General features: G+C 34.6%; 2 protein-coding genes across 3 annotated transcripts in view; both read left to right on the top strand.

The window, feature by feature from the left end:
- Nucleotides 1–24,133, top strand: part of LOC149779488 (cation-dependent mannose-6-phosphate receptor-like) — a 30,661-nt gene extending 6,528 nt beyond the window's left edge. The window contains exons 2-7 of one of the 2 annotated variants that reach the window (XM_089938636.1): nt 6,755–6,845; nt 7,559–7,689; nt 12,746–12,830; nt 16,336–16,421; nt 18,168–18,294; nt 22,291–24,133. In XM_089938636.1, coding sequence (XP_089794762.1) covers nt 6,810–6,845; nt 7,559–7,689; nt 12,746–12,830; nt 16,336–16,421; nt 18,168–18,294; nt 22,291–22,350 — 525 coding nt within the window. In that variant the 5' untranslated portion in view covers nt 6,755–6,809 and the 3' untranslated portion in view covers nt 22,351–24,133. The remainder of the gene's footprint in view (nt 1–6,754; nt 6,846–7,558; nt 7,690–12,745; nt 12,831–16,335; nt 16,422–18,167; nt 18,295–22,290) is intronic. The other variant, XM_089938635.1, reaches the window with a different exon arrangement.
- An 11,434-nt stretch (nt 24,134–35,567) lies between these two features.
- LOC149779487 (cation-dependent mannose-6-phosphate receptor-like) lies at nt 35,568–70,272 on the top strand. The gene is made up of 7 exons (XM_089938634.1): nt 35,568–35,864; nt 48,902–48,992; nt 59,213–59,349; nt 62,210–62,294; nt 65,739–65,827; nt 66,979–67,105; nt 69,939–70,272. Exons 1-7 carry the CDS (start codon nt 35,680–35,682, stop codon nt 69,996–69,998), a joined length of 774 nt encoding a protein of 257 aa, XP_089794760.1. The 5' UTR covers nt 35,568–35,679; the 3' UTR covers nt 69,999–70,272.
- The last annotated feature ends 1,817 nt before the right edge of the window (nt 70,273–72,089 follow it).

Raw genomic sequence — 72,089 nt, 5'->3', positions numbered from 1 at the left:
GCTTTTGAAGGATTACCCAGTATATATTATTGACAAGCGTATAAAACGAAGTACTAGTTAACAGAACCAACAAAATGTTTCTTTGAAGAGCAAGAAAACATACGGCATTCGGTAGTGTTAGTTGTAGCAATTTGTCCTCTTATCATACTGATAGATTTGATCGATGAGGGCACATAATAGCTACAGTTCGACAAGGATTATACCTGCCAATAATCCAAAAAGAAAAGAAACTTTAAATGCACACACATAAGTATATATATATATATATATATATATATATATATATATATATATATATATATATATATATATATATATATATATATATATATATATATATTGATCTGTATGTGTGTGTGAATGTGTTGAGGAAACTTCTCTATGAACCTGATAATTTCTTTTATAAAGTTTCAAATATTTCAGATTGAAATAGATAAACTTGAAATAATTTCCTTATATGGCTTTATTTCATGTTACAAATTGCATAAAGAGAATACTTAATATATGAACGTTTGATTTTGTTCTCATGAACTGTCCAACATTTATGTCCATTAATACATCCACTAGAACATAGACGTTTAAGAGATCATAATATCAATGTAATTGATCTTGATGATAGATTGGACAATAATTAGAATTACTCATTAGTGTTCACCAGGAAACAAAGACTTTGATTCCCCCCCAAAAAATAAAAATGAAAATAGATAAGGCAAAGAACCTAGCAAGTTAGCATTCAGCGGTAAACATTATGAAATATCTATGTTCTTTATAGTGCAAAACTTCAATAGTACTGTAAAAAATCTTAAGAGTGTTACAGTTATTGGGCTCTTTATTGAAAATATAAACTGTACATGGAAAATTGTTTGAAAAAACCAACTTTGTTCCCAGGGCCGTCGTAAAATTTTCATGGGCGTGTCTTTAAGTAATATACTAAATATCTCTTGTCATCAGAACTATGTCGTTCTACTTTAATGTAAGTAAATGAAGGACCAAATTAAAGCAATTTTAGTTTGATTTATTGTTAGGTAAAACACAATATTTGCACATTTACAATGGTAGCTTTTTATTTTCTGGTTCCTTTCATACATGCTTTTCATCTTTACGACTTCTGAAATCATAGTGGTTTCTTGTCAGGTCACACAGTTCTTTTACTGGTGCATCATGCAATCCATCCTTAAAATGGCCTAGTATATATTCACAAACAATGTAAATTTTCAAATCGTTTATGTCTTGTTTATTTTTATTGCAGATAGATTGATGATCATCAGTGTTTATATTTGCTAAACTTATGTTTGTTTTTATTTTTTGGGATAATTTCTTGCTGGATTTATAATACATTCTATGACATAAAAATAATGTCCCTATTTTGAACTCTATTATAGGCTTCTCTTCTCTTTTACCCATAATGGGAACTTTATATATGAATTTCCACTTATTGTCTTATATTTATCTAGTATATGTAGTACTACAAAATTTGGGGCGACAAAAACACCCAATGTATATTATAATTTACTTCTTGGCAAAACTTGGTTTCTTGCATATCAAACATACTTTGAAGTTCACCTCCGTTTGATTTTTGTTCATAATGTTTATTTTACATGTTCTGCGATATCAGTCTAAATGAGTAAAATCTGTTTTCTTCTTTTCAGACTTTAGTCTATAGATATGGCTAGAATCTTACTTGACCAAATTCTCTAATTTGTGTAATTCCTATTTTTCAATCCTTATGGCTTAACTTCTTCAAAATTTAAAAACAATTGGCATTTACTTTCATCATCTCGATCTTTAAATCTATATTTTTATAATTGCCCACTAAAATGAGTTCCGGAGCTTTCTGGCGATATTATTAGTTTAAGTTTATCCAATAATTATGTTTATTTCTCTTTTTATTCTATGATGAGTTAGAAGTGGTTGAAATTCTCTTCGTTTGGATTTTGGTATTTTGTGGTGTGTCAGGTAATTAAATGTTGAATCAATTATTATGGTACCATTAGTTTCAGTTCAACTTTTAGTGTCAAAGTTACTTCGTTGATGATCGAACAAGAAAACCCCAATTTAGTGTTTTTCTTCACATTTGCAAGTACATCTTTAGTGGAATGTGTTTCGACTTCCCGTTTGGTCAATATTCATGTTTTGACTACAGCTGAAGCATGCAAATATCAGTATTTGTTAGATACAATATCTTATATGTGAATATAATATTAGTTCAAGGACACATCTCTCTCTCTCTCTCTCTCTCTCTCTCTCTCTCTCTCTCTATATATATATATATATATATATATATATATATATATATATATATATATATATATATATATATATATATATCCTTTATATCATTCATGTATTTATATTGTTTCGCAGTTTCATTTATTAGCTCTATTTCATATCTGCCAGCGTTTTTATTACCTCTGATCTCTTTTTAATTGTCTTGCAAAAGTCGATGTGATGCGTTAGTCTGATAGTTTCAAAGAATGTTTAATGTAAGGTTATGGTTCTGGCCGTCATTGCAGAGAGGATTCTATGCTGTCTTGGAATATCGCTTCAATTGATTTCTTTAGGTAACCTCCATTGGAATCCCCATCCGAAACGAAAGGTTATGAGCTCTCGATATTATTCAAACTGAATCACCTATAATCTAAATCAGATTCAAGCCATTCACTAGCAACGTTCATACAGCAGGTGTGCTCAGTTAATATAAGGCGTATTCTTCGACAAGCCTGTGACGGGTACATTTTACTGAACTGTGATCAGATATTCAATACATCATCTATCTGACCTTAAACCATGTTAAAGTGTTTAAAAAGGTACCTTATTTCAACTGCACTACACCACATAAATTAATTCAAGTTATTCTTGATCGATAATACACATTATTTCCATTTTTTATATAGTTTGAATACACTAGTCTAAAATGTCTTAGCTTCATAGGTGAAATATGCTGTTTATTGTGGATTTTATGCTGAATTCAAATATGACAATTAAAACAACTGATTGGCTACTGATTCCAAGATATTTAAGTTATTAGATTTTACGTCTATGTATATTTTGTAGATAGTAGAGTTGTAATCATAAATTGTAAACCAAAGTCTTTTCATGTGTTTACGGTTGCTTTACATAATAATATTTCACCTGTCTTGCTTGTGTAACACTTAAAAAAACAGCAAAAGGGTCAAATAAATAAAATTTATTATGAAACAATAGACAAAAAACTAATATATACATAGCTTAGTCCTTATTCAGCGTGTACTCGGCGCTTCTTGTCTTGTCTCTTGTACGCATCTCTTGTCACTGTCCAGCAAAAGTTTGCGCATTGATGGGCTCCATGTTCCCTGATAGCGTTTCTGCATTGTTGCAGTGTGCTGATGAAATTGCTCACCGTGCTCGTCGCTCATTGCTCAGCATTTCGGTGGGAAAAATTTAGATGAGACTCAAAACAATGTATCTTTAGTGACATGTTGCAACCAAGGTTTTTGTATGTCTTGAGGAGGTTTCCCGCCAACTTCCTGTAGGCGTCTACCCTGTTTTTCCAGATAAAATTGGTTGCCACTAACTGGAAGGCTTTCACTGCCGCCGTTTCTTTGCCAAGCAGTGCACATTCAAATGCATCATTTCAAAGAAGTTCACGAATCTGAGGACCAACCAAAGACACCTTCATTTATCTTAGCTTCACTTAACCTTGTCAATTCTCCACAGAGGTACCTGAAAGCTGCTGTGTTTTGTCCATAGCTTTGACAAAGTTCTTCATCAGACCAGACTTGATGTGCAAGGGTGGTAAAACAATATTTCTTGATTTAACAAGTGATGGATGCTGAACACTTTTCCTCACAGGCTCCACTGACTGTCGGAGTGGCCAGTCTCTTTTGATGTAGTGATGTAGTGGGAATCTCTCGCACGACTATCTAATTCGCAGAGAAAACAGCAGCATATCGTATATCCAGTGTGCAGACATAAAATAAGAGAGCAAGTACCTTCAAACTGCCACAAAGCTGCCACTGATGTTGGCCATTGTATATGAACCTCAAATGTTGTTTCATGTACTCATAAGTTTCCTTCATATGGACTGCATGACCAACTATAATTGCTGGAAACACATTGCCATTATGCAGACGAACAGATTTATACTCGTCTTCGATGAATCAATGAACAGTCTCTATTCATCTGGATGATGAATGATGTTGAGGGCTGCCATCACATCATCGATGCTGTTGCAGGCTACGAGACCACCTTCCATGATGAAGATTGGGACAAGATCCTTTTGACGGTCATGGAACATGAAAACCCTAACATCACCTGCCAGGAGATTCCACTGCTGTGGTCTGGAGCCCACCATCTCTGCCTTACTCTTGGATAGTTTCAAATCCCTGACGAGGTCATTCATTTCACCTCTTGTTATCAGGTGTGGTTCAGAAGAAGAAGATTGGAGAAAATATGGGTCATGTGACATTGATGGCTCAGTACTAGAAGTCTCATCTTTCCTTTTCCTCGTCAGACTCAAGTGAGAATGATTCTGTTGCATCATGAACCCGCAGTCCCTCTCCGTGGGGTACTGAACGTATTGATGATGGGGTGTTTGGATAATGCAGTCCACATTTTCTTCTTTGACACACCTTTCCCAACTGGAGGTACCATGCAGAAGTAGCCATTGCTGATATGATCTGTTGGATCTCTCCAAATCATTGGCACTGCGAAAGGCATATATTTCCTTTTCTTGTTCAACCACTTTATTTACTCTGCGTACAAAGTTTATTTTCTTTAATTTATTGTTGATTACGGTAGTGACATCGTCAAACGTTGTCTTGTATATCCTTTATTGTCCTCTTTTCAGTATTAGATTTGAACAAAATATGGTTTATTTAGTGGATGTGTTAAGCGCGCCGACTTGGTTTAAAGTGTTTTCGTATAACTGCAGACTTGTAATTTAAATATGTTGTGGTTTGTGCCATGAGGTTTGGGTCTCGAAGGTTAAAATATAAAAATATTGTTTATTCAGTGGATATTATATCATTTGTTTTACAAAAACGTATATTTGGTACTTAACCACATACTTGAATTTTTAAAATATTGAGGTTTCTGTGATGGAGTTGGGGTTTGGAGGTTATTTGCTTGATTTATTTGGTTAACCTTGTTTTCAGAGAATGGATTGAATAACTAGATCATTTGTTGATCTTGAGTTTGAGTCAAAGCTTAGCATATTAATACAGATTAGGTAAAGGCATTAAATATCCCTAAAGTTGGTTTTTAATGCTCATTATCTGTTTTATTTTCATTTGTACAGTTTATTGTTGAGTACATGTAGTTTAATGTTTTCGGTTAAGTTGATATAATGATTTTAATTGATGGAAAAATTCTACCCAAGTATTACAGATCACGTAAAATTAGTTTTGAAAAAGAGGGAAAAGAGGTTTATAATTGTAGGTCAGGGAAAATAAATTAGTAAATATAATGCCTTTAAAGCAGAGAATGAGTTAAAAGTTTCTTTTTTCTCTTTTTTCGACTGTTTAATGAACACTGTTTAATATTTTTAGTTTCATCGTTTCAACTGTTCTTTTTCTGAAATAAATTTTAATGGAGGCATACGTGCTAAAATAAAACACTTAGCATTTAACTACGTATCAAGTAAAATATTCTATTAAGAAACTAATAAAAAAGTTTTGTTTTTCAAACACACACACATATACACAGAAGAAGGTGTTGGTCAGGGAGATAATAGATATAACAGAAAAACTGACAAACAATGGTGCAAAACTGGTGCAAATGTTTGTGAATGATGCTACCTACCTGTAGGTTCTCTGGGTTGAACGCAAAGCGTGTTCGTTCCACGTGTTCTTTTCCTTGTATTTTAGGAGGTCAACACAAGCCCCGCTTTGTCAGATGTTGTGTCAGTTCTCCGCACATCTTATCGAAAGGTGTCTCATCCGACAATCACTGAATCCTGTAACCCGCTTATTTTGATCTTTCCATAGAAACCAGTAGTATCATTTCGCAGACCTCAAAATTTGAGAGACATAATAATCAGGGCAAATTTTAAGCCAATAAGAAATCAAATAATAGGTTGTAAATTGAAGCCTTGTGGAAACAAACGAAGCTAGACATGCCAACACATGAAGGAAACAAACACATTTTCCAGCACAGTCACAGGTGAAAAGTTTCATATTGCTACCATACAAAACAGAAAATGTTTTCTACCTCATCACATGCAAGGTATGCAGCTCCCAATGTGTTGGAAAAACACAGAAATTATATATTAGAATGAATCTCCATATATGAGATTGTCAAACCAATGAAGTGGAAAGGAGCCCAGTGGAGGAATACGTCTCTTCTCCAGGCCGTACTTTCAGTGATGTAATTTTAACTGGGATTGCCCATAACTCAAAACAGAGTATGAAGTTCAAATAATCTTATTTGATTCGAAGGCTGCGTACACTCAAACCCAGCGGTTATATATACCCAGATTTGAATTTTTTAAGATTACTTGATGGATGGTACGGTTATGGTGGTTCACAATTTTGTCAGGTACACATATTGGCTTTAGTAGTATAAAGAAAACAAGGAATTGGTACACTGGTCCTGAACGTTTCTGCTTTGCTCTATAATACTGAGGCTTTAATTAAGTTTCAGTTATATATGAGAAAAACAAAATTGAAAAAGGAGTGAAGGGGGATATCATTACTTGTTGGTTTTGAGTTGTATCCAAACCACAAATATGAATGTGAATCAGTACTACCTTTACATTATATTTTTTCTTCTTCAGATTTGCAGATATTTATGACACTCAACAAAGGGATCAATTCTCTTGGAACCCATGCATGCCTTTTACTGAAGGGAAGGCTTATAATGTCATGGTAGGGAAAGGTTGTACATATTGATCGGGTTTTTTGGTTTTCAAGTTCGAAAACGCTTGTCTCATAAATGAACAATAATTACAGGGCTGGAACACCTAAATAATGGATAAAAATGTCTAGAATAAATTAAAGTATTAGGTCGTATGCCATCTATATCTTACGTGGTCAAGTTCGATATTCAACATTAGCTTCACGAGACACTTTTAACTAAAAATGTCATTTTAGGTGAGCAATGCTGTGACTCCAATATTTTCGTACAATTTGACAAGTATTTGTTTAGACTGAACTATGCACCTGGGAATAATACTTCGTTTTTCCCTGTGATGAAAACGAGTAGTGTAGTGGGTTATAAAAACAATATACAAAAATCATCAGACAGAGTTCGTCGAAAAATAAATAATGCTGTAAATTCTGACCTGATAAGAAATAGAATTCCACTAGCTGATGAACAGTCAGTAACAACACATCAAATGATTGACATTTATCTAAAAATAATAACGTTGGTTGATGCTATAGTTACATCTTTTAGTTAAACAGCTGTTTTAACCTTTCTACACAAGGAATTATATAGCATTATTTCCAGCACAACAAGGCTGTGCCAAATTTAGCCAGTTGTGATAAATTCGATGTGTGTGTGTGTGTGTGTGTGTGTGTGTGTGTGTGTAATTGGTAACTCTTGTTCCATGATTCCTTTTGTTCTCCATTGTATCTAGGCGGTTCAGATTAGATTTGGAGTCCCGAGTCCTGCTTACTATAGTCTTGGTACAGAGGACAGCGCCACGTTCTCGGATAGCAGCAAAGGGATCGTTCTACAATACAGCGCCGACGCTTCAAATACTCTCAGGTATGTGCTTTTTGCATGTATGTTTGTCTATCCTGTCGTGTACATTGAGGAATAATCTGTGTCGTGTGTTTATACTGGATATATTTCATAGTGTGGTATGCAACGTTAACTTTTTACACGCGGGTATTCCACGTGTTACAATACATGGGGTTTGTTTGACCCCACGGTTAAATATATCAGGTCTTTACACCCGAAAAGAAAATTGTATTACATTATATTCTTTTCCTGCCTGACGGGTAATTTAGATTTAATTTATTTGCTTTAGGTCATAAAGTGCTCGTTTTTGTTGCTGCACGAGTAATGTCTAGGCATATACGTATAGGATGACAGGATGGGAACAAGGGAGTTCCTATGTTACAAAAGTTAAACAATTCTGGGGACAAGGGAAATTTGAAATTAGGTCAAAATATATAGGGACAAGGTGCAATGCTTAAAAATTGTTCATAGGTTCACATGATGAATCTTTCTGGCGGGAAATATAACATGTGTGTAAAATGTTGGGCCTGTCTGGCAGAGTAATGTAACATGCAGATTTGTCTGTCCTCTAACTGAAATGAATATTACGTCGTAAGGTGAACATGGTGGGGTACTCAGCCTTATAAATTGAAATGCAATCTTAAAACTATACCTACCGTATAAAATATCTTTTGGAATGACCAACATTCACTCATTTGCCGATTTGTAGGACGCAAAAGAAGGCGTCTAAAGAGTGTAACATGATGGGTCCGTGTGGCTGTAAATGTAAACGGTTAGGTCTGTCTGGCCTTTAACAGAAATTTAAGATTCTCAAAATTTGCTATGTATGTTACAAACAGTATGTTTGAGGAAAACAATCCAATTTCAAATTAGGTAGATTTGATTTTTTTTTAAAAGTTGGGATGACAAATTTATGACTTGTGTTTTTGCCCCCCAAATTCAATGTCAGTCCAAATTTTTATTTAACAGACTCCTGAATATCAGAGTTATTTTGGTACATTGTTGAAGGAACGCAGTAATTTTGTAGTGTGTCTGATTTGGTTCTTAACATTGTTAGAAATATATCAGCCTATAATGATTTGACCTTGAACGTCGAACATAACATTGATGATCCAGCTAGACGACTTGGTCAGAAAACAACATCTTTTCTTTGACGGATCTGCTATCCAGCTCGCTACGATGTCGTAGCCTCAACTTGATTTGTTGTGGTTGAGGCTACGAACTGATCCCATATCATGTAATGGAGCAAAAAAAAAATCATCACTAAAGTCAGAAAAACAAACAGTGTAGAAATCAACTACATAAGTATAATCACGTTGTGAAAGAAGTTTGGCTTATTTTGAATTTATTAAGCCCTTACACGATAAAATAAATTGGCATGGTTACTCTAACCTTATCCTGTCCGCCATGACAGATAACGCGAGACTCTCGCCGTGACCCCTTTTCTACGTAAGGCTTGCCAGAACATATTTTGGATATTCTACGCTATATTATTATCAATCAAGTGCGAATAATCGCTTCTTGGTTGAATTTCAAAGTTGCCGATAAACCGTATTTACTTTTAATGCGCAGAATTTCTGACCCAAACGGCGCCAAATTTTTACTACGATTTGTTTACATTTTCAAATAAGGCGTCAATGTCCTTATATGGCACACAAACAAACGAGGCTGAGAACGGAAGTAATCATTATTTGAAATAACATGGCGGACGATCTAAACGAAAATATCGGCTGAAAAAAGGTAAAGGAGATTTTACAACTATTTCTACAATGATTTTCGATACTTCTGGTATTAAATAAGAGGACTACTCTATTTATTGGATTATATGGAAGGAATCTGTTTAAAGTGTTATTATTAGGCTAAAAGAGTGAATCACACCCGGCTTGCTCCATTAACACGTATATGCTCTAGTCCTACCTGTAAGACCCGATGCTGATATTTATGTTGTGAGCGTCAGGGTCTTACAGCCTAACTAATGGTGCTGTGTAGTGTGTTTTGATGTCGACTAACATCGTTACGAAAGTAAAATTTTCAGGAATATTTCACACAACTGACAACTAAAATAATGACGCTTTTCTACAAAGTAAAGTTATAATTTTTTAGTCAGACTTTACTTACTATGAAGCCTTTTCTCTAATAAATTCAAATTCTCACAAAAGAAATGGACCCGTCTTCAAGTTTCTTTGGCCTACTTTTCAGTTGGCTGGGAAGGGATGAAAGCCGAGAATGCCGAAATCGGATCAAGTTGAAACATTATTTTTTAACGAAACGAATAAAAAAAATATTATGCCTATTGGAACTGTAAGCAACGGTTCGTTTCGTTCAAGAAACATATCCCAAACATCAACCTACTTGAACTTACTTCGGCATATCTCGACTACCGTCGCATTGCAACAAATTCAAATGTATGTCAACGGAACGTGAAAATGCATCCATTTGCTAGTGTCATATTTTCATTCCACCAGGATAAAGACAGCACAGTAAGTATATTAATTACGCATAAATTAGTGGAAAAATGTCGATATAGGCTGCCAGATGTGTGAGATGTTCCTGAAACTTTGATTACTCATTCCGATGTCAACGACATCGGAACACACTATACAAGGCCGTTATTTGGATAGTAAGACATAGCACCTCAACGAAATCAAAATGTGCTGTGTCTTACATGTAGGACTAGTATATGCTCATGTTAGTACCCTGTCCACGAGGTACGAGTAAGGGTACTAATATTAGTACTACTATCCAGCAAACCGTGATCTACTATTACAGACCGACGCTATACCATCAGCACGCAGTTTGGACTAACCGTGGCCTAATTGTTGTACTATCCAGCACCAGGTTGTATAACAAACATTACAAGTGATCTGCTATCCAATATCAACACTATACCAACAACATACCGTTTTGAGTAACTAGCATCCGGTGATCTACTATCTAACACCAAGCTATGTACCATCTTTTTAGAGTTACTGTTAACCAGTTATTTACAAGCAGACCCATGGTATTTCAATGTTTCAACAGCTTAAATAACATACAAATAATTTCACCACCCTCCCATAAAAAGTTGTTTTAGTGGTTGAGTCGTCTTGATCGACCATCATTGTTATATTACAAGATATAACAATGAATTCAAAGAAGCGCCGAATAACGAAAAAAAAAAAAAACCATGACCAAGTGTGGATTTTCGTTTTTTTTTATAACTTCGACTGTTCTCAAGAGACTGGAATTCATACTCCTAACCTTTGCGTGACTCGTCTTTGTGATAAATACATTCAAGAAACTGACCGCTCCGGTGGCCTAGTGGTTAAAGCGTACTCCTCGGATGCGGGAGGTCGAGGGTTCGAACCCAGGCCGAGTCATACTAACGACTTATACACATGGTACTAACAGCCGCTTAGCAAGGCGCTCAGTATTAAGAGGTTAGTGTTAGGACTGGTCGGCCTGGTGTCAGGATAATGTGACTGGATGGGACATCATTCTACATGTTTGAGGCATGATGCCCCAGTGCTAGACATCGCTATAAACTGCCACACTGCAGACATCGTAGCGATACGACTGAAAAATTGTTAAAGAAACGTTAAAAATCCAAATCGCACACACACACACACACACACACGAAACTAGCATGATTTTAGAAGGACGTGAAAAGATATTTTGTGGCTCTCGTACTGATTTAACCAAGTAGATTTTGGGTCCTAAGGATGCAACAACATTATGTACGTAGGTGAATATGAGGCCATCCCCTTCCAGCAAAAAGAAATGTTTATATTTAGAAATTATAAAAATTGAACCATATCATCATGCAATACAAAATCACGTTTTAAGATGTGTGAACTTTGAAAATCATAGTCATTTTCCCGATATTTTTAAGATGGTATTAGCGTAATCAATGACACAAAATGTCCGATATCTACGATAAATCGTTTCATCAAAATCTGGAAGAAAAAGATTCAGTTTTGAAAAAAATTAAACACTTTTAGGGAAATATATTGCCAGTTGATCGCTGTATGAAATTTATATTGTTGTTATTGAAGCAAAACTAGGCATTGGTCTCAGCCTGCCCATATGTGGAAAGCGAATATGTTCAAATGCATAAAGAAACGTTTAAAGCATGTTACAGATGGAATAGTTTCATTTCTGTTGATTACTTTCCCCGGAAAAGAGATATATTGTTGATTTTCAGTGGTGGCGCTCTTCAGATATTATGAGCTTCCGAGCAAGTGATAGGTGTAAGGTGAGGCTGTTTACATTTGCAAATTTAAATATAGAGAATGCTGGCATACATCTTTGTTACTTTCGTGTACTGTGACTGAATATTCCTTGGTTATTGTATTTGTGGAAATTGTACATGATCAAAGCAAACAGCTAAACAAAATGGCTGTTCACATGTGCTAAAAGCAATCAGTCTGAATTAGTCTAAAGTACACTGTCTTTAGCAGTTATTAAAACAGAAAAAACAAGTTTTGCCGGGCTCGACAATACTAGCTTCTGAAAGTGCAAGGAATGAAGGACCAACTATATGAAACTAAAAAAAAAGTTATCGGTTCTTATTTTTACAATTTACCTCTGACGTCTAAGAAGTGAAATTCACCAGGAAGAGTTAGCTGTTTTTTTATATAATGTACATCGTTAGTTTGGCCAAGCTGGATATTCTGTAACCCATATTTCACCCATCAATCACACAAACAATTAAGGGAATTAAACGTTCTTTTAACGAGATTTACAATATACAAGGTCTTTTATAAATAGCCAGTAGAACCGGTGAGGAAAACAGGCAAATTATTTGTAATTTAAAAATCCAAATGCAAAATACGAAACTGTAGAGTGCCATCTGACGCAAGCTATATAAAGATGAAAAAATAAAAAAAAGTTATAAATTCTCTAATAGATATCTTGTAAAATTTCTTGAACTGTATTAAAGTTCATTTCTTGTGTTTTAGTAAGATATATGTATATTTTGTAATTGTTTAGGTCTTAAGTAATTTGCACAATTTTCAGTAGTGCAATTTCCTCGGCCTAAAGTAATATACTCGTGTTTTCATCTGTAAAATCACAAAACCAAACTCTTTTCTTTTTTCAGGACGTCTTACTTCACACTGATTTGTGATGAGAGTCAAGAGGGGCAACTCACTCCACTGGGGGAGAGAGGCCAGCAGGCAATTTATGTAAATCTTAAATTGATAGATATTAATGATTTATGAAAAATACTTTATCTTGTTAGTCTACTATTGTTTATTTTCAGTCATCTTTTTCATGTCTTCCTCTATTGTTGTTGACGTTCTTCTTCTTCTTCTTTTTCGTCTTCTTCTTCTTCTTCTTCTTCTTATTATTATTATTATTGAAGTAGTAGTAGTAGGAGTATCATTACCAATGCTATCTATGACGGATTAAATATAGTGTTTGTGTCGTTTTATCTTGTTATGTTTGCATAGCAATATTGCGATTATGTAGCAAGGCATCTTTGCTGACTTTGTAAATAGTTCCCAAAGCTAGCCTGTTAAGTGATAGAGGTCACACTAGGTCAGTGTGTTTGTCTAATGGTGCCGTAAAATGGAGAGACGATCTGATAAAGACAGAGGCTGACTATGCGTGTTCTCTAGGCAGTGATATTGTTATAGGCTTCAGATGTAAGGTTAATAACCTTGTGATCTTGGAAAAGATTGTAATATGTCACTGTCAGGAACAGTTATAGGGAGGATGGAAAAATCTGAGAAAATCTGGAAGTTAAGTTAGTATAAGAGAGTCCATTGTAAGATCTAGACCGGGTTGCATGCTACATTTATCTTCCGTTATGTAAGCGTAAGGTATAGATTTTCGTGCCGAACAATCCGGTGGCCTAGTGGTTAGAGCGTCCGCCTCGGATGTGGGAGATGGAGGGTTCGAACCCGGTTGAGTCAAATCAAAGACTTACAAAAATGGTACTAACAGCTGCCTCGCTAGGCGTTCAACATTAAGAGGTTAGTGTTAGGATTGGTCGGACTGGTGTCAGGATAATGTGTATGGGTGGGACAACATGCTATATGTCTGCGGCATGATGCCCCAGTGCTAGATATCACTATAAACTGTCACACTGTAGACATCGTAGCGATATGACTAAAAATTTGTTAAAGCTACGTTAAAAATCTAAATCACACACACACACACACACACACACACACACACACACACACTATTCGTGCCACAAATGAATCAAAATAATTGAATGTTGTTGAACTGATATTGATATCAAATTGAAACTTCACCAGATTGGTCTTGTATACAAAATTCCTCTTCAAGTAGGTGTTGAGTCCCTGTCCTTAAATCAGACACTCTATTTCATTATTTATTTTTATTCCCTCCTCATGACTTGAGCTACTTCCCCAAGTCTGACACCTGCTGAAATTTGAGATACGATGTTCGCATCATATTATGTACTTGTTCTTCTTTAAGCTATGTGGCTTCCTTAGAGTCAACTAATCAACAGGTCATTATCCGACCCAAAACAGGTAATTGTTCAGGCATGCTGATTTTATCCGTGTTTAGTTCCAATGACAGCTATGACGCTACAATTCCATCAACTTTGGCAAATATCCTACGTAGTAATACGATTCAGGTATCCGATTTCAACCTGAGATATAAAGTGGCAAAGCAACCTGGGTTTTCTGTCATCAATTTCCTAAACTGTCTCCAGTAATAGCTCACTTGTTTAGTAACAAATTAAAGCCTATGATTATTTGTAAAAGCAAACAAACAAACAAACAAACAAACACGTATAATCAATCTCCTAACATGTGGGCAGATTACTATCGTGACCATCGCTAAAATAAATTGTATTGTTCCTCCTTTTGCATAAATATCGATTGTGGGTTTTAGAAGACTCATACATATTTTACTCATTCCGGTAAATGTCGCAAACAATAAATGCCTGCTTGAATGTATTCATTTGTAACTGAACGATTTATACTTATGTAATTAAGTATTATTAACTAATTACTTATTATCTCCTCCAGATGAATGCTTTGTGCAATACTTCACCTGAAAAAGTTTAAGAGAATATTAATGGGAGAAAGGACATCAACGGCTTTTTCCTATTGTGCTATCTGTAGTATATTGATATCTTTTTTTTTGTACCTAAGTGGAAAGTTGTTACTGCAACGTATTTGTATATCTTGGGAAATCATTTTTTAAATCTGATATTTCTTGTAGATGTGCTAACCGGGGAATTGTTTATTTTTATTCAGTAGAAAGCAGCATTAATATCGAAACGTTCGTTCAGCCTCATGACTTTTGCTAAAGTGTGTGATTGGGCCGGTTCGCTTGAATACAAAATATCAATGTTTCAAATGCATTAATATGTAGAAAGCGCAACAGCTGATTTTAATATATTGTGTCCTCGGAAGTAAGCCATGGTCATCTGAATTTGTCAATAAGGCAGTGGAATTCATAAATATCTAGACAAATTAAGAAATAATGCCAAATATCTTTCTCGTACAAGCACTAATAAAATGTGCAACCAGAAAATATACGTAGTACTGCAGCATATGGATTACAATGTCACCGCGACCATAATGTCACATGATTTTTCCTCCATAACTTTACACGGTTTGCTTGCCATAACTTCACATAGCCTGACCCTGCATTCTCGAAATCAGTTTGAGGACACAGCTAAACTGAAAACTCAAAGATCAGATGTGATATATAGGGTACAAGAAGTTAGGTAGTCTTACTGAGATAAAGAAAATTATATGATTCCAATATATTTCTATTAATAATGACGTAGTCAAAATGTTTATGACTTTGAGCTTTCGCCTGAATTTTATTCTCAAGCGTTTTGAGCTTTCCGGGCCTGACGTTCACCAAGGGAGCACATTTCTGGACTTACACATAATAATTAAAGTCAAGACGAAAGCAAAGTGGCTCGATGAAATATAAATCTGACTTAGCTCTGACTAATTGAATCTACTGAGGCATCATGCTGATAAAGGGTACATGACATACGTTTCACATTAGTCATTTCGATTGGAAAATAAGATCCTGTTGTATATTATATGTTGCTAGTCCTATCTGGCATGCATACGTTGTTTTAAACGCGTCACTGTCAAATAGCCACGGCATATTTGTCAAACGTTCATATGGTGCAATAATGGGCAACAAAAATGTAATATACTATAAACTTCGTGACGCTACAATAAAAATACGGATATATTTACAACCCAATGGAAGTTTCTTTAGCGAATTCCCTATAATATATATATATATATTAAACGTGAACTAAAAAGGATGACTATGCGCCGTTGTAAAGACCATCTTTCCTTAATGTTGCATGTCCCAAGAGATTCTCCTTTTCCATTTTATCTCTCTTAAATAGCCCTGAATTTTCAACCTGAACCTATCACTACCAAATTGCCACGGTCATTTGCAAAATATACCAAGTTGGGGCGCATGGTTTTAATGTTGGGGCTTGGCCACAACGAAAAACCTGTCCTTTTAAAACTTGTTTTAATACGCTAGGTTTGGAAAAAAATCCAGTTTCTAACCCAGTACGACACATGCCCGCTCGTATTATAGTGTGTAGTATACCTCACCACGAGGGGGGAGGGGTTAGCGACAAAGTGTCTTTGCGTTTCTCTAGAGAGCCCGTTTAAAGATGTATATGTGCACTTGATTGATATGCATCATTTTTTATTTTAGGATTTCGAATTAAGAAGTAAATATGCCTGCATACAAGGAGGGTCTACTAAGTCTAGTGTTTCTGCTGGAACTGTCCTGTGTATTGTGTGAGTAAATTATTATTCATTATAGCAGCTTAAAATCAGTTTCTTTACCGTCTGTCCCGCTACCATTAATTGAATTCACACCCATTACCACGCACACACACGCACATATATAATTTTCCTAATTAATAAAATATGGACACTAGACATGACAATGGTGTCGGTTTAATTTGGTCTAGTGTTTCACCTAATTAATTTTAAGAAGTTTCTTTGTTTGATATTGCATCTGAAATCTGAATATCTTTAGTCTATAATTCCAATAGTTGTCAATTGCTATATTGGTAATTCTACTTTCCAGTAAAGCACGTCAAGTCCTTGTCGGACAATTAGCACATTGGTAACTCTACTATACAATGCAGTCGGTCAGTTCCTTTTGTGTTAGTTATCACAGTGGTAACTATACTTTCCAAAAATGCAGGTAGTCTCCATATATGCAAATTATTACATCGGTAGCTGTACTTACCGATATGGCAGGACAGTTCTTTTCCAATCAATTGTTACATTGGTAACTCTAATTTTCAAGACAGCAGGTTAAGTCCGTACTTGTCAATTGCTACATTGGTAACTCCACTTTCCAATATAGCAGGTCGATCCCTTACCTGTTAATTGCTACATTGTTATTCATGTTTTCCAAAAAGACAGGTAATTGTCTTACCTATCAATTGCTTCTTTGGTAACTCTAGTTTCCAATACAGCAGATTATTTCCTTACCTCTCAATTGCTACATTGGTAACTCTAATTGTCAAGACAACATGTTAAGTCCTTTCTTGTCAATTGCTACACTGGTAACTCTAATTGTCAAGACAACAGGTTAAGCCCTTTCTTGTCAATTGCTGTATTGGTAACTCTAATTGTCAAGACAACAGGTTAAGTCCTTTCTTGTCAATTGCTACATTGGTAACTCTAATTGTCAAGACAACAGGTTAAGTCCTTTCTTGTCAATTGCTATATTGGTAACTCTAATTGTCAAGACAACAGGTTAAGTCCTTTCTTGTCAATTGCTTCATTGGTAACTCCACTTTTCAATACGGCAGGTTAAGTCCTTATTGTTAGTTTGACTAGAATATTTCCTATTTTCATCGGCAAGTTATGAATTTCATTTACACCAACAAGAACTGAATTAGTTTTTTTTGCCAATAGTAATGGTAGTGTGTTTATATATATATATATATATATATATATATATATATATATATATATATATATATATATATATATATATATATATATATATATATATATATATATGTGTGTGTGTGTGTGTGTGTGTGTGTGTGTGTACGTACGCTTGTATGCATGTTTGTATGTATGTAGAGGATATTTTGTTTTCCTGCGTTAATACTGAATATATTTTATCCTGTGGTCCCAAAACCTGATAATTAAGCGAGTGGCGAAGCAACGACTGTAAAAAATATATGGTTTTATGGTAGCGCAAGATGAAATATATCCAGTAGGTAGGAAAGAAAATTGTCTTTATATTATGTACCAAACGTACTCCAGAATCAAAGTTTAGAAGATTCCGCTAACTCTTTGTCACTGCACGCTCAACCCAACCGCTTTGATACATTTATCTCACTTTCAAAGTTTTACATTGCCTGTCTATATTTCGTTACCTGCTTGAGCGTTATAAAAATATGAGGCAACATGGTTTGAATTTTGAATCTTTCGTGCAAGATATACTTATTGTTGTCTCAGAAGGATCAATCATACTAAAGTTTAGTTTCTTTATTCCTTTCCGGCACCCGACAGGTTTTTCAGCTTGGTGTTTATTTACATCATTGGCGGGATCCTGTTCCAAACCTTTGTGCGGAAAGCAACGGGCAAAGAAAGGATTCCAAACTACAATATGTGGAGACAGTTTCCTATATATGTCAAGGTATGCGTTAAAACATTGTGGGAAGGGCGGGAGCGAGGTGTCATTATTTTTAATGCATGAAGGTAAAAAGATGAGGTTATAGCATAATTTGAAAGTTACTTTGCAGTGCCTGCTTTTCAGTTTCTCGCAACCTTGTTCTGCAGGAGTGCGATCTTAAATCAGAAACGATCAGGTTTATTTTCTCAGGTTCAATTCTAGATACTGGAACATTTACCCCCTCCCTCCAGTTGAAACAACTTACTGGCTGATACGAAAATTAAAAACGGTTAGATTGTTTTCTCACGTACAAATGAATGATACTCGATGATTTGAATACCACTTACGTACACTGCGGAAACAACTTGCTTGTTGATACGATCTAGATCTGTCCTCTCTTAGCAAACATGGTTACTTTTTCTAACAGAATTCATGATGCTAAATGTAAAGTGATGAAATTTACATATGGTTTATATTTTCTTCGTTTATTTGTCTGAGGTGGGGAGCGGGGGCGAACAGTTAATATATTATTTCGTTTCTGTTCAATATCAACATTAGATAAGGGCAACATTTATATGTTTCTGTGTGTATGTGTACGAGAGAGAGAGAGAGAGGAGTATTTAAGAAACGCAATTAAATATCTTAATTACATCACCAATGATAAAGTGTCCTCAATGTTTCTGACATAAATACTTTTCACTACAAATCCCTTTCAAAAGCAAGTCTGGAGCTGAGTACATTTCGGAGTTTTCTTGTTAAAGAAATTTCGCAGTGACCTTGACTGAGGATAAAGTTCATAATGGTTTGATAATAATATTGTTTCGTCATCGAACCTTTTCTAAAATTTGCAAACTGTAATCTAGTCATTTCGAGTTGTCTTTCAGTCGTTTCCAATGAGATAGCGACCTTTCAGATAGTTATTTTTGATAGATGAAAATAATGATCTGTGTAAACATATCAATCCGTAGCCAAATTGCTACAGTGACTTCCATCTATTCTTTCCACGGAGAGGCCGGGCATGGACACACTATTTTCGCCTGCTGGCTCTCCATCATTTTATTCTTGGTTGGTCTGTCACACCTGTAAACACCATATAACTTAAAACCGAAGGACTTGATCTTAACTTTGCGAGTGATTAGGTTGTTGTTGTTGTAGGGTTTAACGCCATTTTTCAGCACACGATAGGCTATACATGGCGGCCAGTATTAATGGTGGAGGAAGAACCCGAGAAAACCCCGGAAAGAACCACCGACCCACGAGAAGCTACTGGCAAGCTTTCTCACATACCCACATTGGCTGAATCCGAGACTCGAACCCACGCAGACAGAGGTGAGATGGTAGTGATCCGTAACGGAGAGCGCGTTAGACCACTCGGCCACTCGGGGCCCCCGAGTGATTAGGTAAAATGTACACGTCGATCAAAACCCAACTAGGATAATTTAATCCTTATAATTCCGATTTCTTCCTTTCTTTCGTCGAATCAACTTATTCCATCAACAATGCCTTCCAATTTAAGTAGCGTGTACTTTCCTTTCATTTGCCGTTTCACATCGCCCCATAATTCATAACCTGTGCAGAATCACACAAACATATTGACTACTGCCACAGTTAACTTGTTCAGTAAATTCATACTTTATATCTTAGGCAATGGCTAGCGATGGTTTCAACACATTTAGTTCATTTACAGCATTCTTGTTTAGATTTAGTCAGTCCCATCTGCTACGTCAGATGACCATGACCTTACATTTTAACAGCTGATACGGAATGAACAAGTGTGCTAGATTAAATTTCCAATCAAGCCTTAAATCATATTGGATTTATCAATGAACAACATGGAAATATGAACGAGATGATGCTATCCCTTACTAACATATATACAGGAAAAACATTTTATATCATTGTCAAGAGCGTTAATACTTGGGAAGACCCGTTCAGTGGTATAATGTCAAATGAAATGTAACTACTGTCACAGTTACGTTTATTCAGCTACTTCATACTTTACATATTAGGCAATGGTTACCAGTGGTGTCAGCACATTTCTTTATATAAAAAAATAACATTCTTTTTTAATTTTAGTATGTCCCTTACAGGAATAACATTTTATGTCTATTTCATCAGCGTTAATACTTAACAAGACCCTTTCTGTGCAGTTGTTAAATGTAAAGTTGCTCGCAAAACCGGCCATATGTTTTGTTTGGTTGCATAGTTGAGTGCTGGAGTGCTGGAAGGAATTAATGACTACACATCCAAAATAATTTAAATTAGCAAAACAATGACCTTTATGTATTATTGTTGGAGATAGTAGTTTTGCCATTTAGAACCTTTATTCTGTCTTTGAATGATGGTCTCATAAATATTTGTTTTTATTTTTGTGTAAGGGGTCATATTCACCATGCCACCAACACCCACACACGTTTAAAAAGAAATTTAAAAAAATTACAGTTGAAAACGCCAATGCCCCATTTTGTGTTTCGTTTAGTATCATCAGAGTATTTATTTATTTCAATAGCTTATAAGTCCTCCTCAGATGATTTCTTGAATCTTGGTTGATATCCATAAGCGGCCTCAAAATTGACTGGCCCAGTTCCACGCTGTTATTGTTGTTGTTGTGTATGGGAAGGGTGACTGAGGTCATGGGGTGCTGTGTGAGGGAATTTATCAATATCTGTTGTTCGGTTTTATTTTCAGCGTTTATAAAACATCCATCGCATTATCGTCAAATCCATCTTCATCTGCTTTAATCGCTGCTATTATTTCTTTTAACTTCTTTTTATCTAACTGTTCAAAAAACTCCGCAGAAAATTGCAGTGACAAATCGCCGCCAAATTGTAAACTATCAATTTCAATCAAAGAATATTTGAAAAAGTATGCAAAGGGTATAATTAATATTTGTTTGCTAAATAAAAATTTGTAAAGATGAGACAATCATTTCACAATGACGTGTCTGCAGTGTTTATTTATATTGCAAACAGTACAAAAACCAAAAGTAGTCTCAGAATTTATTGATGTGTAAAAACTTCCAGCTCAGTATCACGTGACAGTTTAGATCCAGTCGTATTGCAGAAAATCCGTTTCATTTATAAAAATTGGAATCATTCGTATATAATGAGTTTGGAAGAATTAATGTGCAGAGTATAAAATACAAACGTATTTTCAAATATTGACTAAGAATTATAAAAATGCCAGAAGACAGGTATTTAAAACAATGATACACTTTACAGTTAAGATGAGAGTAAATGAGAGAAAATTATAATTGCTGGTCTAACAATGTTAAAAAGCTTTTATTTACATTTGGATTTGGCCGTGTTTGGTGTATGCAGTTCTTAAATGATGAAAATACCTTTCTTTGGTTGTTCAGCCAGAGATGTGAAAATTTGTATAGGCAAAAGCTGCAGGATGAGATAAACGAATGCGTTTATATAGGTCATTGGAGTAGAATTCACTTGTCAAATATATTAAGATTTGTTAGGAATAGCGAGTTATGTTAAATAAATACTATGCTTACAGCAGGAAATTTGCCATTCAGGGGTAAAACTGGAAGATATGGGGTTAATTGTATTAATGGAATTGGGCCACTAGCCATTTTTTTTACAAGAATAAAGATTATTATTATTATTATTATTATTATTATTATATTCGCGCTTTTGTAAGCTCCGCCTGCGTCAATATTTCAGTTTTTGTATATATGACAGCTTTATAGTGTGCAAAAAGTTATGCATTTTTTTCCAGAGAATTGAAGAAATGACGCAAATTAGCCTCGATATGTTTTATATTGTTTAATAGTTCGGGAGGCTGGAGTTATCAGCATTAGGCAAACTTTCTCTAGAAAGGATAAATCTCCGCAGTAGATCTGCCCAGGGGTAAGTGCGCACTTAATTCTTCACAAAAATATATGGTCATTTTTGTATCGTTTTTAAAAACTGATTACAGAATTTATAAATATTTATGTAGTCTCGTCGTCGTGACGCGAACGACAGTGTTACATTGGTTTTATTCATTTCGCTCTTTTGCTCTTTTCAGACTGGTGTCGTGTTTATAGCTCGTAGAGGAAAAAACGTTCCAGCGTACCAGGCAATATGAAACCTGATGTTAGAAACTTAAGCCATAGACGTGAATATGAACTATTTCTAGCTGGATTATCCACCCATGAACCTTTCTAACTTATACCACATGTTCTAGAAGATTCTACATCTAAAAGTCGATATTGATAAGTTATTATTATCTTACCTTGCATTGACACTATATCATAAATGTAATAGGAAATAACACGAAGCAAATTACGACGTTACAATTATTCCAGTTAACTTTTTTTGTTATTTTTCTTTGACTTTTGCAGAATATAAACAACAAATGACGGGGTTGTGCTGTGTTTATTCGGTTGTATTGTATTTATCGACGTATATGCGTTGTTTTGGTGAAACAATAATATAACAATAAATATGTTTAATTTTAGAGCGTGTGCTGCAGATTTAGGTCCCTCGCTTAGTCACAAAATTGTGAGATTCCAAGCGCTACAGTTTCCTACATTGCGACAACTGCTGAAGTATGATTCAGAGATATGTGACAATCAAGATCGTTTGAGATTCTCATAGGTGTTTCATTAAAATGTATTTGGAGAGAATTTGTTTACTTTGGATTCATTTATTGTTCACCTGTGAAACAATTACTTTTTGTTAATGAAACAAGTTACGTGAGAATATCCACTTTTTATGAGATATGAAATAAATCGCCAATTCTGTCATGTTGAACAATTCAGGCACCGATTATAAATGTTTTAAAATAGGGTGATGGGGCAGAATAGCATTAAATATGGCACCATGGAAGTTATGGAAATCTAATATTGTGGGATGTGGGCTAGCATGGCGGTTAAGGGAGCAATAAATGGAATCGGGTGGTATGGAGCTTATGGGAGTGTAACTTTTGGCCTCCATTTTGAATGAAGTCACAAACACATACACTGTCATGTGAATTTAATTTGATAAATGTCCAGAGGCTTACCATTATTGGTCATTATAGCGATGTGAAAATTAAACGTTATTGGTCAGTACGTTGGTTTATACTTATTTAATACACTTAATGGTAATCCAGTAAACATACACACTACAAAAATGATTTAGAGTAATTCAGTGCCAATAAATTTAACATGGAAAATTCACGTGAATGGTAAAATTAAACAAATGGCGGTTGTATATGGGTTATATAGGTGACGAGTGTGTTTAACATTATGTTTTTATATCCACTATAGCTATCCTTAGATCGTGACTAAATGTAATTATACGATTCTGCGACTGAAACGAAATTTAGTGGACACTAAATAAAGCTTAACATTTATCGAAATCGCATAGATTAAATGTATTGCAAACATTCTGAAACTGAAATGAAATTTAGCTGTGCCAAACAACGCAGAACGTCGTAATCGTAGGCATGGCTTAATTTGTGTCGTTTCGTTAGAGTTAGTTTTTGATGCTGATTTCATGTGATAACATTACGGTCATGTTATGCTAATTTTTATTTGATTGCTCTGTCTCTCTCTTTCTATCTCTCTACATACACACACAACACACAAATACAAGTAGATATACATGGAGAGAGAGAGAGAGAGAGAGAGAGAGAGGAAGTACAATGACAAGATAGTTCAGTACCACCTAAATTTGTAACCATGAAGAGGGATGATCAAAGGAAGATCACACTTCTGGTGATTGATTTACAGAGTTAAGATATCTCTTATGTTTGTGAAGAGAAAGGGCTTAGGGTCTCAGAATGTCCAAAGCTTTAAAATAAAATTCAACAATTATTCTAAGAGACAAAAACTAAGACGAATGCTGTTTATCATAGTCAATTGACATTGGTCTTCAGAGTGTCTTGAACGTGAAACGGAAATGTAAGGAAGAGGTAAAGAAGAAAGCAAGAGATTTAGAAGAACGATGCAGAATGTGTTTTTACGTTCCATTTGGTCTATATGCTTTCTTTCAGCACAGTTGCACTATGTAATTGTTACCATTTGTAAGACATTTGACATATGAATATTATATTACTTTAACAATACAATATTTTATTTTAGCTCCCATGTATTAAAAGAAACATTACATCCTCTACATTGTAATAGTGCATATTGATTTTCTTTTAATTTGAACTCAGCATTTTCTAAATCTGTGACGCTTTTGTCGTGATGGAATAGTATTCGTCAAGATGCATTCCCTGACTAATTTTCATAAATCTACATATCATAGTTATACACAAGGTGTAAGAAAAACCTATTTGCTATCAAGCTAAATGCAAAACTATAATCCAAAATGTGAAATGTAGGTTACAGTGACGTTCACTTGCGGATTGAGTGTGGTACAAACTGATTGGCATACAATAATCACCTTTGATGATTCTCAATAACAAAGCTTGAGAACTAAAACTGAGAGACAATTTATCTAGGTACTGAAGCATAAAGTATCTGTCACAGCGACATACTTGTGTGAAAAGCGTATAGTAATTATTAAGATGTATCCCCTCACCAAGTTTCATGATTCTAGTTACACCAGTATTTATAAAGTGTACAAAAATGTGAGCTAAGCACAAAACACTTAACCAATAATGTATAATTAATAACATTATTTGTACAAAAAGAAGCCCATCGTTACCTTCCAATGGGGTAGGTGATCTGAAACCCACTCCAAACTGTTGACTAGGACCTAGGAAGAAAGAATTATTGGAATTCAGTGAGGATGTAAATATATAAAGGCTTTTGTCCTTGCAGGTGCTAAGAAACACACTGAAACTGTTACCTAGTTATATAATTCCAGGCATACCAATATTTATAAAGTGTGCATAAACCTGTACTAAACAAAACTTGACCAAAAATGTACAACTCGCAATATGTATGTTTTGTACAATGTTACCTAGCACCCCGTGTCATCGCCCACACCAGCCCTGAAGACAGGTGCTATGAATCCAATTCCAAACCGTTGCCTAGGATCTTGGAAGAAAGAATAGCTGGGATTTTTAAATATTTAATATAAATTTACAATGCTTTTATCTTTGCAGATGCCACTGCAAATGTTATTACAGTAGTTTACCTCAACTTTGTTAAAATTAATTTGATGCAAAGTAGATAAGCCCCAAAATAATTTCATCCATGCTTTTTGTAAATATAAAGCTGTACTTCAAAAAATATGTTTGAAATCGAACAGATGAAGGTTCAAAAGATTACACTGGAGAAACCAAGTGTCATGGGATGGGAAAACAGGGATCCATAAATCCTCTGGAATCATGATTTAGCACGCTGAAAGCAGAACTCATGAGATTTTGTTCCTAAAAAGCTGCATTCCAAAACTTAGTTTATAAAGTTGTGCAGTAGAAATAATATTTAGGTAAGACAGTAAGGAACCATAATAATTAAAAGCTGTATGTCAGCGCCTCATAAATGTAAAGCAGCATATTAAATTGTGTTCAGTTCTAATTATTAATAGCAAGTTATCTTAGAGTACATACAGATTACAAAATTACAATATTGCTCCACAAAGCAAGGTCCCAACTTACAAACTCTCTATGCAACTTCTTGATTATTTTAGTCACTGACATAAGGTGGTGCATTGCGTACACCAGAACATAAAAAAATATTTACCAAATAATAGGCATATTTCTCAGATTATTGGAAATGGAACCTTGGTAAAGACTCCAAAATTTGTGAGAAAAATACTGGTTCACCTGCAGCAAAGTTCCTAACATGTATTTGAAATGTGCCTCATTGTGAGTAAGGTGTGTTTGAAATGAGCCTCATTGTGAGTAACATGTATTTGAAATGAGCCTCATTGTGAGTAAGGTGTATTTGAAATGAGCCTCATTGTGAGTAAGATGTATTTGAAATGAGCCTCATTGTGAGTAAGATGTATTTGAAATGTGCCTCATTGTGAGTAAGATGTATTTGAAATGAGCCTCATTGTGAGTAAGATTATTTGAAATGAGCCTCATTGTGAGTAAGATGTGTTTGAAATGTGCGTCATTGTGAGTGATATGTATTTGAAATGAGCCTCAGTTTTGCTATGCTGACATAATGTTTTGTATCTGTACAGAACTTGTCTCTTTCCTGTGTGGATCTCCAGAAATTTCTTCATGATGTAGTCCATGGTTCTTGCTCTAATGTAATAGTCCCTGCAGTAAATAAAAAAGGGAAATACTTTCAATGGCCTGTTTATAATGTATGGTAATGCATACTGTTCAGGTTTCATACATGTAAAGGACTTCTGTTAACCGATGTTCTGGCACATTATATGCCCAACTTCCTTCCCAGGATTCATGAATTATACCATGGTATGGCTTGGGGTCTTCCCTATACACCCAAATAATAAACCCATCACCACAGCTATTCTGAAATGCAACTTATCTCTGTCATCAGAGCCAGGTAATTTGTGCATAATAATTATATGACAATGGCAAATTAAGAAAGCAATACCAACTCGCATGTCATTTCTTGTATAGTCACTATTACCATGTCAACCCTGCATGGGCATTGACAAGGTTATCACGAGTCAAAGTTGCTATTTAATAGGGCATATCGCACCAAACTGTCAGTGCAAATGTAGTTTATTGTGGGAGGTTTCCTTGCACTGTTTGCCAGTTCAAGGTCATTATTCCCTCATACAATGAAGAACTAGAGGATTTAGACCCCTCCCACGTATCAAACATGATCCGAGTATGATACCTTAGTAAATTTCCAACAATTGGAATACTATTGTTCCTTGACTTGGAGTCAGATTGAAAAGATACCAAGTGGGGAGGTGTGAACTGAGCAATAATAGATGTGCATAATTAAAATTAGTTTTTAATTGCAATAATACTTTACCTGGTATTACAATGTATTGCATTGCTGAATTTGACAACCTCATGGAGGGCTGATGGCCTCAGATATCACGTCAAATTGAACTTACCATTGCTATCAGTAGGGTCATCTAGTGCAGACTAAAGGCTCGCTTGACAATTTGTTGGGCTGAGACAATTGAGTCAAATGAATTAATGCTCCCACTCACTCAGGTGTCACATTGGTTAAAGGTAAAAACAGAAGAATGTCAAGTCATACGGAGAACTTCAACAAGTACAGAAGCATCAAAAGTAGATCAAAGTTAGCCAGAAAACCAGGTTGTCAAAGAAGGGAGACCAAATTGTATAGTTACCACTGAATTGTCCACAACCTATTTCACTAACAAGCCATACATTTCTCTTGTTTTCATTGCCAGTACTAGGGAGAGAAGAAAGACTGTTTACAGGTTTAGGTTTTTGAAGTAAATGTTATTGAAGGGTTCATAAGGAGGATTAGAAAGATTCCACACTGACATTAAAAGACAAGAGACTGGTCATCTCTGTGTAGAACCTGAGAGATTATTCTGAAAGGTGGGAAGGTGTTGGCGTACAGTCAATCCCACTTCAGAGCTGGTCTGCCACCTGCGAGACATAGACAGTTTATTGTTCAACCTTACTACTGACTTTCACCACAGATGAAAAGGTGTCTCTGCTACCAACTGTTGCAGAGATCATTCCATGAGGACTGCATGTCCCTGTCTGGCCAGCCAGGATGTTTTCCAGAATATTTATCTTGCCTTGAATGAGAAAATTTATCCCAAGATAAGTGAAATTCTGAGATGGGATTAGATCTCCTAGTTGGAGATTTTGCCAAAAGGATGTAAGTGTCTTCCAACAGGGTAAGTCTGAAGACATTATGCATCAACCAGTCATTGAATCACTGCTGGATGGGGGCCATACAGCCTTTAAATGAGCCAATTGTACACCCATCACACTGAAACTATGCTAAAATTTCACATGGGCGGGAAAGAGGTGGAAGTGAAGATGTAGAACCTTCTTGGAAATGGAGGGTGTGTGTTTGTCTTCTAATGATAATAAAATCAGGTCCTTTCTTCCTGGCACTATAAGCATGGCAGGTTTCTGCTAAGTCCTATACCTGATGAGACAAAAGGCAACAAAATGGATGACTAAGCAGATCTGTTTCTCTTTGTTTGTGTCCCAAGCAGCCTTTTACTGTGACCACTTTTACAAACAATGAACTAGAATAAGAGTTGGGCAAGTAATACATGTACTTACCCTAACACTAATTGCTAAAGAAGGGATGAAAACAATGCACTGCTTTGATAGGAAGGTTCTGAAAACTCTCACATTCAATGAAATGGGACAGAGATACATAATAATTATGAAAAGACCAGGGATAAAATATAAAATACAGCACAAAAAGAGATACAATTAACAGTACAAATATCAAAAGACAACTTGGATGATGAAAACATCTGACATCCAACAGACAAGTATGAACTTCACAAAGTCCAAGAATGATATTCTATGCAAAAGAAGTTAACAAATAGATCACACTGTGATACTGTTTATTATATTCATTCTAGATCTCAAATTACTAACTGGAGGAGGGAATAATCACATTGGACTTGGGACTAAGATACAGCAAAACAATAATGGCAGATAACATATTACTGTTATTGGACGGGGCTTAGTCATTTACAATGTTTAGATACTATAAATTAACAGAACAGTCTGTGGAATCACCAAATGGTATGTACCAAAACAGGATGCTATACCAAATTATGCACAAAGACAGACACAGTACACAATGCAACCTAACATGATGGAAATACCTTAAACAAACACCTCCCATATCCAGCCAGTATACGATTTTCTTTTTTCTATGTTCCATCTACTTTAACTTACACCCAGTTAGCATTCATACCAACAGTACTGCATCCAGGAATCCATCGGCAAGGGGCAATGTGTTCTCTTATCCCCTAAATCTTGGGGCAGACAAAATTTTCAAGGGGCAAAGAAAACTACTTTGAGATCTTAAATTCTAAATTGACTTAAATCATTTTAAAAGATATACATGGACTTTGTAGCAATTAAATCTTTAGCGAGCTCACTTTTCATGTCTAATCATTTTTCTAATTTACAATCTGGATTGTAATTTGGTAATCTTTGTAGGAGAAGACTTTTTAAACTCAGATTCTGGATTGGATCTATTTTGAACTAAACTTGGATTATTTTTTTTACTGTTCACTGATAAAAACTCTCTGGAATATATAATCTGGTTTGATTTACTCATGACAATTTAAAACAAGAGTCCCATGAAGACGTAGACTCTACTGGGCAAAAAGAATTTCCAGGAATTTTAATTAAGACTTCCTAACTCTTCATTTTTGTATTATGACCAAAGGGATATTTAGTGCGGGAACAATAAATATACAAGTCTGAGTGGGAAGGAAATAACAGAATAGCAGTGCCAGTATCAGATTTCTAGCTAATATAAGTTGGATGTCAGAGTTGGAAAACATATCAATATCAGGCCATGGTTTTGGGTATCAGGAAGGCTTTGGCAAATCTAGGTAAACAGGTTGGTATCATGACAAATCTGGTAAATGTGTCATATTCCTGTTGTTTCAGCACCATTTAGTTCTGGTATGATCTGGGTGAAGGGGTCTGTCCTTCATTTAATAATAATCAGCCAATCATATTCTGTATGTAAGGAAAGAGGGGTGAGATGTCTGTGTGTGTGTGTGTGATCTAGATTTTTAACGTAGCTTTAACAATTGTTCAGTCATATCACTACGATGTTTGCAGTGTGGCAGTTTATAGTGATGTCTGGCACTGGGGCATCATGCCACAGACATGTTGCATGATCTTTCACCCACTCATATTTTCCTGACACCAGGCTGACCAGTCCTAACCCTAACCTCTTAATGCTGAGCGCCAAGCGAGGCAGCTGTTAGTACCATTTTTTAAAAAAGTCTTTGGTATGACTCGGCTGGGGTTTGAACCTGCGACCTCCTGCATCCGAGGCGGATGCATTAACCACTAGGCCACCGGAGTTAGATAGATAGATAGATAGATAGATAGATAGATAGATATCAAAGATAGATAGATAGATAGACAGACAGACAGACAGACACACAGATAGATAGACAGACAGGCAGACAGACAGACAGACAGATAGATAGACAGACAGACAGACAGACAGATAGATAGATATCAAAGATAGATAGATAAATAGACAGACAGACAGAGAGACAGACAGATAGACAGACAGACAGATAGATAGACAGACAGACAGACAGACAGATATATAGATGGATAGATGAGAATAGTCAGAAGAAGCAGGAAAACGAGAACAAGATACAAGTTTGGGATATAAAATGGGCACTTAACAGAGAAACTTCATGAAAGGACTTAGAGTTATAGTCAGAAAAAGAAACAGAGATAGAATATCTTATATATATATATATATATATATATATATATATATATATATATATATATATATATATATATATATAATAGAGTGATAGATAAATATTATGAATGGATAATATCAAGAAACCATGTAACTAAATGTAGTGTAGAAATTGAGGAGGTGAACATAACTTTAAAGTATGTATATTAGATATAAACAGTAGTTTGCAAAATGACTTAGTGTTTTTAATAAGATACCACTGGTCTCCCCTCGCCACGAAATTAATTTTTTCATTATTTTTTTAATACATTTATTTTAGGCTCATTAATGAATATTTGGCAGTAACTAAAATATCAATCATCATTGGCATTGCTCATGAACCAATTAAAACCAACTTTGACTGCAGAGTATTACTTTTTCTATGTTTCAACTCTCTCATTGAAGAGACAAATAATCTCGTTCCAGACAGTGTTGTTGATAAGAAACTATAATGGTCGAGAGCAATATGGTCAAATTGTATTAATACATCTCCTGAACTGTTTTTCAGGCTAAGCTGTAATCATGGCATGGATGTAACTAAAATTCCTGATTCAACATTCACGCATTCATTGTGAGGTAACTGAAGGACAATATGTACATTTTAATTTGCATTCTCCTTTGAGTACTTCCTTAGTCCTTGCATGTAAGACGTCTACCCTGATATGTTTATTGTTTAGGTAGACACATCAATATCAGGGAACCAGGTAGATGTCTTACATTGTAGGACAAGGGTCTTCCCCAACACAGGTCATTCAAAGAAACCGAAGACTTATTATTTGTTTATTTATTTAATTGTGAGGGAAATGATCTCAATTTCATGTTCTTTTAAAAAAAATTAAAACCTTTTCAAACATTGAGAGTTTAAGGACGGCGGATGCTCTCCTAGTTTTCAAAGTTTATTTTGCCCCAGAAGTTGAGTATCGAAAACAGGCGACTCTTTGACACTTTTGGCTTTCTAAGGCGAAAATGCAAATTTACTAACCGCACTTTCTCGATGAGTTTTTTTCGTTTTGTGTTTAGTTGTTTCATTCATATTTCTTGTTGTTTCCTTGCAATTATACATAATGTGAACAAGAAAACGATAAGAGCTTTGCATTTGAATCTGCATTTTCGTTAGATATAGGCATGCTCGATTGGTCAACCACTGTATATAGGTAATACTCTGTGTTCCGACTTTGCCATACATTCAAATGAACCTGACATTTTGTATTATACGAACGGTGTTCTACGTATTCCAACTGTGCTAATTCCCAAAGAAGAATGTGGATAGATCATGATATTTCTCCAGAATCTAGTATGATTAATTTACTGATAACTCATATGCAATTTCTTGCTTTTCCAATCACAGCAAGAATATCAACTCCTTTAAAATATAAATGTTCCTGAAAAAAGTTTAATGCACCAGGGCTTGATCAGATCAAGTGTAGGGCATGTTGTTTTTTTTTCTTCCCAAAATCTCGGAAGGGTCCGGACTTTCCTTGAAAGAGCACCAAAGCCAAAGTCTATGTGTCTATTTACTTAAAGTATGCATAATACCCAATTAACGTGCGCAAAAATAAAACAATGGTAATATTTCAAATGACTAAGTTTGTGTGCCTGTTTTGTATTTTTTCGGGGGGGGGGGGGGCAGGGTTGTGGGGGAGTGTGGGGGCGAGGGTTACGGAAACCTCGCCACCACCCACCACCCAATCTGACCCTATTACAGATACTGCATTTTGCAAATATTCCATTCCTGACGTCATCTTGATTCTCTCTACACCACCCTTCGCCACGAACAGTAGGTAATGTGCAAGAATATGTGTTAGCTTGGGATTCTCCACATTCCGAAGGTGTTAATATCCAAAGACCACTCCTACGGTGTTAAATGTCAATAGGCTAAAATTCCTTATGTATTATGATAGCTTTTCTAACAAACTACCTTTATGAATGAAATATGTAGTTTACGGGGATTCAAACAAAAAACTGATTTTTTTGGGTGAATTTCAAGACTTACGACCCTTTTAAGTCTTAAATTGCCGACAGTTTCATCACATATTATCAAACACCCTATTGGGAACATGGAGCTGATTGAACAGTTACTATTCTTTAAGTTAGCACCAACATGCTAGAATCGAATAAAGAAAACTGTATAACAAGAAATAACCCATTGGGGTTCACATTGTTTGTATCAATAATTTTTTGGCATCACACTTTATATTTCAAGTCTTTTAAATCGAATCAAGGGTAGAGAAACGCACAAAGGGTCTCACTAGGGTCGAATCAGATCTGGTGCTGAGGGGTGGGAGTTGTTTCCAAAATTTCAAAAGTAGTTTCAAGCCCTCGCCTTGACCGATAGCTGCCATCTTACCTCTGTCCGCGTTGGTTCATGTCTTGGGTTCCGCCAACGTGGGTATTTGAGAAAGCTTGCCACTAGGTTCCCGCGGGTCTGTTGTTCTTACCTGGGTTTTCCTGGGTTCTTCCTCCATCGTTGTCCGTCATGTATAGCCTATCATCCTCTGAAAAATGGCGTTAAATCCAAAACACCAACAAAAGCAATCCATTATCCAGGACCAAGTGTTCTACTATCCAGGACCACATATATATTATCCAATATCCTATTAATTTTATGCAACATGCCGTGTATGGTGACCAAGGCTTAGTTATGTACTATCCAACATGCCATGTATGGTGACCAAGGCTTAGTTATGTACCATCCAACATGCCGTGTATGGTGACAAAGGCTTAGTTATGTACCATCCAACATGCCGTGTATGGTGACAAAGGCTTAGTTATGTACCATCCAACATGCCGTGTATGGTGACCAAGGCTTAGTTATATACCATCCAACATGCCGTGTATGGTGACCAAGGCTTAGTTATATACCATCCAACATGCCGTGTATGGTGACCAAGGCTTAGTTATGTACCATCCAACATGCCGTGTATGGTGACCAAGGCTTAGTTATGTACCATCCAACATGCCGTGTATGGTGACCAAGGCTTAGTTATATACCATCCAACATGCCGTGTATGGTGACCAAGGCTTAGTTATATACCATCCAACATGCCGTGTATGGTGACCAAGGCTTAGTTATATACCATCCAACATGCCGTGTATGGTGACCAAGGCTTAGTTATATACCATCCAACATGCCGTGTATGGTGACCAAGGCTTAGTTATATACCATCCAACATGCCGTGTATGGTGACCAAGGCTTAGTTATATACCATCCAACATGCCGTGTATGGTGACCAAGGCTTAGTTATATACCATCCAACATGCCGTGTATGGTGACCAAGGCTTAGTTATATACCATCCAACATGCCGTGTATGGTGACCAAGGTTTAGTTATATACCATCCAACATGCCGTGTATGGTGACCAAGGCTTAGTTATATACCATCCAACATGCCGTGTATGGTGACAAAGGCTTAGTTATATACCATCCAACATGCCGTGTATGGTCACCAAGGTTTAGTTATATACCATCCAACATGCCGTGTATGGTGACAAAGGCTTAGTTATATACCATCCAACATACCGTGTATGGTCACCAAGGCTTAGTTATATACCATCCAACATACAGTGTATGGTCACCAAGGCTTAGTTATATACTATCCAACATACCGTGTATGGTGACCAAGGCTTAGTTATACACTATCCAATAGCATGCACTATCCTATCCAATACCCCACGTAGACTATCCAACTCGTCGTGTGCAGAGTCCTAAACCTCTACACTGACTATCCAACGGAATAGGGTAGGATGTAAAAGTAGGGGGATGAAATCACACATACATAATATCGCGCTACGCCAAAGGGTAGTAGTGTTCATATATACACGCTATTCTCACAAACATGCTTTAAAACAAAAGAGGGGTCATGAGCGTCCGCAAAATATGTCAAAGGGTGTCACGTGACCCCCCATCATACCGAGTATATATATATATATATATATATATATATATATATATATATATATATATATGTATATGTATATGTTGTGTGTGTGTGTGTGTGTGTGTGTGTATAAATTCTGACAAGTTTAATCATGCAAATGAAGCTGAAAATATGTCACAAGATTCTGTTCAAAACGCTTAGTAAATATTAGCTTTAGTTTCAGACTGCTTGCTATACTAATAATACCGTCTCGGGCCTTGCGCGACTGACTGACTGACCCCCTTGCAAAAAATCCTGCTGGATCCCATGAGAAGGGTAGAAGGGGTTTTTACGATTTATTTGGTTGTAAACAGACGTAGAGATACACAAACATAACAGACATATATTGTACTTACAGTTATTCGAGTAGCATCTCCCTTTTCATAGAGATTTGGGTTGCCCTGAAAAGGGTAGTTGGGATGGGTTAACCAAAGAGGGTCAACACAGGTCGCACCACAAACATTGGCAGATATGTGTTTCTTGTACACAGAAGTGTACTAGTGATTTTAGCCATAGTTTTTACTTTCCTTCAAAGAGCATACGGATGGCACCTTACAGCAATCATACTGAAATATAAACTTCACACAAAAGACGGGAAAGTTCTATTTGAAATTTGTATATTCAGAAATGCACATGGCAAAGTTCGTGGTTGTAATTAAATGATATAAGCTTTAAAATTCTAGATTTAGTTAATTGTATGTCAAGGTACGTACAGACATAATCAAGTTAATCGCTTGCATTTTAGCAAAAATGAATCTTAAAATGTTCATAGCATGCATTCTTTGAAAATGGCGAATATGACGAGATCTGTGATCGTATCTGGATTATTCGATGCAGTTATAAAATTATACGAGTTTGTCTGGAATGAAATTCCACAATATTCGCTGGTGGATTGGCCTATCTGGTAACCTGTCCGAGGCCAGATGGGTCTCGGAATTTTAGATAATATTGTTAAGGGGAGGGCCACGTTGATAGGTGGCCGTCCGATCTGTCGGATCTAAGTGTCACTCTAAGGGTATATCCAAATTTTTGACCTAGTCCGTCATTGACAATGTTCGCAGTGATGAGCTAAGCTTCATATACTGTGTTATCAATATTCCCATGTTTGTTTAGCAAGGCCTTAGCTCGTTGACTGTAATCAAACATGTATATGGTGGATGTACGGGACATTCCCGGTAGCACATTACATTCATTAAATTAATCGATAAAGTCGAGTCAGTGTCGTATGAAAATGCACGACATTAGAATAATAGATATCGTCACACATTGTCTACTGATACTTTTTCTTATTTCCTGCCTCTTCCGACCAGTAGTAGGGACATGCAGCAAGACCGGACCTTGCTCGTGCCAAACAGAAGATGGTGGGAGATTAGACCTTTCTCCAATTTCCAAAAACGACGGCACACCACAGTAAGTAGTGCTTTTAAGTGACACATAGTGAATAATTGTCTTTTTGAACCGGGGTTGTGTGTATTCTACATGTACATCTTTTGTCCGAAACAGAAAAGCAATTCTGCCGCTTTATTCAGAATGCAAAATTGTAAAAGTTATATGCGTTACACAGTCACATACACTCTAACTCTCTCTCTCTCTCTCTCTCTCTCTCTCTCTCTCTTTAGTGTCTTTAAAAGAGTAATGGCTGTTGAAGGTAATTATTTATATGGTGTTACGACTCTATTGTCTGAAATAAATAACAGAAATAAGCAAAACCAATAAAATTATTAAAATCGACAAATAATTTAATTCTTTAAGAGACAACGTGAAAATTTAAGAGCAACTTACAGTATTGTGAATCAAATCCCAAAGAATTCTACAAGTTCTATGACAGGTCCAAAAGTACAGAGTGTTCCGAATGAATTTCAGCTTATTTATAACTTACAAACAAGATACAACTCGGGTAGACAATAGTATTTCTAAGGGAAAAGCCAATGTCCTGAACTCAAAACCCAAGTAAACATATTTAAAAACAAAATGACATTAGTCAGGTAGGCCCAAAACTCCGACCATCAATTATGGGCTAAAGTCAAGAACATAATGCAATTTAAATATAAATAACATTGGTATGATTTACTTACTGGTTGTTCACATAAAGGAAACAGATTTTAGGAAAATGTGTTTCCTCACCGTTTTTACCTTTCAGCTGTAATATTAAAATAATATATATGCATAAGAAAGAACGACAGGAACAAAAGTAATTGTAGGCAACAATAACATAAAATATCAAAGGGCAAGACAGAACTTAACGCGTCAAATACGCAGACTTTTCGCACAAAGTCGTCGACGATACGTAAAATGACGCACCCCAATGATATGTTTGGCTGATTAACACAAAATAAAGGTTTGCTCTAACTACTTTATTAGCTAGATTACAACTCTCCCAAAGAAAGAAAGTATGCGCACACCAGTCTTTTTTTTACGCTGATGTTATCATAATACATAGGGTTGCAAGTAAGTGTGGAGCGTGGAGCTGACCTTATGTGACCTGTAACTGTCACATCTTTTGTAGCAACAGGATGTTAGAACCGTATAATCACCACACACAAGAAAGAGGCGGAAAATAGACACGTGATTTTAAAGTGATTCTCATGAGAAGCTATTGTTTTATTCGCATCCTTGTCACGCAACGAAGCAACAATTTCCATTCGTTCAATTGAATGCCTTACCTTGTTCCAAGATACTGTCAGCGTTCGACTGAAAATGGCGTCGAAGGCAAACAAATTTAAATATATCAAACGAAATCATCATGTGGACCGCGCGTTTACAACCGACCGTTGATAATAGTATTGTTATTGAATCAGTGGAGTCTTCATCATCTAAAGATGAGGTACCGCTTACTCGTAAGTTAAAACGTAATTTTGTGCAGCAGTATTTGAAAACATACAGCTGGCTAGTTTTTCAAAAAGAAGTTAAGTCGAGCGAAGAATGTGACAGTGAAGACGCCTTTATGTTTTGCTATATATACACAGAGGCTAAAAAACATCATGACCAAATGGGCAAAAAACAATAACTTTCAGAACAGTACATTGGCAATGCATGCTGGGTTACCAGAACACAAAATGCTGATTGAAGGTCCACAACACCAGGCAGATTTTAATGCAGTTTTACAAACAAGACATAGCAGTGAAAGTGCTACGTAAGTGTGTACATTGGTTGAGTGTAGAAGACATCCCTTTTTTAAAATATAAATCTCTTCTTAATTTAATACACGACTTAACAGCTGTAAACATTGATGCCAGTGGCATTTTGAATAATTCCACCGTTCAGCGTAACTCGGCTACTACCTTTTCAGTGTACTGGAGAGCCTGTCAAACGTTGTTGAGGATAGTCTTATACGTGACCTGCAAAATTCGTCATTTGTGACAGCAATGGCAGATGAAAGCACTGACATATCCAACAATAAATGCCTTGTCACATATGCTCAGATTATTTCTGATGACATGAAACCATCAAGATTTGTAACAAATATAAAATGTTCAGATGCTTCTGGCAAGGGAATTGTCTTATTGGCTTTACTCACATTATATAACTAATATTTTTGTTGTGTATTCAAACAATATAATTATTATTTTCAAGACTACTTAAGACTGATCCTCGCCTTGAATAGGAGTCATATGTTTGGATTTTGACTCACTGTTTTTTGCCTTTATGAGTCAAATGACTTACATGAAGCCATTTGTAATTAAAACAATGTTGTTGATTAAAATATTCAAAGGAAATAGGTTGCACACAATATATATTTTAGAATAAATGTAAATAGAGTTAAGATGAAATGAAACATATATGGTATAGTAGTGTGTGACATTTAAACTTTTTAACGTAGCCTTAATTGTGTTTTAGTCATATCACTACCATGTCTGCAGTGTAGCAGCTTATAGTGATGTTTAGCACTGGGGTTTCATACCGCAGACATGTAGCATGATGTCCCGCCCAGTCACATAATTCGAACACCAGGCCGACCAGTGCTATCACTAACCTCTTAATGCTGAGAGCTTAGCAAGGCAGCTGCTAGTGCCCTTTTATAACTCTTTGGTATGACTCGGCCGGGTCTCGAACACGCGACCTCCCGCATCCAAGGCAGACGCTCTAACCACTTATGCCACCCGAGCGGTGAACGTAGTAGTAACGATTGCCTGTAGGTTGGAGATTCAATCAATATATCCGAAAGTGCTTTACGGTATCGGGTTCGTTGCAAGAAATAAGTTATGTAAGTAATGTTTAGTAAAGTAGGTGCAAAATGTTGAACAGGAAAATTGTTGTTGATAACGGTATATCTCTATAATCATATTATATAAAGTGTTTCAAACTTGGCCTAGTCGGCCTTCTTTTATTTCCATTGTGAAATTGGCTAATCGATGGTAGAATTTATGCTTTTTAGGGAGATTGGGAAGTGGTCTATGCTGTGAATATCATCAGCGACCTTCAAATCGTAAATTGAATGCAGAGAAGGAGATCAAATTGTCAGATCTATGCACCCGGAGGTAAATACGTCAGCGACTTGGTGTTATGTTTGCACAAATCATGTCAAGAAATGAAATCTTCTTCCCTTTTACCTCTGTCATTTATCTCATTTAATCATCATAAAATCTTATGGGGATCGAAATCCCCGAGTAGAACAAATGGGTCAGGTAGATGTTGAACGAGGTTGTCTAATTCATTTGGCTGTAGATTGGTTTTTGGTGGTATATGAATGGAACAAAATGTGACCACGCGATGAAGAGTGACTCTTACAGCAGTGGCTTATACATTTGCTTATGAAGGAATGACATTACGAACAACCATATTGTTTACAAGAAAGGAAGCTCCTCCTGATGCCTTGTCAACCATTTCAGAGTAGGTGTTACAGAAGGAGCAATTTGTATGTGTGATGCATTCCGTTTCTTTATTCCTGCAGGAATAGCACTGCAGGATCATGCTTTTATAAAAGCAGAAAAATGCCATTGTAGTTGGATTTAAGTCCTCGACGGATTGCAACCCACGGCTATCAGGTTGCCTCCATTCAGTCGCTTCTTAGGACATGTGGCGAGAATGTATCGATTCTTTTCCGCAATCCCAGATCCGTATGGGGATAAACAGTTGAAAGTGTAGGAACAATATATATACTACAAACTAACGCTAGAATTTGGATCATATGAACGTTATCTGTAGTAATACGCTAAAGCTTTTACTCAAGCCCAAGCGCAACAATTTATCCATTTATTAAAACAATTCTTAAAACAAGTTTCAACTCCTAAAGTTTCAACAAAGAACCCCAAAATTTCAACTCCATCAAATAGACAAAATATTTTAACATACAAACATATAACTTCCTATTAAGTCAGTGCGGGTAACTTTCAATTTAATTAACAACATTTTCGAATTCCATCACTGAAAAAAAGTATAGACGAAAAATATAAACAATAAAGCATTTAGCAAAATCCTGGTGAGAAGAAAGTACTTAACAAAAATCAGCTATGAGCAGAATGTTATAAGCACTAGAAAGATGATTGAGAGAAATAAATAATATGCTTGAGATTTGAAAAAAATAACAAGCATACACCTTATTCTTGTCATGCAACTCAGTTTAAGGCCCCATATGAAATGGAATTATTCACATATTTTAAAATAGATGAATACACAATAGATAAGACAATTGTGTTACGTACAAGGTATTGTGACTTTTTTAAAATGGGCAATATTGATGATAATATTGTACAGGTAATTATCAGATCCACGTATATCTGAGTTTGTAAAATCAATATAGAGGTCTCTCATCTACTTTCAGATACAAAAATGTTGTCGAAATTCTCAATACCATTACCCGATGATCAGGCTATTAATCCAACAACTAATAATATGGATCTAAAACAACTTAACAAAAATTTAAATAAACGTTTTAAAAGTCCTTCCCGTCATGAATGGAATCATATATATTTTATGAAGAATACAAAAATGCAAATCAGTACATTGGGGAATCTACACCAGAAAAAAATAAAGTGATGACAAAATAGGATGGGATGATGTTTTCCACAAGATAACAAGGGGCTAACAGAGGAAGAAATATTTAGATTAAACCAAAACATCATGCCTTGGTAATATATATTTTATTTGCTCACTTGCAAAATAGAAAATCCATTACGCAGTCGGTTCAAACCTTTCAAGACACTGTAAAAAGTTATATTAAAGATTCATTCTATCAGAGCAAAGCTATTCATCTGATGAAAAATGATGATAAAAGTTTCAGATCATATTTCCAATTAAAAATTTAGAATATCTTTGTTGCTGGCGGAGATGGTTTAGCTTCATTTCAAAATGATTTGATAATTAAATTTTGTGGCATTATTAGGTACTTCAACAATATAAAAAAGTAAGATACACCTGATTAGTAGTAAAATCGTGCTATTATACCGACATGGTAACGAATATTATACCAGCAGCTGGTAAACATTTTGCAACAATTCGACAAAAGATAGGCAATGAAACCATAATATTAGAATAACTATAATTGAATACTAATATAATTATGTAGACAATAAGGGAGTGGAGCAAAGAGTAAAAATCTTGTAATCACAAAGGTAACAGCTCAAGGTTAAAAAGGCGCATATAGCAAAACTAATAGCAAAGCGTTTACAATGTTATGATTATAATTGCATGAGTTTGTGTAATTTATATTTTTAATGGGTTAATATTATATCATTTTCTTTTCGTTCGTTCTGTGTTTAATTATAAACGTTTCTTTGTAACATTGCAAAGAAATATCTAACCAATGCAAGAATAAGCAGAAAGAATTTATCAACTAATAAAAGAATAGTTTTCCAGCTTATTACACTGTCAATGATACCAGGCAATGCTGTTGTTCATTCTAGTAGTTTAATATGTCCATTACTAAATATATTTCATTTGCTGATAAGATTTGCAAATACTTCCAACTCTGTTTCATCACTGATCTTGACTTCCTCCCTGTTTGCAATCGTTAGCTCTAATGTCTCTCTGTTTTGAATGTTAGCATCTCTATCTGTTTATTTTGTGTCATTGATTTTCTTCTCTTTTTCAACATAAAGACCTTAGAATTTCACGTCCACGTTTTGCGTTGCTAGAAGTAGGGGATAACATTTTATATGGAGAACCAGTTTTAAAATATGTATTCGTGTTTTTACCTACTTCTTGATCTAGAATTACCGTCAAATATTATGAGACTTTATTACTTTATATTGATCCTTGTCCACCTCAAAACCATATGTAACACATTTTTTGTAATGATCTTGATCCTTGTCCACCTCAAAACCATATGTAACACATTTTTTGTAATGATCTTGATCCTTGTCCACCTCAAAACCATATGTAACACATTTTTTGTAATGATCTTGATCCTTGTCCACCTCAAAACCATATGTAACACATTTTTTGTAATGATCTTGATCCTTGTCCACCTCAAAACCATCTGTAACACATTTTTTGTAATGATCTGATCTATCTGAAGATGGCTGTGGAGGAATTTCAAATTTATCATTAAACAAATTATCTGTAGAAAACTTATTAACTATTTAATCGCTAGTTTGTTCCTTGTAATGATCCTTATTAAAAAGTCACGCACATTCCAACCCACAAAACTCTGTCATTTTGCAATATTTTAATGGATACAGAAAAGCAGCAGGAATTCGGTTCAGGAGAAGAGAAAATCAACAGTGCGATAACGTAAACGAAACAAAGTTTATAATAATGCAACATTTTTGCAAATTTGATACCATCAAAAATATTATAATCATTTGTAAGATGTACGAATATATAGGGAATAACATCTATGGCGACAAATTTTGTGCAGTTTATATTTCGAACGAATTACAAAGTTGAATGGAGATTAGATAATATGAATACTTTGCTGGGTTTGTTCATGTATGGTTTGATTACTTCTGCATCGATTTCAAGTTTCATAACATTTGAAGGCATACATTTTTAATAAAGCGACAGAGAGAAACTAAAACCCAGAAATCAGAAACACAGAAAAGAATGTTAAATAAATAGCGAGAGAAGTGAAAAGGAATAATAATAAGTTCGTGATGCATGCTATGTAATAGACGCACATTTTGCATTTAACAGTGAGTGTTAAAACAGTCGCTGTAACCTACATGTCTCTTTCCACATTGTTAAATATTTATAAAAGGACATAACAAGAATATACATGAGGAAGTGGAAAGCATGAAATGAGAATAAAAGAACATGAACTAAATTATTTAGCCAAATACCTCATCATCTATTATAATTTATCTGACTTAAAAACTTATTTTTTAACGTGTTCTTCTTTTTATTCTTTCACGTGATATGAAATAATATTTAGACTTGCCAACAATTTAATGTATCTTGCGTTTGACCAGCGAAGCGAGTTTTTGTTGCTTTTCTGGATCTATAAACCTTATCACGATCCATATCGACAGTAATGTGGCACAAATGACGTAACTCACAGTTGATCGCATCAACGTTATGAACATTCAATGTACAATAGTAAACATAATCAATCGAGAAACAAGTATGACACTAAACTCGAAGTTTCAGCATATTGTAACATAGTCTCTAAACATTATAACTTATTTAAGTCTCATGAGAATTGTGCTTTTATATAGTCTTTAGTGATTGAGGTGCAGGCACCTGTTTCGACTGATCATGGAGAGATTTAATTGCGTACAGAGATTTTCTAAAGTTTAATTTTGAGAGAATTCTGCACATGTACAATGACGTTGAGGTCAGTTGACCGTGAGGGCTATTCAAGAATTGTAAATATTGTTTTCCTGACTTCTTGTACGAGATAGTGCAGAAATGAAGTAAGGTACTTTGTCACCCGTGAACTTTCTCCGGCCATGGCGGCCATTGTTTTTCACATTTACTTGTTATTAAGATTTACTAATAATCCTTGGCATTGAAGACTTTTGAACATTGAACATACCTGTATTATGAAATCCTATAACTGTCGTTACACAGCAAGCTTTTCGTGTGGTCTACCATTCATTGTTACAATATGACCGTAAGACCTTTCCGGAGCAAACAATTAACTTTTTAAAGTGCATTTGGTAAATAAATATCTCAAATATTTGTCCAGACACACAACCCTTACGCTAACAATATACGTGAAACAAATGGTTTCTTCTTGAATAAGTTGTAAATTACGTTCGTGACAACGGCAAAAGTTGCTTCGATTCTGGCGAGTATATTCTTTTGATCAACACTTTCTAGTTTTGTAAAATCTGGCCATTTTTGTATCAGAAAAGTAATGACAAACCAAGCAAGTTTAACTTTATATCATATGTAATGTTTTGAGCTAAGGCGCGTAACATCTAGCTTATACCCAGTATGGTATTTGCTTGTTTTCATGAGTATAGCCTTTTAATTATTCGGCGTCCTTTAGATGTTCTTTATTATCTTCTCTCTAGAGTTTAACATAGTTCTTATTTTCTGTCAATTTTTATATGCCTTATAACAGGGTTTACAGTACCTTATTTCTTCAACTCAGTAACGACTGTTTTTTGTTTCATTTTGGGCACGTTTTGGTCTCAGTTCATTTGGAACCTTTGTAATTAAAGTATTCCAATTAAATTTAACTAATGTTATCTTTAAAATTAATTGTAAAATTGTTTTAAATATGTTTTGGAATTTATTTGAGACAGACCTTAAAATAACATTTATATTAATGCCTAATTTGGTTGCCAAATAAATGGAAGGTCGAGAGAAATCGAGAAAATGATAGTGAAAGAACAAATATGCAAGTTCTACGTTCGACAAATCACTGACAGAAGGTAATTTCATCAACGAATAAACGGACATTTAGAGTTGAACTTGAAAACCAGTTTGAAATAACACATTCACATGAATGAAAGAACCCAAGGTAGAACAGCTAAAACTAGAGCGAGACACGATGCCAAGGCATAGCAAAATATATTGCAAATTTTTTAAAAAAAAATCACAATGAAAATGAGAAGCTTGATATGTGGTTTAAATGTAACAGTTAGAGTAGGTACCAGCCTAATGGATTCAAAGTACTCTTAGTGTTTCTAAATTACAAAAAAACTGTTATACATAATAAGCCAATGCCGGCTAAATTAGTTAAAGAGCAACAAATACATTTCCAACAAATGACGTAACAGAGCAGCGAAAGCGACGTAAAAGGGAAGTGCTAAAGTAACATTTTCAGTAACATATTTTAAGTGAGGCAGATAACGTAATTAAAACTGCTTACCCCATATTCAAATTAAGCTCTTATAGTTTATTATAATATGCTAATTAAGTAAATGTTTGAGATGTCAGTAACTTAGCCAGCAAACATGGTTCTTGAGGACGTCATAAAGCGGATTATTCCTCTTTCTTGGAATCAGTTAATGACTGATTATCTGATAGCACAAGGGAAACCAGCAGACAAAATAAGTCAGTAAATAAATAGCGTTCTATTACGATTTGCTTGTTTTTAAATTAAATAAGAGAAAAAAAGCGAAAACCTACAAGTTTGTAAAATAAAATAAAAAATTTATTTTCATAGAATACAAAGTGAAAATGATTTAGTTTTTTTTAAATTATTGTGAAATAAACCTCAAATAATCCAAAATGTTACATCACTAGTACCAAGGAATTAAGGTCTAATTAAATTCCAGTGGTATTCCAAAAAAGCTTTAACTCTGAATGTGTTGTTGTGCCTGTAGTGGTCTGTGACGCGAACATGTAGCAACCGTCTTTGAGGTATCACAATAATATCATCCATAAATGTTCTTGTCCGAAATCACTATAATTCCAAATTAATATTCCCGTCCAAGAATATTACAGATGAGCAATTAATATTTCTAGTGAAAAAGATTTGAACATGAAATATTGAACACAACAATAAGACTCACTCTGTCTCAGATGTTAAATGGAAGAATGAGTAAATTCTCAAGCAAAGAAGATTATAAACCCCTCCACTTACCATTTTCTGGAAATACTCTGTCACTTAATGGAATTTTCCATTCTGAAACATTCTGGGTTGTCAAGAAGACAAAATATGTTGCTAAATTATAGTAAAGAATGACACAGGAAAACATAATACCGAAGAGCTAAAACGGGCGTTTTATACAGGAGAGGAAAATGGGAGAAAGAAAGTTTGGATAACCTTACAACAAAGTAAGTGGAACAAAATAAATAAAAAATATCTTTATTCTTATGTTACTTGTTTAGGCTCGAATAAACAGCAACACAAGAAAGAGTGAAAACAACAAGGTTTGAAAAATGTAACAAATAATTTATTTCCCGGGAAAAATACTGTAAAAGTGAAACAAATTAGAACTTACAATTTTAAGAATCAAATCCAAAAATAATCGACGAATAATATAATTCATGAATAGAATTTTAGAAGTCCTAATAATGAAACGTTCTAATGATTTTAAGTTCGTTTCCCGACGAAGAATCCAAGGTGGAAGGTGATGACGTGTGCTATATCCGGTAGAGTGTGGTTGTCTATAATTCCTTGCAAAACACAATAAATAACCTTCCGTTTTTTGAAATCCAAATAGTTTTAAACAAATGTCTTTGTTCAAGAATTCTGTATGAGCACACGTATATTTCCAGAAATTTTTCAATCCTTTTGAACCTGAATAATTTGGAGAAAAATTCGAAAACTGGTTTCAACAGAAGGAAACGACTTGACATCAAGCGTTTTTAGGCCCAGACTGACTAAATTCTCTCTAAGCGTCACATATTAACACTAACTAATGCGCAATTTCAGAATGCCTAAATTACGAAATAAAGGATCACATGATCATGTTTACATTTAAAAAACGTAGCCCCACGTATAACCTTGATTTAAACCAAACATTTTATTCTAAGAATAAATTTTTTAACAAGTTGTTCACTTCACTAAAATCTATTTGCAAGCCTAGGGTCGCGTATCCAATACAGCCTCGATCTCACTCTTATTATTCCCACAATAAAATAAATACAAAATGAACTTGTTGACGTGACTGTTACTAAATTTGAATTAAGGTCGGAAACCAGGTCAGCCTTATGTTTACAGAAATGAACAGTCAAAGTCAAACTATTTTCTGGAAAAAATATCAGTTCCTAGCAAAGAGAATACATTATTTTGACATACAATAAAATTAAAAAAATAGAAAGATTTTAAAACTTATAAACAGTTAAATCTGATATAAATTAAACAAAATATACATAACAATATCTACTGGGTGCTGAAATGCAAGCAGGTTACATTTTAAAAATTAAATTGAACGTTATATTACCATAGAAGAGCAATCTGATCCAGAAATATAGATTAAAAATCCAATTCATGATTCGTATATTGTCAATTTCAACAGAGCCAATATATTTGTTGTCGGTTACAACAATATTTTAAAGTATCAGGAAAACAACATGGTCTATTACATGAACAGTAAAAATGAAACAATGTTTAATTCCAAATAGATTCCATAAAATACAGTTGAAACGTTCTAGTAAATCCAAGCAAGAATTGCATAGTGCACAAGACCGAACACAACCTAAAATTTAATAGACAGAGATTTTTAGACATCTACTGAATCTGGTATAGATTGTGGATTCTTGAAACTTAAAAACAAATTGATGTATTTTTCTCCACACGTTCAATAACACTGTTCACAAGAGTCTACCAGTTAAACACGTGATTCTATTTTATGAACTATTAATCAAAATTACAAGTAATTACGTATTTGTTCCAGAATATAGACTGAATATCATCATTGAAAGTTCAGGGTGGATAAATAATATATTTCACGTTATGTTTTTGTGCGTGTGCTTTCTCTGTGTAGCTCAAGCATAATCATTGGTCATTTCACGTTACATATATAGGCAACTGCGCCATGAAGGGAGAGATATCTTTGAGAAGTCCCTTTGATTTTAGTTTCAAGATATATATAGAAAAAACACGTACCAGGAGATCCAGCACTAGTTCAATCACTGAGTAATGAGAAACGTTTTATAACCTCAGTATTGTAAATTTTGTAGATCCTGGAACAAAACGAATTTACTTTTATAGACTTAACATTTTAGATGATAATAATTTGAACAACATCAAAACATGAAAAGAACAAATCAGCCAAATTAGACACATATGGATCAGAGTAGTAGTGAAAGAGTTACTAAAACGTAAGAGTTGCAAGAGCCGATTTCGATTTCGAAATATAAGAAAAAGATCTTAGATGCACAGGACTTGATTGAGATTTTGATGCCCTCTATAATGCTATACAAACCATGGAACCAGTAAAGGAATTGGTATAGTATATAGTGAATATTCAACAATACTTACAACTAATTAATGAAAGGATAAACAGTTAGACGTATTAGAAAATGACATTGAGAAGAATAATGAAATATTTGAAAGTTTATAGTACTTTACAATCGCAGCTAATAATAGACATACATACAATAATGGTACAAGGAAATCTCGACCAATAAGATTAAAGGGTTGAATGGACACTATCACTTCAAATGGAATATTTTGCTCATTTCGTAATATGAATATCATAACACTTTTATCATTCGTTTATTATGATTTTATCTATATATTAATACCTAATGGCGCTATTATCACGTTTGATGTATATATTTAAATTTTGGAAAACGTCAATCCGCTTCCTCTTGTCTGCCAGCTCTTAAAAACGATCAACTGTAGGTTTTAAAGTCCACGTGACCCTCTTGGACCGAGCTGTCACCTCGATTGATTTCTTTACGTACTAGACTATAACTCCAACTGGAGTTCGTGGACGAAACGAATGTTATGGGCTCTACATGTTAGACAAACTACAATGAATGACAAATATATCCTTAGGTATTAGGGTATGCACTGGAACGTCGCATCGCATCAATTTAGATGAATTGCTACTCTTTTCCTTGGCATCAGTGTGGTATTATTCTAGCAATGTACTAAGAACAGGTGTGCTCAGTAATTAGAAGATGTTTTTGCATGCCTATGACGTACCTTGAACACATTTTTACTGAGATGTGATCCAATATCTGATGCATTATCCAATTGACTATAAACATTAATAAAAGCTGTTGAGAAGGTACATTTAATTTGTCTTTGAAGATCCAAATAAAGTTATTAAAGTTATTTGTCTTTACTTAAAAATATTGTTACCATACATTTATAATTTATAATATTTCATTATCATTACTTAAGGCATGTCGGTGTTAAATTGTGTGGTGAATTTTCACTTGTTACATTATATGTTTATTAAAAGCTATTCAGCCATAACAATTAATCATTATATAAAACCTAATTTTGGAAAACAGTAATTGAAGTAGTGGTTTAAGACAAGTTCTGCTTTATACTGCTATGGCTAACATTACTTTTTAATTATTTGCAAGAAACAAAAACAAACGAGGAACAACGGGAATGACATTTGTTTGTTTTGTCTTTTTTTAGCTTAATCCAGACCTGAGCGATGGGTGTGAATTGTACTAACCTTACTCGATCTTTTTTGTTTCAGATTCGTAGATATTCCAGACCAACAAGGATTTGATCAGTTCTCTTGGAACCCATGCAAACCTTTTAATGAAGGGACCGCTTATAACGTGATGGTATGGATATGTTGTACATACTAAATGATCTCGTTCTTTGGTTTTTAAATTGTAAGGTCCTATCACAGCAATTCGTAGCATTGTCGATAACATATCTTGGTCTCATTCAGAAGCACGTTTCGTACTGTTATCCTTCAGTGACGGACATTTATACGACAAGGGCAGCATGCAGGGGACTGATGTATACATACTTTTCACAATATCGAGTACTATCGCGTGCCCAAAGGTGAATACAGATTTAGCAGATCCTGTATTTTTAAAGAAAATAATGCCATTGCACAGTGAAGCTTTTACAATGAGTTTTATTGTACAGAATTTTTTTCTGCTGACAGTTTCGTATCCATGGAGTCTAATACAGAATATTAAACAAAGAAATGACATGAAACATCATAAACATTACTTTTACTTCTCTTTATTACCTAGAGTAGCTGATGCGTCGTAGACCAGCCATTAATACACTTATTTTCAATTTACGACCAACACCATAACCACCAACACCATAACATTACACCGTAAAATAATTTACCACCACCCTAACTCACTCTTGCAATGGGAAAGGATAGTGAGCCACCAGTGTCGGCAGTCGATCTTTAAACTGTGATACGTCTAAAGTTTAAAGCTATGTGCTACAGCATGATATATATTTAATTACGAAAGTCTACCAGACATTATTTTCTATTTACAAATTTATGACATTTATAAAATAAAATAAAACTTAAACTTGTATTTAACAAATAATGTTCATTAGGGTTAAAACACACAAACTAACAAGAAATGCATCCTACCATTGTCCAACAGCTCAGTTTAACACATAAAATTTGCTAAATAAGGTAACACAGGTTAATATTAACGAGATGAAAATATTTTAAACAGAAAATAATATTTTAAAAAATAAATATACTTTAACATTTGTTCATGAAGATACACTGAGCAATGTGATATGAAAGTCAGACTAAATCAATTAAACTGATCATTGAAATGGCAGGATCAGGATGCTGAATATCTGATTTGCATTTATCAGATCAACGTATACCACAGCAAAATTACGAGATTGGTTTCAAGTTTATTTTCAGATATAAAAAAGGTTGTCAGACTGTAAAATACCATTACCTGATGAACAAACTTTGAATCCCACCAAAACTAGTATATATTGACAACAATTTAAATTAATCTGCAATAAATGTAATATCTCTCCTATTGGAGATTTGAGATTTGAAAGTTAGGAAAACAAATACTCGATTGTTAATGATCTAGACGAACATAATACTGTACAAAAAGGCTTTGAAAACATTTTAAATGCTGAATAACATGTCAGATGTATGCAAACATAAATTTAGCTGAAGTATTTGAATCTGCTGAAGAAATTAACAGAATGCTAAAGATTGAAATAAACCAGGACGGACCAGGACTAACCGAAGAAGGATTATCTTGAGTAAATCAAAGTATAAGGTCTTATGTAATCTGTAATTTAAGTGGTCTCGTTCAATATAGAACATCTATTGCACAATCTGCTTTAAATGCACAAGAAACTGTTAACTAAAAATGGTATGGCTAACGTTAACATTACAATTACATTTCAGCAATGTCTTTCCGATTAAAAACTTAGACTTAACTATGCGCGTATGTAAGGTGCTGTATTTGTGATGCCAGTGATGTGGGGATGAAAATAGCTAGTAGGTTAAAATTACATGTACAAAATCACTAGATTATGTTCGCACAGGAATAAGCACTACTGTAAATACTAACTCTTTCTAGTAGATGAAAAGAAAGAGTGCAAACAATTAGAGTACGCTAGTAAATGTTATGTAAGAAGAATGGCGAAAGTTGTGTAATCAGGATGGAAGAACCTGCATAATTTCAAAGAGATAGATCCTGACACAATTAAGCAAGCGGTTAAAATTATTATAACTCTGGCAGATGCTGGTGTAATGTACAATTTGAAGCATTTAATTATTTCGTTTTATCCATCTAAGAGCTAAATGATGCTTGAATTATCAAATTCGAATTATCAGCCAATATAAATAAAACAATTTTACCAGTGGTGTTACGATTCGTTAGTCTTAAAATGAGTAATAGACCATCCCACTGAAACCGACAAGTTTAGAACAGAACAATTCAATGAATAATTTATTTCCTTAGTATGCAAAGTGAAAAATTAAAAATACCTTTAAGTATTGTAAATTAAATACCTAATAGTCCTAAAAGTTCTATCGCAGGACCCAAATATATAGAAGTCCAATTAAAATCCAATTGAGTTCCAAATTTCAATATTAAATGTGTTTATGTGCTTGCAGTCTGAATGTGCTAATGAGCCACTAGCCTAGAATTTAGCGATGTGTTAATAGTCTCTTGATGTGTGACAATAACATAAAATCCAAAATGTCCTTGAATGAATTCATTATAATTCCAAAATATATACATCAATCAATTCACTACTTCTGTACACGTAAAAGTGTATCTGCAGTTATATTATCTTTACCATTGATGTAGCTCAAATTTTTGTGTTTCATCTTGCTAACGAAGGCAACGGTGTTCTGATTACAGAATACAATAATAAGAGAAGCAGCTGAAATAATATGCAATTCAAAGTATTGAAAAGCCTATATTAAAGCCGGACATTCACTGACGACTGTGGAATACTTTCTCTGTTGCTTTTCTAAGCTTTAGAAAAATAGCACACCGGATGATCTAGACCATTTTTGTCTTCTTGAATCAATATTGTACCAACACCAGCATCATTTGTATCAAAACGCATTTTAAATACTTGACTGAAATTTGGAACTGAAAGAACTATTAGTTTTAAGTATGGCCATTTTCTTATCAAAAGCCTCCTGATATTTTTCAGACCAATGAAACTTGGTAACAAATTTGCAAGGGTTCAGCAAGTATTTACAAATCGGAATGCCCAAATTTCATTTGACCTTTACCTGAGTGGAATTTGCTATAATCCTTTTTAAAAGTCAAACTTGGTGATCTATTTCACATTTTGAATTTGTCAATGCAGTCATCGATCCTTGGCAATAGAGACGAATCTGTTTTTGTCACACTGTTTACTTTTCTATAGTCGGTGCAAATGCGTAAAGTAGTATCTGGTTCCGACACAAGAATTCGTATTGAACACCAGTAACATTTACTTGGTTCATTCTCCAGCAAATGCTGAATGTATCTTGTACGGGTATTGTTTCACAGGTGTCGAAGCTACAATTTCAACGCCATGGTCTATTTTATTTGTTCGTTTTGGAACATCTTGAAACAAGTTATCATATTCAAATAAAGTTGATTTAGTTCACTCCTTTTTGTGGCTGTAGATGTAAAAGGTTCTAGTCCAGATTATTCAATATGTTCTGGTTCAGAAGATTGTTGTAGCAAAGTCACTAGAGTGCGATTTCATTAAATTACTTAAATCCTAAATTGACTGAATGATTAAAAGAACTATCTCTATCAACGTACTCTTTTAACATATTTTTATAGTAAAATTGTTCTTGTTTTAGCTTCCCTGGAGAGTTAATGATACCATTTTAGTCAATTAGTGTCGTTTTAGCTGCATAAGGACCATAATACTTAGCCTGAATAGGATTGTAAGGTATGGGCAAGAGAGCCAAAACTTCGTCAGCTGGCTTAAAACCCATATGGTGGTATTTATTTCATTTTTGACTGAGTAGAGTCAAGATTTGTTTTTCTATTTCACAGACATTTGACAACCCTTAACTGAAATCAGATACATAGTAAAGAAGATTTACTTCTGACTCTTCACTTGAAAAATGTTTCTCTTTTAATAATTTAAATGGCCCATTGGCAGTATGACCAAAACCAAGTTCGAAATTTCTAAATCGTTTCCGAAATCAAAGCAATATGACCGAATCATATTCTTCAACATATCACAAAGTCTTTCTAAATCACTTGGACTTTCAGGATGATTGGCAGAAAATTTAAATTGTTGGATGCCTAATTCATGAATAACTTGATGGAAAATTCCAGATATAAAATTTGACCCTTGATCAGATTGGACATATTTGGAAAACCATATTTTGTTTAAAATTATATTAACGTTTTAACTATGCTTTTAATTTTAATATTACTCAAAGGAGTTGCCTCTGGGAATCTTGCAGACGAGCACATTATTGTCAAACATTATCGGTTGCCTGACTTAGCCTTAAGTAAGGGACCGGCACAGTCTACCATTATTCTGCTAATGATTCGTCAAATGCAGGAATAATTTGCAGATGAGCCTTAGGTATTTTTTACTGGCTATTCCTACCATTTGACAAGTGTGACCAGATCTACAGAAAAACAAAGGTAACCTCATGAAAAGACTGACCAAACATTGTGTCAGCTAAATAAATAATTTCCTGCTCAACATCATCCTCAGGAGCTTCCTTTGCCAAAGCTCTAGTAATGCACAACCGTGGTATAATTGAGGAATTTCTTTGTCAATTGAATCGACTTTCTGGTCCAAAATAATTCTTGTTAGCTACATGTGGATCAATCACAATTTTATCTCCAGCTAGGTCATTGGCCTAGTACTAATGAACGCCCTGATCGGGCAATAACGTCCATCTTCCGAATGGTACTGGTCATGAGAAAAAGTCTGATGACAATTGTACTCAATGGACAATTAACAAAGTTGATCTCTACCTCCTGCATAAGAGCAATTTCATTCGAAGAAGACTTCTCAGAAACAAGCAAAGTACTTGATGATGAAAGACTCTGAGAAACTCCTGTGTCCCTTAAATGTTTAATAGGGATAGACTTAGTAGAATCACCATTAAGTGATATACAACTTTTCGACATGTGTATTCATAGTTCTCCATAGTAAGTTCAGAAAACTATATTTGATTTCCTGGTTGTCAAAGAATCCTACGCATCAGGTCATATTTTCTGCCAAGCTGGAGCATTTGTCCTTAATCAAAGACTCTAGCCCTTTCTGGCTTGGATTAAAATAAGGTTCTCTACTTTAGGTGACATTGTGAAAGCTTGCTGGATTCACTAAGGATTTCTAAAGTAAGTGAGATTAAACAATCTCGAAACAAACAGAATTTAAACAAATTGAAGTTTTCTAAAATACCTTAGAGAAATTCGGATCCCGGACATGAGCTCCGAATTTTCTGTTACGATTCGTTTGTCTTAAACATAGTAAGACAGAGGAGCAAAAACCTACAGTTCTAAAAAATTCAACGAATAGTTTATTTTCCTAGAATACAAAGTGAAAATTAAAATGGAACCTACATTATCTTGAATTAAATCTCAAACAATCTTTAGACCTCTATGACAAGTCCAAAAGTATGTAGTTTCAATTTGATTTCCATTGATGTTTCAATTTGGATATGTTGATGTGCCTGTAGTCGCGTGTGCGCTAATATGGCAACGGCCTGGAATGTAGCGATGTTAACGGTCTTTTGATGTACGACAATAATATAACCCAAAATGTCATTTACTACATTCACAATAATTCAAAATTAATGGTTTAGTCCAAGAAGTATTAATTAGCATTTTTTTAAAAATATTCCAGTGAATAATTTAAATAAATAAATCCATCCAAGTAAAAATCTAAACACAACAATAAGACTGATTCCACTTGAAATAAATAACTGTTCAAGTAAACAACATTGATAAATAAAGCTCAGACACAATAATAATGTCAGGATGTAAGTCAGTCATCTTCCTAACACATTCAAAGCTTTCAACAAGATTAGGCATTTGCAACTAAGACGCTACTGGCCTACACTCTGATTCAAATACAGATGATTACCTCCAATAATAATGACAAGATTATTTCGTCTATAATCATAAAAAATATTAGCTATGTATTATGATGTTTATAAAATAAATGTCACTAATCAGGTATATCATTAAGTTGATTTTGGACATAGGTCAATGTCAAAATACAGATATACATTACATAAATGATGGAGAAAATGCAACAAAAATACAAATTAATTGTACATAACACCAGCTACTGTAAAATGCCAGCTTATTACTATAATAACTATACTAGACAATGATGTTGCTGTATATTTAGCCACCGTAAACGACATAAATGGCAATACATTTAATACCTCTTTTAAATTTATAAACGACCATATCTGTGTTAATTTAATCATCATTACTAGCAATACATATGCCATCAAATCCCCCTGTTAAATATATACAACATTTGCTGCTAAAATACATTTTACTTTAAAGATAACATGAATTGTTACACCTTTTCCGTTAAACAACTGTTACAATTTCGACAAATTGAAATTTGTTTTTATATTTTGAATCAATATTAAAATTATTTTCTTTGAAAGTATTTTATAATATTTTATATTTCCAACTATTTGTGTCCGTTTATTTTCATAGGTTTGCTACATGTCTTGCAAGTTAACTTTGCTTTTTACATCTTTTGCACTGCTGATTTATCCTGTTATTTCAGCTTTTAATTTGTCATCTTTTTCAAAATTTGTTTTTCTACATCAACATCATTTACATACTCATTTCGCTCTGTGAATTTGTAGTTTGATAATGACATCACATTGGAGTGTAACCTTTTTCTAAATCTCATGTTTGGAAGCCATACACCCATTGCTACATTTAGTATGTATGTCCAGCATCATTTCCACTTGTATTAAATTGGTATCAAAACTATTTTGTGGTTGCCTATTTGCAACTGTTGTAAATGTTTGCATTTCTATACTGTCCATGTATCTCCTGATCCTGCCTAACCTAAAGACTTTACAAAATCACTTCCGCCTCAGTCCAAAGTTGTAGACGTAGCATTTTATTTCATTGCTCCTTTTAAGCTATGCTTCTCAAATGAGGCTTAATTTATATTGATGTTCCCCTATATTTAAATCACCCGTATTTATTAGTAGCTGTTGAGTGGTTTGAAGCCCCTTAGCATCAAATTTCATTCCACAAACTTGTTATTACTTTATGCTATTTACATGGTTAGTAACCAACTTGAAAACAAATTGGGTTTTATAGAAGATAACAGTGAAAAACGCAGAACTATTAGCAACGGCAACTATGCAAATCAAATCTGAGGAGGAATACAAACAGGAATTAAAAATTAGGGTGTCAATAGAACAATACAAGGAAACAAAAAAAACCCCTAGTATTTTACTAATCTAATCACATTTGACCTTCACTCAGCATTTGTCGAAGGCGATTACAAACAAAGAGAAAGCAGACAAACAATAAACGCAGAACACAGTTGAATATACTAAACGGTACATGTCTTAGTCAAATGGAAGTCCTGTACTAAAACTTTGATTTGAATTCCGATGATAAAATGGCAGCTTAGGCGGTCTTGACTTATAACAGAATGTAGCCTACACTACCACACGTGTTGGTTATGGGCATAGATTTTCACAGGTACAAGGAAGTACACATAGCTTCTCTGTATTTGGGTGTTGTATTTGCAATTCAATTAACCCTAAAAATGGAATAAAGAATATTCAGTACACTAATTATTCAAATACTAGCTTAATCACACTGTTTCAATCAGTAAGGTTGATATATTCTACTGTCATTTGGAAAGAAGAAAGAATAGACCAAGGATAAACAGGTATGGAAAGATAGGGAAAATTCAAGACAGGTAACAAATACAAAGAACATAGCATTCCGTTTACATAGAAAAACATAGCATTATAATATCATTAGAACTGCACTTCATGATTAGCAGGCACCAAAGTAAACATGAAATATTCAGTTCTTATTATTGAAGATAGATATATACATTATGTAATCATAAATTATCGTTACCTATTGATGAAACTAGGGTAACATTATATTGCAATCGGCTGCATGCTTCTGTCATCTGATAGTTCTCTATGTGAAAAAATATTCAACAATGAATAGTACAATGAGCAAGTTCTAAGAAACGAAGAGACAGACTAACTAAAAATTCATATGAACAAGCAAACAAAGAGACACATAAAATGATTTTTATTTATTCAGGACTTTAGACAATAATGCATTATAATGTACTGAATTTTGTATGAACTCTATCTAGCTTCTTTGTCTTCCAATATGATCTATAAAGGTTGCCCGTTTATGTATCTCCTTCAACATACTGTAGGCCACATGTCCTACATGTGATGATGTAACTTACCTTCTATGTTTTGCACATTTTGCTTAAATCATGTATGTTCAATGTCTTTCCTTATCAATACAAAGTAGAATGTGTTCGTCTCTGTCACGTACGGACGGATTATGCACTTTGTATAACCATAAAGCCCAAATATGCCAATATGACCTTTATTTGTGATTGGAGTAAATTTGTTAGGGGACGTAACTTTAGTGTGTCACGCGATTCTACGATGGGCCAGTATTTCTGGGTGATTTTACTTACTTTGTGGTAGTCTGGATGGTAGGTCATGATAAATGGTGTCCGATCAAACTTTTTCTTTTCTCTATATTTTAAGAGGACACCAGCCCTCTACGATGCCTACGACATGAAGTATTTATCGTAGCCTCGCTTAATCTACTAGTTATACAACTCCGTATACCCTATTTGGAATGTTTCATGGTCGGAGCACATTCTGCGTGTCCTCTGTGGCTGGCCATACAAGATGTTCCTAATGCAATGTTTTATCTTGGATGACAGTTGAATGGGAGAACATACTGGCGTATACCAATTGGTTTTGAGTTGATATCTGTGTGGAGTTCGTTTCCTGTTCGTCTGGTTCTTGCGTCTAGAAGAACATGATTTGAGAATTCTGCTGTAAATTTTATTGATGGAAGGAAATTATTTGACTTGTTATAGAAGTGATCCACATTTTCTCCTACATGTTGCCATTTCATTCGCCTTCATGGATGAAGCATACCTACTGGTATGGTGTAAGTCTCATCGATTCTGCAGTCTTGATTCTGCAGTCTTCCCATAAACATATTAGCATATAAGGGGATCGTGTTAGTGCCACTTGCGTTTCCGTTGATTTGGAGATAGATGTTTTCATTGAATACAAGGTCATTAAGTTTCAAGACTAACTTCAAAAGACTAAGCAGGAAATGAGCAGGTTGATCTTGTACAGTTCCTGTTTTCAATGCTTGTTTACATGCCTGTCTCACTTCATTTTGCGGTATGTTGGTATGCAGGGATGTGACATTTTAGGAAACAAGCATTACAGATGGCGTTAATAGTTCTTTTGGTTTACTTTTATGTCTTGTCCTAAATATAGGATGGGTGTTTATAGACACGTAGTCTCATGGAAAAATAATATATTTTTATATCCTTGAAGTGGGATGTCTATTACCGGAAATTATCTAGTCGGGTTATTGTTATGAGATTTTAGGCAGAATACAAATCTTTACGTACATGAATTTTCTAGGGTTAAGTAGTGTGCCCAGTTTGTACGCTTCATCAGTAATTTATTTTGTAGGTTTTGCATTGTGCAATGTTGGTCTTGGTCTAGATCTTGGTGGAACCTGATATCGGTTAACTGGCTATTTGATTCCATTTTTTATGGGCTCCTTCTTCAAGACGACTACTTCGATGTCCTTATCTACATGTTTGATTATAATGTTTGTGTTATGTTCAATTGTTATAAGTCCTCTTTCTCTTCTTAGTTCAAGATTGAATATTTCTTTGCATGATTTAAGTGTTTTGATATGACATTTTTAAATAAGGTGACGATGGCTTCTTAATTTGTGATTGAGCTCCTTGGTGATTTCTTTCAGAGCATAGGCTTTTTGCGGGAAATATCTGCAGCAAAAGTCTTCAAAGTCTTTTCGCAGTTTACCTCTGTCGTATACCTTTCGGCGGAGACAAAATTACAAACATATCGATTTCGTTTTTCGTCTCTGTAGGCTGTGTTTTTGAAACTTTAACCACGGTGTATCAGGATAAAGATTTTCTTTCTGCATTGTTTTCTTCTTTAACAGCGATATTCTTCTTTTTAGAGGAATCTTCCTTAGTTGATAGTTCCCCAGGACAGTGATTTGGATGCAGATTGTATCTTTTAAACTTACTTCCACTATCCTTGTATAGCTGCACAGAGGGAGTGTGTGTGTGTATATATATATATATATATATATATATATATATATATATATATATATATATATATATATATGTGTGTGTGTGTGTGTGTGTGTGTGAGTGTGTGTGTGTGTGAGAGAGAGAGAGAGAGAGACAGAGAGAGACAGAGAGCGAAAGGTGAGAGAATGTGTTACTGATTGGTAGGTCGAACCTTTATATATAACTGAATGCTGACATTTGTCACTATTCTGCCCAGGTGGTTCAACTTAGGTATGGTGAGCGACAAATGTTCTACTATAGCCTGGGTACACAAGACAGCGCCAGGTTTTCTGAGGGCAGCAAGGGCGTCGTTCTTCAATACAGCGCTGATACGTTAATGGAAAATACGCTCAGGTGACTTTATAAATGATTTTACATTATTTTATCTATCTTGTCGTGTGCATAGAGGAATTGTTTTTTTTTCATACGTGAATAAGAGATATATTTTATGATGTGGTGCAAAGAAACACGATTTTATAACGAGTTGCGAAATATATCTGGGTTTTCCTCAAGAAAGAAACGTTTTTTTTTTCTAGTACTTACCAAGCTATGGAGGTTTTGACGATTAAACTCACTCTGTTGCACACAATCATATCGCCTGTTTTAGTAGGTTTGCCTCGAATTCAACTGCATTCGTCGGCTGATCATCAACATATCAGCGATTTACTAGAGAGGTAAGTTTGTGATGGTGTATTCCCATCCATGTGACAGAGAAATCTAGCTGTTTTGCTAACCTCACTTGTTTTATCTCAGTCTGGTTGCCTCAGTCAGGTAGTCTCAGTCATGGTCCACGCGCTAGGAACCACTTTTAAAAAGAAGAAATCCTTGTTGTCTTCTACTGTGCCTGACGGAGTTATTTTAAAATCAAACAACAAGAACAACAACAATAGAGATATAACAAAACGAAATTCAATCATAAAGCAACCTAAGGTATGTCCAAGTTTGTTACTACACCAAACAAAACATTCTGAGAGAGACAAACCCACGCACCTACACGAATTGAATTAGTCGGTATTATACTAGAAACTATATACATCATTTTGTCTTATATGCAACTTAATACTTTTCCAGGTCAGCGTCATTGAATGTAGATAAAAGTATCTAATTAGTTTTAAAGACTTCGTGTGAAACGAATTAAATATTTTTAGATAGATTTAATTACGCTGACCTGAAAATTTAATGAGCTACAGATAGGATAAAATTCACTATGATGTGTGGAACGAATTATAACAAAAAACATTGTTCCAGACACATAGGCAATACACATCACTGGATATACAAATATCCAAACTCTCTCAAATGTGTCCGCAAAGGTGACAACAACTGGAAATGTGTTATGTCTGAGCTGCGTTCTTCAAACTTTGTCAAATACCTCAACCATAACTACCTGAGTCAAACATTGTAAACAAATGAAAATTCCTACATTTACCAGTCTGAGTGGTTTATTCATCGGCCCATACGTTAGTCAACAAGAAAAATTCCATGTAGCCTATCATTGTACCAGTAATAGCAACACTTGACATATTTACAGGATATAAAATATAAATTTTAAGAATATTAAAAATTAGAAATCCCCGCGCAGTCATTACACACATCGTTAGACTGAGTTGTGTACTTTACCGTACCGGTGCCTACCATAGAACCTTTCCCAAATTAGAACCAATAAATGTTAAAAGTTATCGGTAAAAAGAAATTAATTACTTATTTTTATTTTCACATGACATCCATTGATTAGGTGTGATAATACCGTAATAATATCAAATGATTTTATGCTTATCTTATCTCATGCGTTGAACTTATGTACTTAGAATCGACTGGGCATCCCATTGCCCTCATTAACATAATCGTATTATTTGCGCGTTTACAAAAATCAAAGCATGTGGCTCGAGAAGCTTATGATGCAATACTGCAGCAGGTAATAATTCTAACTTCCTTTTTGATATTTTGTTTCGTTTCTATGAGCATCATATATAGATAGATTCTACTTAGGTACCTATTTAGATTTTGATGAAAAAGTACAAAACCTGATGACTTTATACAGAATGAGAGGCAATAATAATATGTAACGAATCCTGTGATTTGTATCTGTTAAATATAATGCAAACGTGCAAGGTTATTTTGATTTAAATGGCAATAATGGCTCGGTGTTTGTACCTAGACAAGGAAATCGAAGTCGCAGGGTTAAAGTGCTTTGTTTCCTTCTCGGTAGAGCCTCGTGTGGAGGTAAATAATGTATCCATTTGACTCGGATTTCCATGTCCCGCTGCAAATCCTAGCATAATTCTGCTACTGTTATTTACGTTTATAAGCCATGTATTATAATTTAATATCTTACGTATAATAGTTGCTTATAATGTCATAAATTATGTACTTTATACAAGGGATATTTGTGATAAGAAAATCTTACATTTGTGCTACTTTCAGATAAAATTGGTGAAGCCAATGGAGTAATATCCATCATTTCTGAGCTTTGGTAAGAAATAAATGATTAAAATTCTTCAACCAATTTCATAAATTTGAAACTATGTCTCTTGTAATATTTTTAATTAGAAAAGTATGTCGCTTATGGCTATTTATGAACATGCACATGCCTAGGGAGCCGGGCAGTTCAAGTGTTTGATTGTTATTTTATAATCCAAGCGTCAGGGGCTTTATACCCACCAGGGTCAGTCCGGTCGGCTAACTCGGACCGTCCATGGCAATAATGGACTGAAATGCACCGTTAATACAACAAAACAAAACCATGCTTTTAAGTTCGATGCAAAAACAATTAACTTTTTCACTTATTTATTTTGGTATTGTGTAGGTCTTTTCAAATTATAAATATTACAAGAGATATAGTTTCAAAGTTATGAAATTGGTTGAAGCATTTTAATCATTTTTTACCAAGGCTACGAAATGATGGATATTACTACATTGGCTTCACAAATTTTTATCTGAAATTACTACAAATGTAGGATTTTATCTGCAATTAGCACAAATCTAATATAATGTACATGTTATATATATATATATATATATATATATATATATATATATATATATATATATATATATGAAAATATTTAAAGTTTTAAAGTTCTCTAGTTGATCTGATCTCTTCTATGATTTATTGCATGGTATTATTATTAGTTTTGCATGCTTATCAATAAGTGTTTATTTTAGTATTGTGTAGTCTTTTCTAATTTATACAGCTAAAATTACTCTTTTTCAGGACATCTTACTTTACACTCATTTGTAATGAGAGTCTAGAGGGACAACTCACTGCACTGGGGGAGAGAGGCACACAGGCAATTTATGTAAAGCCAAAAATTAAGAGTTCTCTATATTTAGCTCAGATTTTTGGAAAAGAATTATTTTGTTAAAACCCTTAATCTCAAGCTACACTGCGGATATCTTTCTACCAAGAAACAACACATTTATAACATATTATTTGTTTTTATTCATGAATTGACAAATCTACCGACAAAACTAAATTCTGATTAACTGGAGGTAAATTAAGAAATTTGAAAATGTATAAAATTATTTATACGCGAAAATAATGAAAAGTAAATGATATTTCAATCTCTTATAGAGTGATTTTATGCGGTTACTTTAGTATCCCAATAGGTATCGAAACAACATTCGAAGCAACAAGTACAAAATCTAATTTATCATGAGTGATTGAATCATACTTACAAGTCTCTGTTAATGGAATAGGAAAAATGCACACGCATCTGGACAGACAAATGCAAATACGTAAAAGACGTGGTGTCAAATCCCAAGGACATCCCAATTTATGAAAACTAATCTACTAAGCCTACTATTTTATCATATGTAAGCATATTTTGCATTTTTCTATTATTATTATTATTATTATTATTAGTAGTAGTAGTAGTAGTAGTAGTAGTAGTCGTAGTAGTAATGCGACTCGGGATCGGTTTTGGTATATTATTTGGTTTCATATTCTTATTATATTGTACAGTTTAGAGCCATTAATTACTGCAATTTATTTCCTCTGTTTTGTAAACATCTAGTATACATTTTTCGTATTACAAATTGAATGCTGTCATAGTGTTAAAGAGAAATGTCTTTGGATTGGGTTTGTAAACCAACCGCCTCATCAAACTGGTGTTATATCTCGGTCCTAAATTAGCCGCCATATTTCATTCTGTCTTATCCTTTATGTATTCCTTCTTCAAAATTGGGAGTACTTCCCATAGTCGGACAAGGTCGAACTTTAAGATATAATCGTCTATCATTCTATGCATCTATTATTCTTTAAACTGTGCGGATTCCTTAAAGCCAACGAACCAACATGACACATGCAACCAGAACCAAGTGTTGCTAGCATACTTTATTCTTCGCTGTATAAATCCAATAACGCATTAATATGTTCCAAGACTAAACGAGAACGTGAAAATAGTAACCTATGACACAACTACCCAATTTAAGCTTGGGGAAGAATGATGAATAAGTTTGGATTCTCTGCTATCCCATTTTAAATAAGGGCTTACTCATTTTACTGCATATTAAAGGCTGTGATATATATGTAAGAAAGTTTATAATCAATCTCCTGACATGTGATCAGTTTACTTCCTACCTGTACCATCGTTATATAAATATTTGTATGGTACCTCCAATTGTATACATTTAACTTTTGGATTTTAGAGGACAATAAATATTTTATCATTTGCCGTAAATGTTGATAAACAAATTTTAATATTATCCCATTCGAAATTGTCATCACTGATAGGAAATTCTCTTCGACTCAGATGTTTGGTTTATGATACATAACATCTCGTCGTGGACAGCAAAGGTTTCTGGGCCTCGGCTAATGACTGGATTAAGGTATTAATTTGTGTTTCAGACATTTATACATGTGATAGTGTCTAACAATTATACACATTTAAAACGAACTCATCTCGATTAACAGTTTATGTAATGCTTAACCTAATAAAGTTAAATAGAACATTTAACATAGAATGGACATCAATAAATTTTACCCATTGTGCTATTTGTAGTTTATCTATATGTATGTGTTTTTTAATACAAAAAATGGTTCGGCATCTCTACACTAACTGGCAAGCTGTTGTTACAACCTAATTGAGTCCCAAGGAGAATCCTTTATATTTTACCCTTGATATTTCCAGTAGATGTACTAACCAGTGAATAAATATTAGTTGCATTCAATAGAAATGAACATTGAAGTCTAAGCAGAAAATATTTTTTTTTTAAAGTTCGGCCTCTTATCTTTTGCAAACAGACGTGATTTCAAAATGCTTTAATTGGTAGACAATGTGCAACACATGATGTTTTATATAGTTTTGTCTACATTGGTGCCTAAGATAAGTAAAATAGTCTTCGTGCATCTAAACTTGTAACTAATGCACTTGAATTCTTAAAGATCAAGAAAAAAGAAGTAAATATATCAGGAACTCAGTTGGTTTAGTCATTGCAGTTCTATTTCTCTACAACCGATAGCAAACTGTACAACCTGTGCAAACAGCAAATATGCGTAGTGATGCAGTATATAGATTACCATGGTACCGCGACTATAACTTCGCAAAGTTTGGCTACCATTACATTAGAAGGCTTGGCCACCATAACTTCACAAGTTTTGTCGACCACAGTTTCTCATGGCGTGGCCACGATAACTTCACAAGGCTTGCTCGCCATAACTTCGCTTTGCCTGGTCCTATATTCTTCGTGCTTCAAATTCCCAAATCAGAATTTATGTATGAAGTTCAAGATCTTAGGCAGTCTGTGTGTATGACTAAAATTAAGAAAATTCTATTATTCCAAGATATTTCTATTTACAGTGCCGTATTTTCATGTTTTAGGACTTTTTTAATAGAATTTTATGCTAAATATGTTTAGCTTTCCGCAAGTGACTTTTACCTGCATAGCATACTTCTGGAGTTAAATATATGAATTAAGGTCTAGATTAAAGATAGGGTACTCGATGAAATATAAATCTGACTTAACTTGGACTCATCATACCTCCTGAAGCATTCTACTAATAAAGGGTCCAGAACGTATTATTGTACAATAATCGTTTCCAGTGGAAACAAAGACTCTGTGGTAAATTGCCTGTTGCTATTAAAATTTACCCGTAACAAGGGCACGCATACGTTGTTTTAATTGCCTCGCTGTCTAATAGCCAAGTCATACATGTGAAATGTTCATATATGACGCATTAATGCTAAACAAAAATATAATATACTGTAAATTTCGTGACAATGAAATTGACATAAGCATATATTTACAGTACAAGGTAATTATCTTTAGCGAAAAGATGAAAGTGGATTCTAATATTGGCAAGAGACATTATTAATAGTCGCAACTCAAACTCAGACTAAAATAAATTGTTATGCACCGCTGCAAAGATCATCTTTTATAATATTGCCTGTCTCAAAAGACCATGTTTTTCCAAAATACTTTTCCAACCAGGCTCTATGTTTTCAACATCAGTCTCTCTATAGATAGCTGTCAAGCTTTCCAGCACGCAGTGATTGACCTCCGATCACGGTCAATTCCAAAGAATCCAAGTTTTGGTGCATGGTTTTAAAAGCCTTGTCCTTCAGAATTTTTGTAATCAGAGTGTTTCGATGGAACTCCAGTTTCTAACCCAACAAAATACATTCTCGACCGTATGGTAGTATACGGACCATGGGATAAAATGTCCCTAACGTTTCCCTAGTGAGTCCATTTAAAGAAATATATATGTGCACTTGATTTATATGCATTATTTTAAATTATAGGATTTCGAATTAAGAAGTAAATATGCCTGCATACAAGGTGGCACAACAAGGGGAGTTAGTATTTCCATTGGAACTGTCCTGATTATTGTGTGAGTAAAATATTATTAATTATAGCAACTTCAAACCCGGTATCTTTACTGTCTGTTTTATTCTCATTTGTTCAGTTGGTATATATATTATATTCCAATGAAAATAAATATGGGGAATATATATAACAACGGTGTCGAATAAATTCTGTCTTGAGTTTGTTCTAATTAATTTTAAAAAGTTTCTTTATTACATTATTACATTATTACACTATCGCATCTGAATATTTATGGAGTGTAGTTCCATTAGTTGTCAGTTGGTGCATTGTCAGCTCTACTTCACATTAAAGTTGTTGTTGTTGTTGTTGTTCTAGGGTTTAACGCCATTTTTCAGCACAAGATAGGCTATACATGGCAGCCAGTATAACTGGTGGAGGAAGAACCCTGGAAAACCCAGGGAAGAACCACCGACCCACGAGAAGCTACCGGCAGGCTTTCCCACGTAAAAACATTATCCCATTAAAGTATGTCAATTCAGTACATGTCAATATATATATATATATATATATATATATATATATATATATATATATATATATATATATATATATATATATATATATATATATATATATATATATATATATATATATATATATATAGATAGCTCTACTATCCTATATAGCAGGCCAATTTCTCACCTGTCGATTGCCATATTTGTAACTCTACTTTCCAATAACACAGGTTACATACTTACCTGTCCATTGCTACATTTGTAACAATACTTTCCAATAACACGGATCAATTTCTCACCTGTCGATTAGCTACATTAGTAACTCTACTTTCCAATACAGATGGTCAGTCCCCTGCTTGTCAATTGCTGTATTGGTAATTATACATTCCATTACAGCTCTGGTAATTTCCTCATCTACCGTTTGACTAGAAATTTTATAGTTTCATCGAACAGAGCTGAATTCTTGTTCATCAGTTATAGTAGCATGGTTTGCTTTATCTGGTCAAAAGCGTTCATTTTTTCTGAATAAATAAATGTTCACTTAAAAAAAAATGTATATTATAGTAATCGTGACACACACACACACACACACACACACACACACACACAAACACACACACACACTTGTGCATTTGCATTTTCAGTGTTGAGTTCTGTCTTGCCTTTATTTCGTGAACAATGTTTACTTTACGAATCACAGGTTTGTCGGCTTGCTGTTTATTTACATCGTTGGTGGGATACTGTTCCAGACCTTTGTGCGGAAAGCTACTGGCAAAGAAAGATTTCCAAATTACGATACGTGGAGACAGTTCCCTGTCTATGTTAAGGTATGTTCTAAAGCATTGTTATGTAATCTGTATATTGTCTTCGAATATGCGTCTTGAGTATAGTCTTGAACTAGCATATGCTCCTTAAGTATGAAGAATGGGAGGGGCGTGATTTGGGTATGGGGAGGTAGGTATGGGGTAATAATGTTTTTACTGGGGATATGTATGGGAATATTGTTTATACTACATGTGTATATGACGACATTGGTTTTACTGCAGGAAGATAAAGGTGTGAAATCTATGGAGATTACTTATCATTCTCTGCTCTTGAAACCTTGTTCCAGAGGATTGCGACTCTAAGTTAGAAATGATCATGTTTCTTTCTCACGTTAAATTCTAGACACTAGAACCATTGACTCTTTCCCCTCTTGTGACAGACAGCTGAAACAACGTCCTGTTAATACGATCTATATATGTCTTCTCTTCGTGATACATTGCCGTCCTAAATTAGATAAGATCAAGTTTATTTATCATGTCAAATTCAAGACAATCAATCTTTTGAACACCACTGTGATATACAGCTTAAACAGCATGTCTTTTGATACTGTCCGGATCTGTCCTCTCTTCATAAACCTGGTTACTTTTTCAACAGATTACACACTGGTATATGCAAAGTGATGAAACGTACATATGGTTTATAATTTCTTCTGTTATTTGTCCAGGTGAACGAGTTAATACTTTCTGTTGTATCTATCGCATATGAATATACTTATATAGGCAAACTTGGTGTTTGTGTGAGCGTGTGTGAGGGAGAGATAGTATTTTTTTTTAAATCTCTTTTTTTTTACTATGACCGGCTGCAAAATGTCCGCATGTTATTAGATAATTTGATCTTTTTCACTTCACTGTTTTTCGTGAGATACAGTCTCATCCCAACAAATATATCATCTGAACTATACATCCCTTTCATTTCAATCTGCATTGGAGTTCCTAGCATAGTTTTCTTGTCATAGGATTTCACAGTGAGCCAGATTGGTGGCCATAGTTCATAAGGGCTCGATGATCATATCGTTTCTTCATCGAACCCTTTCTAATCCTTTTAGAACCATAATGCCTGCATTCAGGTTCGCCTTTTAAACTTTCTCGGAGAAGAAAGATCTTTTAGATAAGGTATATCGTTATTTTCAATGTCTGATAGGCGCGAACAAGGATCGTATATACAAACTGTCAGAGGCCAAGTTGTAAACCTCATTACCATCTTTTATTTTCCAAACAATGCCATGTACAGTATATTCGTTCGTTTGCTATTTGTATTCAAAAGTGGAAACCTTCTAGTCATGGCTAATTTATCTAGATTTTAATATATTCCATTTATACAAAGAGTGTGTCCTTTTTGTACATATATCGATGAGAAATATCACTTTCATGTTTATTGTCCAATATACAGTAATTTGAGATAATCTTATTGTAATAAATTTGGAGTATGCGCATTTGATTTTAGCGCCCCGTTTTAAGGAATTCTTAGATTTGTGTGATTACTTGAGCGATTGTTGGAAATCGGCGCAATGGAAATATCCCTAGCCCGAAATAATTGGCCAATTACTAGGAGCAAGCGTCACGGAGTGAAGTGTTAGCGAATTTCCATGATACCATGGTAAACTAGTAGTGAATTCAGCCCAAAACCGAATGAATATCCCTGTCGTAAGGTAGTCCATATTAAAATCTACTGGTGTGACTGCAGTGACATTATTTACGGTAGGAAACACGGTAAAATACACAAAGGAATAAATAAGAAGGGACTCGGCAGATACCGTTTATGTCGCCATGGGGGCAAATATGGTGCAGTTATATTGGCGAAATATGTCTGGAAAGCATACATTGACTGGCCTAAGGTGGCGGAGTTAAAATAGTTCCCAGTGTTAGGGGATACTCGTATATTTTCTAAGGCGTGAACGGCTGGCGGTACGGAAACATGATGAAGATAAACCATGCAGATGTGCGGTTGATATATATCTGGCAGGTTGTGACATCTGTGGTCTTGCATTTATTAGAGTAAAATTTAAGTATAGAATGGACACGTCGGGCTTTTTAATTTACAACTGAAGTTGTATGGAAGTCTTTGGAAAGTTGGGTCAAACTTATGACTTCTAGTGAGAATCGCGCCAGGGTTTGACAACCGCTGGGTCAAGTAAGGACCCTTAGCTTGTACCATTATATTCCCTGAAATGTTTCAATAATCTTCATCATTACAAGCTTCACACCTTTATGCAAAGATCATGTAATAATTATAATTATTACTTATTGCATAACATTTTACTATTCCTGTCGAATCATTGAAGAACATGGAATCAGTGGGTATATTAAAATTTTTATGCAAACTATGCATGTACCAGGTTAAATATATTAAGGTAGTTTTGTTATAAGTATAAAGATTATTATTAGTTTTATTATTATTATTATTATTATTATTATTATTATTATTATTATTAAAGTTGTGCTGGTGGTTCTGTAACCTGGACTTCCGTTGGCATTTTAGTTTTTTACACGTGTCAACATTAAGTACAAAAGAAACTCCAATTAGCCTTAATATATTTATATTGTTTGAAAAGTTCATTACGCGGGGTTAGATTACTTGCAACTCGATATTTCTTTAGGCAAAATTTCTCTGAAACGGATAAATCTCCGCAGTAGACCTGCCCAAGTGAATGTTTTTTTCTCAAATTTCTGGTCATAGAGCATTCTTCACTGATCAATAAATTGTAATGTTCAGTGTCTTTTTTATATTAAACAAACCTACTTATAAAGTGCGTAAATATTTGTGTGGTCTCGTCGTCGGGACCATAACTACAGTGTTCCAAGTGTTTTATTTATTTCGCTCTCTTGCTCTTTTCAGACTGGTATTGTGTTTTTAATTCGTGGAGGAAAAAACGTGTCCGGGTACCAGACAATCTGAGACCGGATGTCACAAATTTAAAGCATAGACATGGACATAAACCATTTCTGGCTGAAGGATCCGCGCGCGAATATTTCTGACTTATACCAGATGTTCTGGAAAATTCCTCATGTAAAGTCGATATTAATAAGTTGTTATTTTGTGATCTCGTATGCGAATGAAATATTGACATTGCATCATATATGTGATATGAAATAACACAAAGCATATTACGACAATAACAGTTATCCGGTTATCTTTCTTTGTCATTTTCCTATGATTTGTGCAGAATAAAACCAACAAATGACCTTGTTGCGCTCTGTGTATTGAATTACTCCTATTCACAGACGTGTAGAAGGTGTTCTAATAAAATAAAATAAAAACAATATTACATTTAATTTTAGATCGCGTGCTGCACATTTAATAATGTTTCCTACCTGAAATATTCTCAGCATGATTTTTATTTTGTAATGTTTTTTTTCTAATTTAATGGTGTTTGTTTTTGCAATAATATTATTATATGTTTTTTATCTTATAGGTGTTGTCTAATGTTGTAAAGCGCTTAGAGCTTATAAAGATTATGCGCTATACAAAAGTCCTCATTATTATTATTATTATTATTATTATTTAGCTAGGTCTTTTGATTAGATCTAAAAGTATGAGATTCCATACTGCGGCAGTAGGTGAAAAATTATTCAGTCTTGTTGGACAATCAGGAACATTTGAACTTCGAATAAGTTTTTCGTTCAAATTTATTTGGGAAATAATTTGTTTGTTTTGAAAGGACTTGTTTGTTTATCTACGAGGCTGATGTAGGTCTTGTTTATGAAACAAGTAACAAAACAATATCTACCTTTTATGAGGTATGAAATCAACTGCCATTTCTGTCAAGTTAACAATTCAGGCGCCGATTATAAAAGTTGTAATTGTTCATAAAATCACAAACTTTGCTTAATATATTTTGAAACCGAGTTACTAAAAGTCCTAGTAATAGGTCGACAGAAGTCGGGAGATGGCACAGAATAGTAGTAACAATTGCTCTATGGCGGTTATGAAAATTTAATATTGTGCTCTGGGATGGCTGTTATAGGAATATGAAATAAAATGGGGTGATATGGAGGTAATAAGAATGAAAAGACTGTGCTCTTGTCTCCATCGTATTTGCCTACCCCTCTTGTCTCCATCGTATTTGCCTACCACTCTTGTCTCCATCACATTTACCTACCCCTCTTGTCTCCATCGTATTTGCCTACCCCTCTTGTCTCCATCGCATTTGCCTACCCCTCTTGTCTCCATCGTATTTGCCTACCTCTCTTGTCTCCATCATATTTGCCTACCCCTCTTGTCTCCATCGTATTTGCCTACCCCTCTTGTCTCCATCGTATTTGCCTACCCCTCTTGTCTCCATCGTACTTGCCTACCCTTATTCAAATTTCTTTTATCTCTGTGTCTGTGTCCATGTTTGTTTTGTATTATAAAAATTTAATCTACCCTTTCCATTCATATGTGTAATAGTAGCATGAATAGTAAACATACGTATATGAGCTAATTCCTGTATTAAAAGGACACGCTTTTCTGGAAAGACATCACGCTGGTACAACTGAATCGTATAGAAGGACGAAGATCAAACTTTAGTTTCTTATAATCAATGTATGGAGTCTCATCTTTGATACGAACAATCTCACCGCTAATCCTAATCAAGCGAGATGTCACACTTGCAACAAGAATGTAATTCTTGATTGACAGGAACTATTTGTTATATAGTATTATGCAATCGAAGTTAAAACAGGTAGAGTAGTTCCTTTGACTTAAAAAGCAAGCTCAGCGTTGGTACAAGCTTTAAACTTGACTTGAAACAAAGTGGTCGATATCTTCTACAATGGCAAAAAGACAAAAGCATCGAATTTCTTAACCGACGTTTGAGAAATGATTAAAAAAGACCGATCAATATTTCCACTACTGAAAATCCTGGAATAAAAGCCAGTGTCGTTGTGCGTTTTCAAAGACCTCTAAAGAACATATGTGGAAATATTTTACACATCAGTATACTCTCAAATACATTGACACGTCATCACGTCCTTTGCTTTCAATCCATCTCAACAGCGTAGCATC

This window comes from Sinohyriopsis cumingii, chromosome 17, assembly GCF_028554795.1.
Source record: "Sinohyriopsis cumingii isolate HCF-2022 chromosome 17, ASM2855479v2, whole genome shotgun sequence".
Classification (NCBI taxonomy): domain Eukaryota; kingdom Metazoa; phylum Mollusca; class Bivalvia; order Unionida; family Unionidae; genus Sinohyriopsis; species Sinohyriopsis cumingii.
Note: the sequence above shows the minus strand (reverse complement) of the source record. Positions and strands in the feature narration are given on the sequence as shown.

Bases quoted from the DNA above. Each gene is read 5' to 3' on its own strand.
- LOC149779487 (XM_089938634.1), top strand. From the start codon at position 35,680: ATGAAAATGCACGACATTAGAATAATAGATATCGTCACACATTGTCTA. The intron at 48,993-59,212 runs GTATGGATATGT...TATTCTGCCCAG, and splicing joins GGACCGCTTATAACGTGATG to GTGGTTCAACTTAGGTATGG. The intron at 59,350-62,209 runs GTGACTTTATAA...ACTCTTTTTCAG, and splicing joins TTAATGGAAAATACGCTCAG to GACATCTTACTTTACACTCA.